Source organism: Eurosta solidaginis, chromosome 1 (genome assembly GCF_040869045.1).
Source record: "Eurosta solidaginis isolate ZX-2024a chromosome 1, ASM4086904v1, whole genome shotgun sequence".
NCBI classification, from domain to species: domain Eukaryota; kingdom Metazoa; phylum Arthropoda; class Insecta; order Diptera; family Tephritidae; genus Eurosta; species Eurosta solidaginis.
The window spans coordinates 289,006,828-289,078,916 of record NC_090319.1 but is presented as its reverse complement, the minus strand read 5'-3'; the positions used below and the strand labels follow the sequence as shown (position 1 = coordinate 289,078,916).

At 37.2% G+C, this 72,089-nt stretch overlaps 1 protein-coding gene across 3 annotated transcripts; it reads left to right on the top strand.

Annotated features, from left to right (window-relative positions):
• The first annotated feature begins 27,213 nt into the window (after nucleotides 1-27,213).
• LOC137243473 (sericin-2-like) lies at nucleotides 27,214-57,615 on the top strand. 3 transcript variants are annotated; one of them, XM_067771263.1, is made up of 9 exons: nucleotides 27,214-27,358; nucleotides 27,472-27,519; nucleotides 38,991-39,044; nucleotides 39,973-40,014; nucleotides 45,966-46,019; nucleotides 50,326-50,517; nucleotides 53,302-53,349; nucleotides 57,120-57,158; nucleotides 57,222-57,615. In XM_067771263.1, exons 1-9 carry the CDS (start codon nucleotides 27,292-27,294, stop codon nucleotides 57,494-57,496), a joined length of 819 nt encoding a protein of 272 aa, XP_067627364.1. In that variant the 5' UTR covers nucleotides 27,214-27,291; the 3' UTR covers nucleotides 57,497-57,615. The 3 variants fall into 3 exon arrangements, with proteins under 3 accessions (XP_067627364.1, XP_067627371.1, XP_067627377.1); XM_067771270.1 differs by lacking the exon at nucleotides 39,973-40,014; XM_067771276.1 differs by lacking the exons at nucleotides 38,991-39,044; nucleotides 39,973-40,014.
• The last annotated feature ends 14,474 nt before the right edge of the window (nucleotides 57,616-72,089 follow it).

Here is a 72,089-nt window from a genome sequence, read left to right as displayed (position 1 = left end):
AGCAACAGTAGAGGCACGACAATCAGTTTTATCTAAGACGCTATCTGGCGAGCAATTGAAATGTTATTTTTAAAGTAGTCTAATAAAGGCAATTTTGCATTATTGAATAGTAGAGTTGTTTATTCAACAGTTTAGCGATTCGAATGTTAGCAGAAGGTTGCAAATAAGAGGAATTGCAGTAAATTCGTTACAATTGTACAATTGGTCAGAAGAGGAATTGTTGAACAAATTCCGAAGATTTCGAGTACAACAAGGACATGGCAAAGTGGAGTGAATTGAAGATCCAATACAACCGGCAATAAACTCGAACTTCAGGCAAGACTACGAGATGCAACGGAAGCAGAAGGAATTAATGTGGAAGAGCATGTCTTTCATCTTGATGGCTACGAGACAACAACAAAAATTGAAGAGAAAAACGAAACATCGCAGAAAGTTACGAGCACAGACTTGAACATGATATTGACTGCAATATCTGCACAAACATCGACAGTAACATCAATGTCGTCGCAAATGGCATCTCAACTAAAATCCCAGGAGAACCGTATAACATCCAAGATGGAAGAACAGAAGACACGTATTGCAGATATGTCGTCAAAAATAACATCGAAGATTGAAGCACAAGAAACGCGTATTTCAGAAATGTCGACACAGATTACATCTAAGATGGAAACACAGTTAGAAGAACAGAAGACATATTTGGATGAGCAGTTGAAAGCACAAGAAACTCGCATATCCTCGCAACTATCAGAACAGGAAGCAAGGGTATCATCAAAACTGGAAGCGCAGGATGCAAATATTGCTCAATTTCAGGCAGCAGTCGATGATTTGAATGGTTGTATGGAGCAGGTACAACTAAATCGCCCAGCTGTTTCAGCGAGTAATCCAAAGGTAAAAACACCATCCTTTGACGGTTCTGTTTCTTTCCAGGTCCTTAATCTTCAGTTTGAGAAGACGACAGCAGTGAACAACTGGAACGCGGAAGATAAAGCTGCTGCACTGTTCATGGCATTGAAAGGGCCCGCAGCTGAGATTTTACAAACCATTCCAGAGGGTGAACGGAACTGTTATGAAGCATTGATGGGCGCTCTAAAGAGACGATACGGAACTGAGCATAGGAGACGGATATACCAAATGGAGTTAGTGAACCACTTCCAGAGGCCTGGTGAAACATTGCAAGAGTTTGCGACGGATGTTGAAAGGCTGGCACATTTAGCGAATGTGGATGCACTCGTTGAATACACTGAAAGGGTAAAGATTCAGAGCTTTATTAATGGAATACGGGACATCGAAACGAAGCGAGCAACATACGCAAACCTAAAACCTACATTCACAGAAACGGTACCATATGCTCTGATTCAGGAAACAGCATCGCTTCTGTGTAAGCCAGTGTTCAAAGCACGCCGTGTGGAGGTGGAAAGGCTAGACTGGAGGCGCTGAAAAGATCGCAAAAGCGGAGTGAAAGAGTTATCAAATGCTTCAAATGCGGGAAGCCCGGTCACATTGCACGTCATTGCAGCACCGGTCCTGGTAGTTCCAACTTGGTGGGTCATAAACGTAAAGCTGGAGGAGATAAGCAAGAGCGATTCAGATGTAAAGATCGAAAACTTGTACCAGCTATTGAATTTCCTGTGATATCTGTGTCGCAAATTGGTAGAAAATCGAGCAGTCTTACCGCCAGAGGAAATGTGGATGACAAAGAACGTGTAATGACTGCAGATACGGGCGCATCTCATTCCTGAATCCGATCTGACTTGGTCAACAGGAGAGTAAAACCGTTACCTGGAGCAAGGTTGCGTGCGGTCACTGCCGACTATAACTAAGTCCAGGGAGAAGTGATATGTTAAGTCTTAATTGGAAAGGTCACAGTTCTACACAAATTAGTTGTGGCGGAGATCGTTGATGAAGTCATATTGGGAGTGGATTTCTTGGTTGAGCATGACATCAAGATCGTTATGCAGAGAAGGGTGATGTGTTATAAAAACCAGGATGTGCCTCTTAACTTCAGTTTGGAAAAAGGGTTCAGCAGTAATCGAGTGCTGGTGAAAGAGATTCGACAAAAACCATAGAAGTCAAAGGCAGCAGGTCGGGCAAGGGTTGATGGAATGAATGGGCCAAACAAATCAAAACCGAAGGTACCTGCGAGAAAAACACTGGCATTGACAAACCCTAATGGACACAATAAAATGACTGAAAGAATTTTCCAGAAAGAATGCAAGGGTGGTTTCAAGCCAGCGCGCACTACTCTTGTGAAACGTCAAGACGATACTGATGATGCAAAGCCAATCCGTCAAGCAGAAACTCTACGAAATATTTCATAGGCCAAACAACAGAGTGTGAGGGAACGGCCCAGGGTAATGAGTAGTAAGATGAAACGCAGGTATGATGAGAACAATAGTTCGGAAGGTTTCTTGATGGATGATTTGGTACTGTTATACAACCCTCACCGGCGGAAAGGTGTTCCATCCAAATTTCAGTGCAGTTGGGAAGGCCCGTACAAAGTTGTGAAGAAGATCAGTGATACCATCTACCGCATACAAACCATTGGTAAACCACGAAATAGAAAAGTGGTACATTGGGAGATGCTAGCGGCGTTTAGATCGAGAGATTTGTTCGATCCGGACGATAAGACTTTGGCGGAGGGCAATGGGACGAAAATTAGTGTAGTGTAGCCAAAATAAACACATTCATACATACATGTATAATTACAAAACCCTTAGCACGCGTGGCTTTTGAGTTGCTCATTTTTAGCGTAAACAAAACGCAACCAACTAAAATTATGCTTAGTTTGCGTATTCATGTGCACTAGCAAGTTCTCACGCTTTGCAATTATATGCATGTGTATGTGAATGTTCATGAGTACGTTTGGCTGCATTCTGTTATTAGGCTTAGAATTAGAAGTAAATATGTAACATAGTAAATAAATTATACATAAGAATTTGTTTGTAATATTTTTGTATAAATAGACCGAAAATATTTGAAATAAAGGCAATTCATTTTCTTGACGCTGAATGTCGGCATCGAATAAATACAATACCAGTGCCGATTAATTGGCAGTCACCAAAAAATCAAATCTATTAATTTTCCCATCCTACATTAGTGACACTAAGTGATATACACATCACTAGTCTGATCCTAAGTAAATGAAGTCACAACAACAATAAAGCGGACAGTCACTTGTATCTACATAAACGAATCAATAATTATGTCTACACATATATATGTACACGCAGCGGAGAAGCAACGCACAACCACATGCATATATCTCAGATACTCCCGAAAGTATGCAATGAGAGAAGCTATAAAATCGTGCGTCTGTAGTTACAGCTGAGTAAATTGATAAACTATGATAACTAACTAGTAAGTTCTGGAAACAGGAGCGCCTAGAAATATGCCGGCGATGAAACTGGACAGTATAAAAGGCAGCAACAGTAGAGGCACGACAATCAGTTTAATTTAAGACGCTATCTGGCGAGCAATTGAAGTGTTATTTTGAAAGAAGTCTAATAAAGGCTATATTACATTATTGAATAGTGGAGTTATTTATTCAACAGTTTAGCGATTCGACCGTTAGCAGAAGGTTGCAAATAAGAGGAATTGCAGTAAATTCTTTACAATACGTACAAGAATAGAAAGTGACCTACGAAAAAAAAAAAAATGCTTCTTGGTGGCGCAGGGATCAACATATTCAAAAACATCGTACTTTTGGTCCGATTTGGCTCTTATTTGGAAATATATTACATACAGTCCGGTAGAATTGGCTTCAAAATACTTTGGATTTCGAGGAGGGACAAGCATACGTGGCACAGAGTCGAGTAAAGTCTTTGGAAGGATTATGTATTGAGGAGTTAAATTGTAATAAATTGTCAGGAAAGAGTCCTTGTAATAATGAGTCACTAAATGAACTAAATATAATGAGAAATAATAGGCAATTAAATAAAGACTAAAAACATGAAAATAAAACAATTAAAATTTAGTTAAACGGATTAATTGAAAACAATACGGACATAAAGTAATAATAATTAAAAGCTAGAAAATAATTAGGTAAGTCCTAGGTACTAGTCATCACACTCCTCATCAACCTAGGGCGTTGATCAGGAAATTAAATAAAAGCGTTGAAAGCGTCAAATTTCTATTGATAGTCATATATAAGACCAACTGAACCTTAATAAGGTCATGCCAAGCCTCACATTTTTAGAAATTTCACGCGCCCAACGCTTTTATTTAATTGTCTGATCGACGCCCTAGATTGATAGGGAGTGTGATGACTAGTACCTAGGACCTACCTAATTATTTTCTAGCTTTTAGTATTATTATTACTTCATGTAAGTATAATTTTCAATAAAACCGTTTAACTAAAAAAATTTTTTTTTATCATTTTATTTTACCTTATTTTCCTTTAATTTAATTTATTTTATTTTCTTTTATTTTATTTTATTTTATTTTACTTTATTTTATTTTATTTTATTTTAATTTATTTTATTTTAATTTAATTTGTCCTATTTTTTTATATTTTATTTTATTTTATTTCATTTTTTATTATTTTATTTTATTTTACTTTATTTTATTTTATTTTACTTTATATTATTTTATTTTATTTTATTTTATTTATTTTATATTGGTTTAAATTAATTTATTCTATTTTATTTTATTTTATTTTATTTTATTTTATTTTATTTTATTGTATTTTATTTTATTTTACTTTATTTCATCTTATTTTATTTGATTTTATTTTATTTTATTTTATTTTATTTTACTTTATTTTATTTTATTTTATTTTATTTTAATTTATTTTATTTTAATTTAATTTGTCCTATTTTTTTATATTTTATTTTATTTTATTTTATTTCATTTATTATTATTTTATTTTATTTTACTTTATTTTATTTTATTTTACTTTATATTATTTTATTTTATTTATTTTATATTGGTTTAAATTAATTTATTCTATTTTATTTTATTTTATTTTATTTTATTTTATTGTATTTTATTTTATTTCATTTTGTTGTATTTTATTTTATTTTATTTTATTTTACTTTATTTCATCTTATTTTATTTGATTTTATTTTATTTTATTTTATTTCTTTAATTAATTTTATTTTATATTGTTTTATATTATTGTAATTTAGTTTATTTTGACTCATTTTGTTTTTTTTTTATTTTACGATAAATGATGTATATTTGAACGATTTTCCTTCAAACGATTAGAATTACTGACTTTTACCTCCTTCAGTCAGCGACACAAATCGATCAGTAAAAACCACCTCCAATTTGACATTTCCTGCTCATGTACCTACGAGCTGTAAATACAAGAAAAATGAAAACAAGAGATCAGAACGGAAATCGACACTGATGATGGAACAACGCCGAAACCCGTTTGTTTCAGAACCAAATTTGAAATCGGATGACGGAAAGTCGTTCCAATATACATAGTTTAATTTATTCTAAATTTTAATTTAATATTTTTGTATTTGAGGGACAAATTTTTGTAATTCCCCCCTTGTACAGAAATACATTCATCTAACATACATATATATGTATTAAAATCCTACGATTGTGTCATTATTTTTTGCTTCTTCTCTTGTATTCTTTATTTATTTTGGGGGCTGAAAAAAGAAGATTTTCTCCTCTTTCATTTCTATTTCCCATCTTTAAAAGACACCTCTAATATGCGCACACCACTTGTACCCCAACGTGATGTACATACATAGTTATACATGTTGTTTCTTAACAAAATAATAAAATGAAAGAATAAAAATTATGATGAACTTTTACATATTTATTACAGCCACTCAAAGCCGATATTATTTGAATTTAAATTAAATTCCATCTACCACGCCTCATTGTATTGGATATGCACAAATTTGTCCATACCCGTATACATATGTAGCTCACAAAGATTGTCCTTCCTTTTATGTTTGAATTCTATAGGAAACATATTTAGATGGAATTTGGCAAATTAATGAGTTATTTTTTGTGATAATTTTCCGTCACCTATAATGCAAGCGACTAAACTTTTTTTCTGCTTAACTTTACATTCTTAAAGCTTATGGCTGCCAAAAGAACATTTTCATTTTGAAAAGCGATTTGGGAGAAAGTAAGACCTACCTGGACAAGTCTATGTAATAATTAAGAATAGATGACGTCGACAGAGCAAAGTGATAAATGAGCACAGTATGAGAAATATTCTGAACGTCTAAGGAGAATGGGTACGTTTCCAAGAAAGGCAGTAATGCGTAACCATTCTAGGAAAGAAAACTGGCAATAGGAAACCTCAGAGAATTGAGGATCTAGGCTAGCAGCAAATAAAAATGTCTCAAAACGAAAATTTACTGCATAAGACCAAAGATAGCAAACCTAGTTTTTATACAACTCTAAGTGCTGCATAAAGAAGGATAAATTAGTGAGCCTTCTAAAGCATCGCCTCTCGATAGCGAGAATTGTACCACAAAAAGCATGGTTTCAGGAGAGTGGAGTCCACTTTAAATGCCTTAGCAGAAGGAATAAGCACAATCAAGAAAGCCGAGATAGTCTGCCACGAAGTAAGACCTTACTGACACATTGGAGATCAAAAGTGGGAAGACAATAAAACGCCATAATAACTATGTTGTATAAACTGAAGCACATATCAAGGACCGGTGAATATTATTGACAGGAAGCCATAACATGAACAGTGAATATTACCAATGGAATACAGCCAGCAGATACGTGAAGCACATACATTTCACCAAATTAAGGATTGATCGCTTAACGTGATTTTAGGTGTAGACAATTTTGCGGGATGTGGGAGGTTAGGTTTTAGTGGGTAGTCCTTCAAACAATTGATGAATCCCGAACTAAGACTTAAAAATCTCGGCTGGTATATCAAATATTTCTTCCTTCCAGACCCAACAAAAATTAAAAAAAAAAACGTGATTACCAAGTAGTTGTGAAGTTCGATGTCTAAACATAACTACAAATGAACGTCTAGAAAACAAATGTTTTCAAAGCAAATAGTTTAAGTTAAACAGATCTAACTTACCTTAAGCCAATAATTTCCGGCTTTTCGGGAAGAGCTTCGTCGGTTTCTCATAGGTAGCAACAAGTTACTGTATTATTATCGACTTATTATCCATACAGTTACCAGTAAAAATCTCGTCCGGTCTATCAAACATTTCTTCCTTCCCGATCCAACAAAACGTAAAAAAAAGCATGTGTATCAACCACTCGTAGGCCAGACGTATAAATATAAGGTGTTCATCTAGAAAACTAATGTTTTTAAATAACCAAAACTCGCCCAGTGGCTGTAGTTAAATTAGAGGGAACATTATAAGAAATAAATAATTTCGAACTTTTTGATGAGACGTCGATCGCCTTTTTATCGGTAACAAAATATAGCGAGCGACAGCTGTTCCAGCGAGCAACCCGAAGGTAAAGACGCCACCTTTTGACGGTTCTGTTCCTTTCCAGGTCTTTAAGCTACAGTTTGAAGAGACCGCAGCAGGGAACAACTGGAATGCTGAAGATAAAATTTCTGCACTGTTCGTGGCATTGAAAGGGCCTGCACCTGAAATCTTACAGACAATTCCAGAGTACGAACGGAACAGCCATCAAACATTGATGAGCGCTCAAGAGAGGCTATACGGAAGCGAACGCAGGAAACAGATATATAAAATAGAGTTACAAAACCGCTACCAAAAAGCTAATGAGACATTGCAAAAGTTTGCGTCGGACGTTGAAAAGCTGGCACATTTAGCGAATGCGGACGCACCCGTTGAATACATGAAAAGGTTAAAATTCAGAGCTTTGTTAATGGAAAAAATCGAAACGAAGCGAGCTACATACGCAAACCCAAAGCCTACATTCGCAGAAACGGTATCACATGCTCTGATTCAGAAAATAGCATCGCTTCTGTGTTAAGCCAGCTTTCAAAGCACGTCGTGTGGAAGAAGAAAGGCCAGACTGGGTGAACACAATTTTGGAGGCACTAAAAGGGTTGCAAAAGCGGAGTAAAAGAGTTATCAAATGCTTCAAATGCGGGAAGCCAAGTGGTTCTAACAGCATGGGTGGTCCTAAGTACAAAACTGGAGGAGCTGAGCAAGAGCGAGTCAGATGTAAAGATCAAGAACTTGATCCAGCTATTGAATGTCCTGTGATATCTCTATCACAAATCGGAAGAAAATCGATTAGTCTTATCATCAGAGGAAATGTGGATAGCAAGGAGCGTGTACTGACTGTAGATAAGGGCGCAACTCATTCCTTGATCCGATTTGATTTGGTAAACAGGAGAGTAAAGCCATTACCTGGAGCAATATTGCATACGCTCACTGGCGAGTATAACCAAGTCCAGGGAAAAGTGGCATGCGAAGTCTTAATTGGAAAGGTCGCGGTTTTGCACAAATTCGTTGTGGCAGAGATTGTTGATGAATTCATATTGGGAGTGGACTTCTTAGTTGACCATGGCATCAGGATCGATGTGCAGAGAAAGATTATACAGTATGAGAACAAGGATGTACCACTTAACTTCAGTTTGGAGAAAGGGTTTAGCAGTAAGTGAGTGCTGGTGGAGGAGATTCGACAAACACCACAAAAGTCAAAGACAGTAGATCGGGCAAAGGTTGATGGAATTAATGGGCCAACCAAATCAAAACCGAAGGTACCTGCGAGAAAAACACTGCCATTGACAAACTCAAATGGATGCGCTAAAACGAAGGAAAGAATTTGCAACAAAGAATGCAAGGGTGGTTTGAAGCCAGGGCGCACTACTGTTGTGAAACGTCAAAACGATGCTGATTATGCAAAGCCTATCGGTCTAGCTCAACCTCGTCAAAGTAGTCCAGTGACCAAGCAACAGAGTGGGAGGAACGAACCCGGTTAATGAGTAGTAAGATGAAACACAGGTACGACGAGAACAAAAACTCGGAAGGTTTCTTGGAGGTAGGTTTGGTACTGTTATACAACCCTCACCGCGGCAGAAAGGTGTTCCATCCAAAATTTGGTGCAGTTGGGAAGGCCCGTACAAAGTTGTGAAGAGGATCAGTGATGCCACCTATCGCATACAAACAATTGGGAAACCACGAATTAGAGGCGTGGTTTATTTGGAGAGGCTAGCAGCCATTGGATCCAGAGATTTATCTGATCGGGACGATCAGACTTATGTGGAGGGCAGTGTGACGAATATTAGCATCACTAAGCTGCTACTAAATAATCACGCAACAACAAAAACATGAAGCAGCCACTCTGGTGTACATGTACACTTTAAAGCTAGCAACACGTATGTAGAAGGCGTTGAAGAGATCTCTCACACACACAGATGTAGTCACCAGTCGAAATAGTTACTCACACATGCACACGCATATGGCTATAAACTACAAATATACATGTACTTATATTGCTGGTAGCTAACCAAGCATGAGCTGCAACTGTTCGCGGAATTACTAAACTTTAGGATAAATAGTAATCTAAATAAAGACCAGTTTTCAATACTGAATATTGCAGTGACTTATTAAACAGTTTAACGATTCGGACATTAGCAGAAGGTGCATAAAAATCGGAATTCCCTAAATTCGTTACAATATCAACTTTACAACGCATGTATATTTTTATCACATTACGGTGTGGTGTAGCGACTACGTTATATTCTGAATTTACACTGAGCAAAATTATTTACACATCAAAAAAAAACATTAAATCGCAATGGGTGGAAAAAATACTTGAATACCAAGTACTCGTGAAGTTCGATGTTTAAACATACAGAGGTAAGTCTAGAAAACGAATACAAAACAAATCTTGCCCAGTGCTTTAAGTTAAACCATATTATAGTTAACTTCACGAGAAGAAACCAATAATTTCTGCCTTTTTAGAAGAGCTGCGTAGGCTTCTTATTCTAAACACTAAACACAGAGAAGGTATTGTTCGCTATCGGCATACTGTCAACAGTGAGTGATGAGCTTCGAGAAATCAACCCCCCAGCGGATTTGGAGGCTTAGAATATACCCGCGGCAGGTATGCCTGTCGTAAGAGGCGACTAAAATACCCAAATGGTTGAAGGGGTTATGTAGAGCAACCCTTGCAAGGGGTTTCCAGTGCAATTTATAGATTAACCAACCCAATTGTCAACCTCATCTACCTGTGGCGAATCATGTTTCTTGAGCAGATGAGGCTCTGCTGGCAACCATATTCTATGGAACTAGGGGGTTGGGTCGGTATGGCCTAGAAGTTTAAATGTGGTCATACTAAATCGTTCCTGAAGTTGTCGGGCTTGTTACCTGAACGTATCGGATCTATATCCGGCAGAAAATCGTCAACATCGGTAACACTCTCAAAAACCTTCTTGGGGCGTCTTTATCAAAAACTTCGTATCGCTGAGTCATCGGCTTACTATTGGTTTGTTATCGACGGGTATCAGATGTGTCATCGATTTTGTATATATATTTTTCCGGCAAACCGATCACCTTTCGACAACAATTCGATAACAAATAGATGGCCTGTCACTCACTATCCCTGAATATGGCATATCACTTACAAAGACTGCTTACATTTTCCACCTTGCGCTTATATCGATGATTCCCCTAAACTATGAAAACTAAGACACAGGAAACTATTTAAAACTACACTTTTCCAAACTAAAATTTAATGCGCTTTAAAACTGCATTATCAGATTTTTCATTTGAAAGTTTTGAATAAGTGCTTTTGGAACTCGCTTCAAACCATGTCATATTTAAATTTTTATTTAACAACTTACACCAGACATGTGACTAAACATATCGCCAAACGGTACTACATAAAATTATCTAACATTTCCCGAACTGTTACACCAACCATATTCACTGTTATGTAGTTATGAAATTTGTATAAGAGTCGAAGAGGTATGTTCAGTGTGCCAACGCAATGCGCAGGCTTATCATTCGCCAAAAGAGCACGAGAAAGTAGAACAAATTCTTAAAAAAATAAAAATAACTCTCATTATCCACTCTTTATTACTTTTTACATTCAGCGCATGCTTTTCTCATATTACTATCTACAGCACGAGCATGCATTTCATATGAAAGTATGACGGTTAAACATAAAATAAGTATTCGCAAAATTACTCGCTTTTGAGTAACAATGAGTTAGACGAGTTGTCATCATGCATGAATTGCTGAAATGTGCAATTTCCTTAAGTACCTAAGCTCATAAATTATAAACTAGGTATTTGAAATAATTACAAATAAATAAATAAAAATTTCTTTTTGTAGAAACATCATAAGTGCTTATGAACATGTTTTGAAGTATGTAAATCATTTTTGAGGTTTTTTTTTTCAATGGCAATCTTATAAGAAAACTCAATTCGTGTTAGGATAAAAATTATGATTTGGCTTATTCACAGAAATCCGTCAAAGGTCCTTCAATAGTATTTCTCGCACATAAGATTTCTCTAAGCGATATAGGGCTGCCGCATAACAAAGAAAGTCACAATTATGAGATGCTGATAGCTTTTTTTAGTTAATGGTCAATTAATCACCAATAGCTTAACTCCTCTTAAGTTGTTTTGACAAAAGTCTTCAAAAGTTATATTAGGGTAGGTTGGCTGGCCGTTCCATGAGGACCTCACATAGACTGATTGGGTCCGTAGTGTTTCCAGAAGTTTGTTTTAACGACCAAAACCCTATCAAAAACCAGGACCTATGTTATAAAATAATTCCGTCCTCTTGGCAAATACTAGAAGCTTCCTAGGACTTAAGCCACATGCTGTTTCTAGATCTGACAGCTATATCACTCCTAATAGCTGGAGTCTTAGCCTGGCAAGTGCAGGGCACGAGCACAGAACGTGCTCGATCTTTTCCTCCTCCATCCCGCACTTCCTACATCTGCTATCACTGACCAGGCCTAATTTAAAGGCGTGTGACGCCAGAAGGCAGTGTCCAGTCAGAATACCCTCCCTTACCTACAGTTCCCTCTTTTTAAGAAAGATAGAAGCAACTTTGTTAGTCCAAGGTTGTAAGAATTATACATAATCTTCCACACTTTACAGCCCCGCGCTTGACCCCACGCCTTTCCCGCTTGGTCGATCATGTGCACCCCTCGCCTTCGCTTAATCTCGCACAGTCTAATTGGGACATTTGCGGAGCAATCTTAAAGGGATGCGCCCTTTTTAGCTAGTCCATCCTCTTTTTCATTGCCATCTATTTCCATATGCCCTGGGACGCAATACAGATGCATGTTTATCCCTGTCCCGATTCTCTCCAGGGACTGCTTACACTCTAATACGCATTTAGATGCTGCCGTATGCGATATTATTGCCTTAATTGCTGCTTGACTGTCAATATAAAAGTCAACACGGTTCCAGCTTAAGCTATTCTCTTCCAGGGTCTCTACTGCTTTGGTTACGGCTAATATTTCCGCTTGGAAAACGCTACAATAATCCGGCAGCCTGTAGCATCTGCTTATTTCTGGATCAGCACAGTATACTGCAGACCCTACTCCTTCCACTACTTTGGAACCATGTGTGTACACATGTATCGCCTCGTCCGCTATTTGCGCACCCTTGCGCCAACCGTCCACCTCTATTATGGTCTTAAGATCTCCTTCGAATTGCAGATAGGGAATCAGGTATTATGTTCATCTTGTGATTGGTGACGCTATACTACTATGGCCATATGGTCGGCGCTCAAGCTGCCCCGAGGCACCGAGCCTGGTTGCGGTTGTTAATGCTATGTTCTCTGCTACAAGGTTTACAAGTGGAATGGGCATAATGGCAAACAGTGCAGCCGTCGGGGTTGTTTTCAGGGCTCCCGTAATGCTAAGCATCGATAGTCTGCATGCCCTCTCTAATTTTTTGAGGTATGTTGTTTTTTTGTATGGCTTTCCACCAAACAATAACTCCATATTATAGAATAGGACTTACAATCGCTGTAAAAACCCAATGAGAAAGAGAGGGCGATAGGCGCCACGTACACTCTAGCATTCTTTTACATGCATAGAGCGCCGTTGAGGCCTTCTTGACCTTCTCCTCCACGTTGAGCTTCCATGACAGCTTACTGTCTAGGATGATTCCTAGATATTTTGTGCAAGGTTTCTCCTGTAAGGTCACCCCTCCTAACTTAGGCCTGGTCCAATTTGGGACCATGTACCTCTTTGTAAACAAGACCATATCCATCTTTGACTTTCACCCCGACATTAGCTGCCCAGGTATGAATATCCCGAAGCGCCCGATCCTTTAAAGAACTAATCGTTGAAAGGCACTTTCCACTTATGACAATTGCAACGTCATCTGCGTAAGCCGTAAATTTTACGGGTCCCTCATCGAATCGCCTGAGCAGTTGGTTGATGACCAGCGTCCACAACAGAGGTGATAGCACCCCTCCCTACGGCGTGCCCCTGCACACTGATTTCGTGGCCTCGTACAATCCCCATTGTGATGCAATCTTCCTGAAATTTAACATGCAGCCGATCCATCTGATTAAGGCGGGATGTACTTTAATGTAATTAAGACCAAAAAAAGTTATATTAAAAGTAGTAATTTTCAAAAGCCCCCGTTAGAACCCCTTCTCAATAAATCTATACAGTGAAGTTTATATAATTGAGAAGCTCTCCGGGCTTAACATCTTTGAATTCTAGGATAGTCCTGAATAGGAACTTCAGTTCTGCTTCTACAGTGCAAAAGTGTTATATCATTTCATACATTTCCTAAATTACATCTGGTAAATTAAAACAGGTTGAAATCAAGTGGCCTTAGAACTCCGCTATTCACGCACGGAGCTAAAGAATTGAATATGTGCATGCATATATTTTTTTGAAAAATATGGTCGGACGTACTCGGTCGGATGTACTCTGCCTGACGATTGGAATCTAAGTGCTCTTTGCCCAAGAAGAGGGATCCTGCAAAATGCGCGAACCATCGCGGAATCAGCATTTTTGGTACGGCATATAGGGTCCTGTCTTGTGGTAGTGACTGAAGCCCACAATGAATCGGCTGATTCGACCATGTAAGTTCGGCTTCAAACCCGATAAATCTACCATCAGCCCAATTTTGACTAACCAAATCTTGGAAAAAACTCGTGAAAAACGAAATGCGAGAATAATAAAGTCATATCCAAGCCGCTCTAAACTAGACGAGGTTTCAGAGAGGGTGACCCCTATCGTACAATTTTTTCCCTTGTATGCTGAAGAAAATAAGACTAGCTACAGAGCTGTACCGAGCTTCTCTTCCAATTTGCGTAGTGCTCCTCTTGATTTTCCCTACAAATTGGCCGGATGGGACCTACATGTTTTATTACGACCCCGAACGGCATCTGCAAGGCAGATGAGTTTTCACTGAAAGCTTTTCATGGCAAAAATATGCTCGGAGCGCTTGTCAAACACGGCCGAGGGGCGATCCCGCTTATAAAAATTTTCTTCTAATTGGAAAACCTTATTTCTAAAATTTTGATGTTGCTTTGCTCGGGGTGTGAGCCCAGGGCATATGGTGTGGTAGGCGGAGCACGCTACCATCAGACCACGGTGGCCATTGCCGTGCGTCTCTAAGGTTGAAAAGTCATCACACTGGCAGCTTCTTTCCAAAGTCCTTGCTGTTTTTAAAATCCAAACCAAGTTTATTTATTGTTTTAAAACTTAATAATTGATACTTTAACTGCGTAAGTAAGGGTGTTATGATCTTAGTGGTATTCGTTTAACCGTTGATCAACGAGCAACATAGCAAGATGAAAGCACGTATAATTTTCTTAAAATACTTCGTAAGCATCCTAAAAAATATATTTCTATAACAATATGGTAGTACCAAAAGATTTAAACAAAATAAAATGTGAACATTTGAAAGATTAGAGCTTTGCGCTTGAGCTATTTTTATACTCCGCTGTACTTGTACACAGGGTATTATAACTTTAATTGGATAACGGTTTATTTTATTAGTTTAAAGTTATCAGTATGGGAAAACAAATGATTAAGCTATGTCCGTCCATTCGTCTGTCTATTTGTTCGTCCGTTATACGATAACTTGAGAAAGTACTGAGATATCTTCACCAAATACGGTAAACGAGCTAATCTAAACCCATAATAGACTGGCATGAGCAAAATCAGACAATAGCCATGCCCACTTTCTCAATAACGAAAATTAAAAGGAATGGAAAAAATTTATTTAAAAAAGTTTAATTAATGAAATTTGGAATATGAGCGTGGCAACACCCACATTTAGAAGAAGAACATTTGGAAATATAACCTGCCGTAATTCAAAAGTCGTTAAAGATTTTACATTGAAATTTGGCAGAAACACTATCCTTGCCAAATTTTATAGATTGTGTGAAGATAATCAAGATCGGTTAATGGCAATGCCCTTTTTTACTAAAGGTCTAACCTTAACAAAGTTTGCAATAACTTTATGGTGTATTTAACTACACAAGTTTGGTATTCTACCTCAGTAGTAGTATGGTTGAGCTAAGAACAAAACTTAGACAAATTTTGAAAATTCCCGTGTACAATTACAGCTGGGTATAAAAAAGCTAGAAGCAATATCGCAATTTTTTTAAGTAGACAGTAGAAAAATCTTAATCTATACGGCTTAAATGGCAACACTTTTACTGAAACCTAAATTTTAGCTATTTATAACGTAGACATCTCAAATAAGTTTCAGTCAAATTCACATAGTCCGTTTTTTATTTATATATACATACATACTTATAAGTTTTTGTCCAATACATAATTTGTAGTGCTTAGTGAAAATATTGTTAAACATGGTGAAAAATCTTGTTTCGTTCCTTGGTGTAACACTTGTTGTTGTTTTCTGTTGTGCTGCCAAACAAATGGTAAAGATACGTATTGCAAACCTAGATCTAAGAGGAGCTAAATCAAAAATCTAAAATTTTAAAATATATTTTATTACCAAGCTTCGTAAGTCAATCAATATCTTGACTGTTAGTTTTAGGAGTTTCTTAAAAATTGAGATTTTTGAGTTGTTCGCCTTTTAGATAAAAGTGTGCAAACGGTTCACATAGATAAAGTTTCACAAGTTTCATTTAAAAAAGTTATTATGTAAGCTTATATTAAAATTACACAAATATATTTGTATATATTTTTTTTTTTGTAGATTGCGCACACAGAATCAAAACTATTTTAGGTGCATTAGAAGGTTTTGAAGGCTATCAGGCAGCAATCACGGATGTTGTTAAAAAGCAGAGTTCAACTTTTTCTAAGGATCGCACAAAAACTAATGTAATTGAAAAATTGAAAAAAATTGCTGCAATAAATTTGAAAGATATACAAAACTATAATGCAATGTTCACAAATTTAATGTACAATATCAATTTAATACTAAGTAACAAACGATTGTTTTCCAAAGAATTGAATATCCTTCAAAATACCATAGTAGCAATTCAAGATGCAAGACGAATCAGTAATGGTCTCCACGCTTTTCTTGATGCTCACAAATCCTTGAAATGAATATAATTTATGAATAATAAACAATAAAATAGTAAATATTTTTAATAAGGTACATTACTAATTTTTTTTATTGAGATCGTCGTCTAATTTATATTATTAAGTTACATCCACATCTTGTTTATACTAGGTATGAACATACCAGAGAGGCGGCCACGCTTAGACAAATTTTATTCTTATTGAGATATAGCCCAAAACGTGGAAAAGGGTACCCCTAGAATGTGTTTATACAATATGGATATCAAATTAAAGCTGTTGATGAATGCTATAGTACAGGATAATTTTCATACAACTGGGTGGCTAGGGTCTCGAGATATTGCCAAAAACGTGGACCCGGGTAACCCTAGAATGTGTTTATACAATATGGATATCAAACGAAAGCTGTTGATGAGTGCTATAGTACAGGGTAATTTTCATACAACTGGGAGCCTAGGGTCTCGAGATATAGCCCAAAACGTGGACCCGGATACACCTAGCATGTGTTTTTACATTATGGGTATCAAATTGAAGCTCTTGATGAGTGCTATATTAAGGGAAAATTTTCATACAACTGGGAGGCTAGGGTCTCGAGATATAGCCCAAAACGTGGAACCGCATACACCCAGAATGTGTTTTTACATTATGGGTATCAAATTGAAGCTGTTGATGTGTGCTATAATACAGAGTAAGTTTTACACCGCCGAGTGACTAGGGTCTCGAAATATAGGCCAAAACATGGACCCGGATTATGGATATCAAATGAAAGCTGTTGCTGAGAGCTCTGAAGTTCATTGTGATATTCGATTTAGTCGCATTAACCTGGCAAAACTGATAAATATGCATGCGAAGCCGAAAAAGACATGAATTAATAATACCCACATACTTATTTGCATACTTCCTATTCGATTTTCCTGAAATTTCGTATATAAATTTGCCTATATTAGTATTTACGATGCTTTTTGTCGGGAAGTATAATAGGGACGGACTGGGACTGGGATTAGGACTAGGACTGGGACTGAGAATCGGAGTAGGCCTGGGGCTGAGACTCGGAGTGGGACTGGAACAAAATACATACCACCCTCTGGGACTGGCAATAAGAGATGAAGAAGAAAGAGAAAAACTTGAGAGAAAGGAGAGAAGGAGACTGAGAAAGAGGTAGAATGAGGCGAAGATAGAGATGAAGCGAAAAAGACGGAGGGAGAAGTGAATAAAGAGATTAGGAAAAAGTGTAGAGGGGTAGAGCAGAGTTAGACGGAAAAAGCTTATTAAAATGTATGCAGATAGGCCGAATTTAGGGCAGAACAACGTCTGCCGGGTCTGCTAGTAATAAATAAAAGAATACTAAAACACGTTTTCAATGCACGTATAATTTCGACTGTAAAAAATTATTACAATATTTTAATTCATTGACAGAAATTCCAAAGCCAAACAAATTAGCAATTTGGAAACAGGTAAAACTAATTAGTGTACCTTTTGTACTTTAATGTGTTTATTCGTTAAAAATAAAAACATCATATCACCTTTCTCAATTCAATAGCACAATTAAACTGTACAAACATATAAACAAATCCCATGGAAATTTCCGTTTGAAAATAGCCAAATATTTGATCTGTGCCCATTTCTTGAAACCTAGAAGTTTCTACTTATTTTTTATTCACACAATCCACTAATGTATAAATAGCGCCCCCAAAACATATCTCGATTTACTTAATATTTAGCAGTCATCTGAAAGGGTCATAATTTAAAATGAATTTAAGAAATTATTCCGTGCTCTTGTTGGTCGCGCTTAGCTTCCCCTTTACCTACACGAATGCGGATTTTCGCGCTGGAGGTAGCAGTTCTGTGTATACAGAGCATAAACCATATGTGGTGGGAGTATATCATGACGAAAAATATGCTTGCGTTGGATCATTGGTCACTACGGAATACGTGGTTACAGCTTTCAAATGCCTGAGCATAAATGAACGGAAAAAGATCACAATTAAAGCTGGTGCAACGAAGAAACGGCAAGTTCGCGATGCGAGTTATCATGTTTATTATAAAAAATCAGACACGGGAAGCTACGAAATGGATTTAGGTATAATTAAAGTGAAACCCCACTTTAACCTAGATTCAGTAGGAATATTAAAACTATGCAGAACTGAATTAAGACCGGGCATGCAAATTCTAGTTAGTGGATGGTATTCACGAAGTGGACTTAGTTATAAAATGTGTTCTAGTCACGAAACTATAGCAGAATTGAGCTCTTGTGATCATAATTTCTACGGAGTAATTGAAAATTTGAGAAGAACAATGATTTGTGCGGGTCCAACACATGAAGTCGATTCTGGAGCACCGGGCGTTATGGAAGGAGCTCTTTGTGCTGTGGCAGGATCTTATATGGGTACTTCGTCAAGATTATATACACATGTACATGTTCACAGTTATGCTCTATTATATATAAAAGAAGTTACAGGTTGTTCATAAGTGTTTTTTAAATCAAATGCTGTCATAAAATTATATAATACTTCTAAATAAATAGTACAGAGAGGGCACACTCGCAAACATCAGAGTGCTGATATATTTCTGTTAAATGCTTTCGTTTTTCTTTTCCATGAGGAGATGTACCTAAATTATATTTTTTTATTGTAAAACTTACACTGCTACAATCAAAATACTTCGTGAATTTAAATCTCATTGCGCACATATATGACTGCTGAGTGGAATATCGCCCTAACTCGGCTGAAAGCCCCATTACAGATTTTTTTGTATAAATGCTCCAGATCACGTCAAAACATTTTAAATTTATGCAGAGGTAGCGCGTTTTCGAAATGGTGGCTGAAATAGCGTGAAATTCCACACAGCAGTCGAAATGGCGATATTTTTATGGGATTATCTACAAAGATATGTTGATGATTGCGATTTAACAAAAATATTTGATTATATTCATTGAAAGTGAGAAATTAAGTTGTTACTTTCTTTACTGACTTCAACCAAACTCATAAATTTATTTCTATTTCCACAATTATGAGTTGACAAAAAATGAATACTCTTCTCTTAAACAAGGTGAAAATTGACATCTCTCCAACTTCCTAATCAAGGGTGCTAGGCACGGTCCCTATTGCATGAATTGCAGCCAGGGGTATTTTCGGAACGGAGGCTAATAATGGCCTTACCACAGCAAGGGGCGCTGATGTAGCGGACGGTTTTTATCCCCACTTTTAACATAAGACCGCTGAGCCCGCCTTGTTGGGCAGGTGGTCGTACGACTAAGATGAACTAAAAAACTTCTAAAGTAAGCAAGGATGAGAAGTAAATAAAATAATTTAAAAAAAAAATGTTTAGTTAAACGGTTTTATTGAAAACAATACTTACATGAAGTAATAAAAATACTAAAAGCTAGAAAATAATTAGGTAGGTCCTAAGTACTAGTCATCACACTCCTCATTAATTTAGGGCATTGATCAAACAACATAATAAATAGCGTTGGACGCGTAAAATTTCTAAAAATGCGAGGTGTAGTATAACCTGATTAAGGTTAAGTTGGTCTTATATATAACTAAATAAATAAAAAAAAATAGAAATTTGACGCGTCCAACGCTTTTATTTAATTGTCTGATCAACGCCCTAGATTGATGAGGATTGTGATGACTAGTACCTAGGACCTAACTAATTATTTTCTAGCTTTTAGTATTTTTATTACTTCATGTAAATATTGTTTTCAATAAAACCGTTTAACATACAAAATTTTTTTTTAATTATTTTATTTGTTATATACTGCAGAGTAGTGTACAGGTTGCTAGCAGGCGTAGCGTTCCTACATATGTTGGGCATTATATATCGGGGCATGAACAGAGAGTCCTTGACAGGACATCCTTCTCAGGCCATCCACTATCAGCTTCAGCATAGAGAAGAGGAAACCCTTTAGAAACCCTAAGGCAACGGACTGTAAAGGTAAAGTAAAGCCACCATGGCAGAGTAAGGAGTTGATTATTCTTAGAGGGTAGGTAAAAGAAATTCTTAAGTTGGCAGAAGTTGCGGAAAACGAGGATTGCTGGGATGAATATAGAGATCTGTTGTGGATCTTTAAACGTAAATAAAATAAAATAAGATAATATAAAATAAAATAAAACAAAGAGAAAGAAAATAAAATAAAAGAAAAGAAAATAAAATAAAGTAGGTTAGGTTAGGTTGAACTGGCCGGTCCATGAGGACCTCACATAGACTGATTGAGTCCGTAGTGTTACCAGAAATTTGTTTTAACGACCAAATATAAATTACTCCGTCTTCTTGGCAAATACTAACCACTTGCTGCTTCTAGATCTGACAGCTGTATCACTTCTAATAGCTGGAGTCTTAGCCTGGCAAGTTCACGGCATCAGCACAGAACGTGCTCGATCGTTTCCTCCTCCAACCCGCACTTCCTACATCTGCTATTACTGACCAAGCCTAACTTAAAGGCATGTGACGCCAGAAAGTGTCCAGTCAGAATACCCGTCATGAGTCTACAGTCCTCTCTTTTTAATGATAGAAGGAACTTTGTTAGTCTAAGGCTGTAAGACCTACACATAATCTTCGACACTTTACAGCCCGCGCTTGAACCCACGCCTTTCCCGCTTGGTCGATCATGTGCACCTCTCGCCTTCGCTTAATTTCGCCCAGTCTAATTGGGACGTCTAATGAGCAAGCTTCAAGGGATGTGCCCCTTTTAGCTATTTCATTCGCTTTTTCATTCCCATCTATTCCCATATGCGCTGGCACCCAATATAGATGTATGCTTCTCCCTGTCCCGATTCTCTCCAGAGACTGCTTACACTGTAACACGCATTTAGATGCTGTGCTATGCGAGATTATTGCCTTGATTGCTGCTTGACTGTCAATACAAAAGTTAACACGGTTGCAGCTTAAGCTATTCTCTTCCAGGGTTTCTACTACTTTGGTTACGGCTAATTTTTCCGCTTGGAAAACGCTACAGTAATCCGGTAGCCTGTAGGATCTGCTTATTTCCGGATTAGCACAGTATACCGCAGAACCCACTCCCTCCACAACTTTGGAACCATCTGTGTACACATGTATCGCCTCGTCCGCCATTTGAACACCCTTGAGCCAACCCTCCAACTCTATTGTGGCCTTAAGATCGCCCTCGAAGCGCAGATAGGGAATAAGGTAGGCTGTTCGTCTTGTGATTGACGACGCTATACTACTATGGCGGTATGGTCGGCGCTCAAGCTGCCCCGAGGCACCAAGCCTGGTTGCAGTTGTTATCGCTATGTTCTTTGCTACCAGGTCTATAGGTGGAATGTGCAGAATGGCATACAGTGCAGCCGTCGGGGTTGTTTTCAGGGCTCCCGTAATGCTAGGTATTGACAGCACGCATACCCCCTTTAATTTTTTGAGGTAGGTGGTTTTTTGTGTGGCTTTCCACCAAACAAGAACCCCATAGTATAGAATAGGGCTTACAATCTCTGTAAAAACCCATTGAGAAAGAGAGGGCGATAAGCCCCACGTACACCCCAGCATTCTTTTACATGCATAAAGTGTTGTTGAGGCCTTTTTCACCCCCTGCTCCACGTTGAGCTTCCATGACAGCTTCCTAGATATTTTGTGCAAGGTTTCTTCTTTAGGATCACCCCTCCTAACTTAGGCCTGGTCCAATTTGCGACCATGTAGCCCTTTTTGTAATCAATACCATATCTGTCTTCCCCGCGTTGACTTTCAGGCCGACATTAGATGCCCAGGTATGAATATCCCGAAGCGCCCGATCCATCAAAGAACTAAACGTTGGAAGGCACTTTCCACTTATGACAATTGCAACGTCATCTGCGTAAGCCGTAAGTTTTACGGGTCCCCCATCGAATTGCCTGAGTTGTTGGTTGATGACCAGGATCCACCGTAGAGATGATAGCACCCCTCCCTTCGGCGTGCCCCTGTCCATTGATTTCGTGGCCTCGTATAATCCCCATTGTGATGTAATCTTCCTGCGATTTAACATGCAGCCGATCCATCTGGTTAAGGTACTTTAATATAATTAAGACCTTCCACAGTCGCCCATTTAAAAACATTATTGAAACCCCCGGAAATGTCTAAGAAGACGCCTAGAGCATATTCCTTATATGCAATGCGCTGTCTACCGACATGCATTTGGTGTACGCATGTTGTATTGTGGAGAGCAGCTTTTCATCCACATTAGACTTTATGTACACATCTATCAGCCTCTCAAAGGTTTTTAGCGGAATTGACCTAATGGGTCTATAGTCTTTGGGACCGATCTTCCCCGCCTTTGGTAGGAGCTACACGAGCAGTTCTCCAAGAGTGCGGTACATGATTCAGCTTTATGCACACATCGAATATTATTTTCTTTATTAGTCCCTGGATTATGTTTCCCCTTGCTAGGACTTTTTTCAAACCGGGAGCACTCTATGTCCGTACAGAAACTTTTCCATGAGATTCTCTTCGCCCTGGAAATTTCACGCTTGTAGATCCTCAGTATATCCCTGTACTCGTCCCGACACGCTTCGCTCTCTGCGGCCTTTGCGAGCTTAAACATTTCTTTTACCTGTCATCTTAGAAGGCTCAGCTCATTGCTTTTCCTCTTAATTTTCTTATAGGGCAAGCTTTGTTATACGCAGTCATAAGCGCCCTTGTTTGGAATTCATTAGACTTCTACAGTTCCTCTACATTGGCAACCCTTTGGGTTTTGTTTCTACCTGTTTCTGGAATTTGTCCAGTTCGTTGACCTAGGGTTTCTAAAGGTTCCTCCCTTCTCTACCCTCTTTAGCGGGATGCTGAAGCTGATATACGCATGGTCGGAGAAGGATAGTCTATCAAGAACCATCCAACCATACCTTGATATATCACGAAAAAAACCTAATATTTTGCCGTTGCTTTGCCTGGGGCGTGAATTCAGGATCTTCGGTGCGTTAGGCTTAAGCAATTTTTTTAACATTTTGGTACGAGACTGAAAATATTTGAGTTTGCTTCTACGTCTTCGGAATTTATTCGGTCTAAATTCTAAAGTAACTGAAAAATAAGCTTGGAATTTTAAAATGTTTCAAATAAAACCAAAAAGTTTGATAAATCTAAAAATAATTAGTTGTAGACAAGTTGCAGCGATTATGGATGCGGTGGATGAAATATCCAGTGCTACTACGGTTATGGAATTTAACAGCTATCAAGCAGCTATCAAGGCCTTGAGTTCAACTAAAGTGTGATCGAGGGTAGTATGGAAGTGTCTGACCTCGCTTGCGATTGCAGCGAACTATTTTACAATTAAGATTATCTGGTTTAGGGCCATAGTGATATCCCGGGCATTTGTTACGCGGATCTCTTAGCACGCATCGTTACAACTGGACCGGATGAAGACGGCTATAGGAATTTCGGAATTCCGCTGGCCACTTGTGGTATTGCTCCTCCATAGTTGGGCCTCGAGTCAGCTCAGCAAACGTTGGGCAGACACCACCGCTTGCAGGGTATCAAGATCTTTCTGGCCGGAAGTGAATGGCAGGAGGTCTGCCGAAATAACTGGGTTTACTAAGGCTCACCTATCAATTGTCTTTGGGTTTTTGGCAGGGAACTGCCCAATGGGAATCCATGCGGTATGTATCAATATAGTGAAAACCCCATCCTTCTGGGGCTGTATGGAGGATGATGAGGTAGAATCATGAAATCACTTTATGCTTGATTGTCCAGCTTTCGCAAGAACTAGGCGAAAGTACTTCGTCGCGACTCACTTGGACCTCCCGATGATTTATATAAGGTTGAGATCGGTATCATCCGGAACTTCATCGCTGCTACGCAACGATTCTCTAAATAGCTATAGCTACGTCACCGTTATTTTATTGTATGTGGTATCACAACGGACCTTCATGTTGCCCAAGTGAGCTTTCCCTATCAAGACAGCTACAACCTAACCTAACCTAACGTACTTATAAACACGTCTTCCTCTTGAAATAAAACCCAAAAGTATAAACCTACTGCAAATAAAAAACTTATTTTATTAAAAGGATCATAATTATTTTTTTTATATAAATACAAGTGTAGAATTTTACGGATTCGAAAGAATGGAACCCATTATCACGTAAACTTTCTTTATCTAAATTTCAAACCAGTATGGTTTTAAGAGTATAAAAGGGTATCTGATTTAGAATCAGTCTTTGAGCCGTTCAGGAGAAATTTGTATAAAAAAAATTTAAAAATCTATGGTGTAACCCTTGCTGCCATGGATTTCTAGTCGAGGTCACTACTTTCGAGTACCCTTATTCAGCGAGGTAACCCATAGATTTGCCAGTGTAGTATATTTCAGCTTTCATATCATTTCAGTTTAAAAGTATCTTTAATGGATGTGAAAGAGCACACATTTGGAATATAATGTTCGGTCTCGCCTGAACTAAGACTTCTTTACTTGTCTTACGTTCTTTCTCTTGTGTGTAAACGAGGCACTGTTTATAAGTGGGGCTGTTGACAGTTTTCGAATAATTCTATTAATCGATTATTCGATTACACATTTTTTATAAATCGAATTGCACTATTCAAATAGTTGAATTATTTAGATTATTCGAATAATCGCAGCCCAACGATTATGCGTTCACTAGATTTTCAAAATCAAATTCGATTTTGTATGAAGTGTTCAAATAAAAAAGTGCGTATACGCCATGCATGTATCAAATATTTCTTCGATGTTGAATCTTTGTTAATTCGATCGGTTAGCTGATTTTGAAACATTTGAAATGTGTGTCTTTAAAATGATGTCGTAAAATAAAGTTTTCCTAACTTTCCGATTCCGGGGGGATAAATTAGTAAGCATACAAAACTTTCAGGAAAAATTAATACTTTGGTACTAGTGTCAAAAAATTGAAATTTTTTAGAATTTTTGGGAACCCATTTGTTTTCATCGCAAATATCTTTAGTTTTAAAAATAAAGAATACGTTCGCACTTGTCCAAATTGTTATACCTGATCTTTTTGAATTGATAAGTGATAATCAACTCGCATGAGAGCTTTGAACACCGATTCCTCGGAAAGTTCTTCGCAACTAAACAAAATGTATCTCATGTTTTTGTCCAGGGATACGAGATATAATATTGCAGGGCACATTTGATTAAATTTATTCTCACCAAATTAAAAGCAAAAAAAGAGACGGTTTATATGAATACATACTTGAATGACAAAAAACGTGCCGGGAAGTGGCAGCTTTAATAGCCAATAACATATTACGAATGCATTTTCTTTCAGAGTTCTTTGACATATTGTTTCTTGATTACTATCAGATTACTATCAGAGTATTTCTCGATAATTTAAGGGGTATTACAGATTTTTCCCTTTTTCTCTGAAATAACCGCAGATTGATCCCAAAACGATAGCGGAAAACCCACAAAAGAGTCCTCAAATATTTCCGACAGCCCCTACAACCATTCCGATATAACCCCGAATGGCTCCTAAACCCATCCCGAAATTACAACGAAATTGGCGCTTAAAACCTTTTGGGAGGTGACTGGAATGAACGCGGAATTACTATAAAAGGCAATGCCAAACCTTTCCTACCGCTCTGCTACAAAGAGAATATCGTTCGTAGTTATTGCTTTGCAATTGCTGCGCTCTAAGATACGACGTAGATTACAGCACTGCCAGAGCATTACTCTCACTATTTATGCAATTGCTCTACTCTATAATCTATTCACCTTACATTTGTATATTTCGTTCACCAACGATTATTCAAATAATGGACAACGGGCAGTTATTGGAATAATCGACGATATACATTTATTTACTAATCAAATTCTTAAAATCGAATACTCAACAATTTAGAATATTCGATTAATCGAATATTACGAACTCTATATATAAGAACGAATTTTTCAGTATTTTTACTTATCTTAACACACCTTAACCATTTCCACGCCGAACCAAATTTTATAAGTGGTAGCGTCTACTTAAGTATTGAGTTTGATTTTGGATAAAAAATAGTTTTAAATTTTCAGGTCTACATAGTAAAAACTTAATTTTATCCCTTAACATTACGACACCCCTGAACAACTTACTTATTCACTAAAACTGCGCTTAACCGTTCAAACGGTTGTGGCCGTCCACAACAATGCGCGCCAATGGCTATGTCAGTCTGCTACATAAATGGCGCCAATTGGTAACATCAAGTGAATTTAAAACGTCTTACACTTGGTCCTTACAGCCGAGTGTGAGTCGCCCTCTTTCTCTGCTTATATAGGCGGATCCCCATAAATACACTTTCTTAGCCTGAGGGTCATCTTTCATTCGCATGACATGACATAGCCAGCGTAGCCGCTCAATTTTAATTCGCTGGACTATGTTGATATCTCCGTAAAGCTTGTACAGTTTATCATTAAATCTTCTTCGGTACTCGTTGTCTCCAACGCATAGACGTTCGTAAATCTATCGAGCGCTCCCAGAGCAGCTTCATCTGATGCTCTCATGGTCCATGCTTCTGCACCATAGATCATGATTTTCGCTCGCAAAGAGAGGAAGCTTTAACTAGTTAGAATGGTGATACATAAGGATCACCCGAATGTGCATATATGGGATATATGTATAATGGTCGGCATTATTTTGCGAACACACTACAGCTTAAGGTCACGTAAAAATATACATCATACATATATAAACACATATGTAAATGCAAGTTGAAGCACATTAGATTAAGCTAAAAGGCACAATTCTACATATTTTTTGTTTTAAAAGGTTTGCGATAAAAATAAATTAATTCTTTCGCCGTTCATAAATCACAATAGTCCATTTTTTTTTTATAAATAAATACAATTTTTAATTACTTTAGCATACCAAAGCAGCAATATTTAAAGCTTAGACATATGAAATTATTTTCATTCAACTGCAACAACTATTGCACTTAAAACTTTTTACTTACCTTGCGTGGTTGGAATTTATTAAAAACAAATAATTTGTCAAAAACAATTAAATAATGAAAAGGGAATTAATTATTGCATTTTTAGTAGCACTGTGTGCTATATCCTGTTTATCACAAGCAAGTGAGTAAAAATTCTTAGAGGATCATATAATATATATTTATGTATGCGTTCCAACATATAGAATATTGTTTGATTAAAATCAACTCTTAACTCTTACTTTTTATTCATACCAGCTATAAGCCCAGTGACGGAAGCAAGTTCTGCCGGCACAGAATCAGCAAGTAAGTCATTTAATTGAATATTTCAATTGAAAAACTTCGCAATGTCGTCTTTTTATTTGACTTGCTTATTGATCATATCGATGATTCATGGAAAAATCCTCACCTCAAGCAAGAGAAATGTTTCTCGAAATTTTTTCCTAAACAGGCCGATCGTTTGCAATGAGTTTACTAATCTATACGAGGGTATTTTAGTAAATTTGTGGTCATTATCACGTCGCTAAGTGTATGCTATATCCGGAAATATTTATGAAAACTTTTTGATAGTGCTTATTAAGCTGGGTCGATTTATTAGCCTATATCGCGCCATCGATTTTTCGATAGGTTTTGGGCTCAGGAAAAAAAGTTCCCCTAAGCATACCCAAAAAAATAATTTTCCAGCTTGCAAAATTTGAGTTTTTTGACTTTTTTTCTTTGACTTTTCGGTTTTATTCATGACCTACTTACAAAATTTTCATTTGATTTTAAAACTTTCATGTATACCCTGTCCGACTCAAAATTATCCGCTTAAAACTTTGACGATAAGAGTTTTTTTGGAAAAGAAAAAAGAAATTTTTTCAATTAAGAAAAAATATATTATAACAATAATAATGATAAAATAATTATTGTTAGGCCTTGAGCTCGATTCAAACTCGCGATCTTACAAATCAGTAGGCCGATATAACAACAAAAATTGGAAAGAAAAATATTTTTTGGGTTTTGAGGAGTGTTTTGGTGAAAAAATTTATTTTTTCGCCATTTTTGTTTTTAAGCGTTTATTCAGAAACGTATTATAAATATGTCCGATCTTGACGACCATTTATGCCCAATACGTAAGCTTGTGGTAAAATTGATGTTGCTAGCTGTTAAAATGAGGCAGAAATGGCGAAAATCCTCTTATTGAACAATCATTGACAAAGACAGATAAGGCGATGAAACGTGGTAGGTGGGTTGACCTTATGACGTAGAATAGAAAACTAGTAAACTTTTGGACAATGGGCGTGGCACCGCCCACTTTTAAAAGAAGGTAATTTAAAAATTTTGCAAGCTGTAATTTGGTAGTCTATGTATGCTTTATAAAAATTAGCAAAATCGGAGAACGACCACGCCCACTTTAAAAAAAAAATTTTTTTTTAAGTCAAATTTTAACAAAAATTTCAATATATTTACAGTATATAAGTAAATTATGTCAACATTCGACACCAGTAATGATATTGTGCAATAAAATACAAAACTAAAGAAAATTTCAAAATGGGCGTGGCTCCGCCCTTTTTCATTTAATATGTCTAGAATACTTTTAATGCCATAAGTCGAACAAAAATTTACCAATCCTTGTGAAATGTGGTAGGGGCTTAGATTCTAGGACGATAACTGTTTTATGTGAAAAAGGGCGAAATCGGTTGAAGCCACGCCCAGTTAATAACGATAGCTTGAGCAAAAATCGATATATCTTTACTAAACTCAGTTCACGTACTTATCTGAACTCACTTTGTATTGGTGTAAAAAATGACCGATATCCTACTATGACCACAGCTACTTTTTCGATATCGAAAGTTACGAAAAATGAAAAAAATGCCATAATTCTATACCAAATACGAAAAAAGGGATCAAACATGGTAATTGGATTGGTTTATTGACGCAAAATATAACTTTAGAAAAAAACTTTGCAAAATGGGAAAAGAAAATGAAAAAGTTCTGCAGGGCGAAATCAAAAGCCCTTGGAATCTTGACAGGAATACTGTTCGCGGTATTACATATATAAATAAATTAGCAGTATCCGACAAATGACGTTCTGGGTCACCCTGGTCCACATTTTGGTCGATATCTCGAAAACGCCTTCACATATACAACTGAGGGCCACTCCCTTTTGAAACCCTCATTAATACCTTTCATTTGATACCCATATCGTACAAACAAATTCTAGAGTCACCCCTTGTCCACCTTTATGGCGATATCTCGACAAGGCGTCCACCTATAGAACTAAGGCCCACGCACTTTTAAAACACTCACTAACACATTTCATTTGATACCCATATCGTACAACAAATTCTAGAGTTGCCCCTCGTCCACCTTTATGGTGATATCTCGACAAAGCGTCCACCTATAGAACTAAGGCCCACACCCTTTTAAAATACTCATTAATACCTTTCATTTGATACCCATATCGTACAAACAAATTCTAGAGTCGCCCCTGGGCCACCTTTATGGCGATATCTCGAAAAGGCGCCCACCTATAGAACTAAGGCCCACTCCCTTTTAAAGTACTCATTAACACCTTTCATTTGATACCCATATCGTACAAACAAATTCTAAAGTCGCCCCTGGTCCACCTTTGTGGCGATATCTCGACAAGGCGTCTACCTATAGAACTAAGGCCTACGCCCTTTTAAAATACTCACTAACACCTTTTATTTGATACCCATATCGTACAAACAAATTCTAAAGTCGCCCCTGGTACACCTTTGTGGCGATATCTCGACAAGGCGTCCACCTATAGAAATAAGGCCTACGCCCTTTTTTTTTAAATACTCACTAACACCTTTTATTTGATACCCATATCGTACAAACGAATTCGAGAGTCGCCCCTTGGCCACCTTTATGGCGATATCTCGAAAAGGGGTCCACCTATAGAACTGAGGGCCACTCCCTTTTGAAACCCTCATTAATACCTTTCATTTGATACCCATATCGTACAAACAAATTCTAGAGTCACCCCTTGTCCACCTTTATGGCGATATCTCGACAAGGCGTCCACCTATAGAACTAAGGCCCACGCCCTTTTAAAATACTCACTAACACATTTCATTTGATACCCATATCGTACAACAAATTCTAGAGTTGCCCTTCGTCCACCTTTATAGCGATATCTCGTCAAAGCGTCCACCTATAGAACTAAGGCCCACGCCCTTTTAAAATACTCATTAGCACCTTTCATTTGATACCCATATCGTACAAACAAATTCTAGAGTCGCCCCTGGGCCACCTTTATGGCGATATCTCGAAAAGGCGCCCACCTATAGAACTAAGGCCCACTCCCTTTTAAAGTACTCATTAGCACCTTTCATTTGATACCCATATCGTACAAACAAATTCTAAAGTCGCCTCTGGTCCACCTTTGTGGCGATATCTCGACAAAGCGTCCACCTATAGAACTAAGGCCCACGCCCTTTTAAAATACTCATTAACACCTTTCATCTGATACCCATATCGTACAAACGAATTCGAGAGTCGCCCCTTGGCCACCTTTATGGCGATATCTCGAAAAGGCGTCCACCAATAGAAATAAGGACCACGCCCTTTTAAAGTACTCATTAGCACCTTTCATTTGATACCCATATCGTACAAACAAATTCTAAAGTCGCCTCTGGTCCACCTTTGTGGCGATATCTCGACAAAGCGTCCACCTATAGAACTAAGGCCCACGCCCTTTTAAAATACTCATTAACATCTTTCATTTGATACCCGTATCGTACAAACAAATTCTAGAGTCGCCCTGGTCCACCTTTATGTCGTTATCTCGAAAAGGCGTCCACCTATAGAAATAAGGCCCACTCCCTTTTAAATTACTCATTAACACCTTTCATTTGATACCCATATCGTACAAACAATTCTAAAGTCGCCCCTGGTCCACCTTTGTGGCGATATCTCGAAAAGGCGTCCACTTATTGAACTAAGTCCACGCTCTTTTAAATACTCATTAAATCCCTTCATTTGATACCCATATCGAACAAACAAATTCTAGTTTAAACACTGGTCCACCTTTATGGCGATATCCCTAAATGGCGTCCACCCATAGATTTGTGGCCTACTCCCTCTTAAAATACTCTTTGATACCTTCCATTTGATACACATGTCATACAAGCACATTCCAGGGTTACACTAGGTTCATTTTCCTACATGGTGATTTTCCCTTATTTTATCTCAATAGCTCTCAGCTGAGTATGTAATGTTCGGTTACACCCGAACTTAGCCTTCCTTACTTGTTATTACTTGCTTTTGATGATTTCGGTGGTTCCAGGTTAAAGCCTCAGTTCATGTAGCAGAAATGTCTCTCGAAATTTTTTTCTAAACAAGTTGATCCTTGACAGTGATTTTACTATATTTTCCGACTGTATGTTAACAAATTTGTGGTCACTACCACGTCGGCAATCTTTCTTAAAAGTGTGACATCTCCGTAGCATATTACAAAATAAATTTTGATTTAACAGGGCAACAAGTTTTCCCTTTCAAAATAGGATAGAAAAAAATAGAATGGACAGGACCATATCATCCAAATTTAGATAGGTGTTTCAATTCCAAATGTGTAAGCAAATACCAGGCTATTGTAAGATTGGTAATTTCTGTATCTGAATTCACATTTCATAGTTTGGCACGGTGGGTCTTTGATATTAAACCATAGAATTGCAAAAACAAAATACATGTAGTGTGTGTGTTTGTTTGTATGTATGTCTCACTGCCGCCACCTTTCACAATTCCGCCATGGTTTGACGATTATGTTTTGGGATCTGAGTTCACGTTAAAATAAAGACAAAACGAATTTTTGGCTACTTTGAAATTTCAGATTTTATATATTAACATTTTTCACAGAACGGTCCAGTTATTTCAGTATTCAAGTTGCGGTCGTATTTTCTAGTTAACTTCTCTTTATATGACATAACTAAAGACCGTTTTCTCAAGTGAATGTTAAGGCTTATCTGTGCGATAAAAACATTTTTTGTGAACAAAATAAAACATTTTATGTGAACGAAATTTTAACATAAAATTTAACGTTCAGCTGAGAAAAATGTCATAAAAGTTTTAGATATTCAAATTGCATATTGCACATATATATGCAAATATAAGGAATAACTATTAGTAAAATTTTTTGAACCCTTCGAACTTTTTACTGTTCATTTAGCCTCCCTTTGGATCTTTTGATTTGTTTAGGGAACAGATATCAAAGGCGCAAATGTTTTTAAGGACTATTCCAAAAAGAAAGTGCACAACTTAAATTAATTTTTTCCAAAAATTTATGTGTGGGATTATTGCGGCTAAAGCACTGTTAGAGAAAGGGATCTATTCTGTTTTTTTTTTTTGTCACAAGGTTCTTCACCCGTAGGGTTTACGCTGTACCGCGAATTGAAGAAGAAGAACATGAATTAAAAGTGAACAGTGACCTCAATAAAAATAATCATTCCGATTTAAAAGTCACTAAACTTGCATAAGCCGATTAAAGAACTGCTCAATAATGATGTTTTATTATATGCTGGAAGAAATGAAAAAATATGTGTCGAGGATAAAAAAACACGAAGAAATATAGGGGCCTAAAGGCATAGAAATGAATCAGTGTCACAACTAAATTTCGGTAAAGGGTTGAGAACCACTAGCTAGCGCAATTAATCACTTATCAATAACATCATTTGAAATCCCTATAAGAGAGAAGTGTCAAAACATTGGGAAAAAACCGCTAATATTGGGAAGGGAGCACTGAAGATCCACGAACGTTTGATAGTAAAAAATATTAAGTGAATAAGGATGGTGGTAGCATGCTCCGCCTACCACACCGAAAAATCTGGGTTCTATCCTCGGGCAAAGCAACATCGAACATTTAGAAAAACATTATTTTTGTTTAACATAACATAACATTTAACATAACATAAGATTTATTTAATTAATTTCATTGTACAACTAAGACTATTCAGTCTTTTATATGTACATCAGCAATGGGACACATTCTCTTATTTAGTATTTATATTTAAAAAACATTACTTAAAAGATAAAATAAAATATATGATTCAAGCTTAATACTAATGTAATGGCACTTAACAATTTAAGGCAGTAAGTGATATAGATAGTAAGTGAAATTTAGAAAATAGAGAAAGACAGAAAGTAGAGATTAAGATATTAGCAGCTTATTTGTAGTTAAGAGGCCAGCGTCATATCGAGGTCACTAAAATATTTGTATATTCGCTTTCTGAAGTTGCATATATTTAGTTGTGATTTTAAATTTTCAGGAATCCTGTTCCACATTTTAATTGCACCAATGAAAAACAGCGGGCTAGATGTTAGTGTACTATATTTCGGGATTATTTAACTGTTTAGTCTCTGAGATCTGGTTAATTGAATCTTGTCATACAGATATTTAGGGGCTTTCCATTCCAGCAACTTAAACATGAAAATACAGTTCCTAGCAGCCAAATATTGCATAATACTACAACCCAACATTTTTTCGTACCATGGTGATATATGAGCATAACGACTTATGCCATAAACATACCGTGTAACATTGTTGAAGGCTACAATTACCTTATTTGCTGATAGCGAGTCAAGTTTACTATATACTAATTCCGCGTACGTAAAATGGGCCACAATCAATTGTATCACGAGTTTTTTACGTATCTCTAGTGGCGTAAACGCTGCAGACATTCTCAACCTGCGCAGAATAAAGTAAACATTGCTTACCAATTTGTTAACATGATCACCACAGATAAGTTTATTATTTATTATAAACCCAAGGTTCTTTATTTTGTGAGTGATCTCAAGAGCGGATGTGCCAATTACTAAAGGCGGTATATCACCAGGGTCTATTTCGGTTCTACATATGGGTACAACATATGATTTACTTGCATTTAAACACAAAACATTTTTTTGCGCCCAGCACAATATAGCAGACAGATCGTTATTTACTTTATAACATAAATCTTCTACAAGACCGGTACGATTTGAAAGATATAACTTAATGTCATCAGCATATGCGTGCGTACTAACATATGTACACACCGAAAATACGTCGTTAATAAACATACTAAACAAGAGCGGGCCAACGATTGAGCCTTGCGGGACACCTGCTTTGATAGCTCTGAACTGAGATGAGGCATTATCACATATAACACGTTGAACTCTTCCCGTTAGATAACTTAACAACAGTTTCGAGGAGCTATCAGAGAACCCGAAAAAATGCCTTAGCTTCCAGCATACAGAGAATGGTGACTGAGTCAAATGCCTTAGAGAAATCTAAGAGGCAAAGTATAGTTATATCTCCTTTATCAAAAGGCGTTCTTATGTCATCTACAATTTTAAGCATAGTAGTAGCACAAATGTGCCCAGGCCTAAACCCAGACTGCAATGGAGAAAGCAAATTATTCCTTTGAATATGCACCGCAATTTGGTCAGCCATCAAATTTTCACACACTTTTGAAAATGATGGTAGGATACTAATTGGTCTATAGTCACTCGTGTTGGACGCAAGAGGTTTTTTTGGAGTCGGAAGAATAATTGCCTTTTTCCAAGCATTCGGAAAACAGCCACTTGTGAAGATATGGTTAATAATGTGAGTGAGAGCACCTACTATATACGGAAGTAAAATTTTAACAAATTTCAGGTATATACAATCATTTCCAACTGCGTAAGACTTGTTTGCCATAACAGCTTTGTACACCTCATTTTCGCTAACGCAGATGAACTCAAAGGGGTTTTGGATTAAAAGTTGTGAGGGCGACTCTGTGTCAACACTAATACTGACGGGGCTTACATTATCAGTGAAATAATCGTTTCTAACATCAGGGTCAATTTCACATTGCATGCTATTCTATCCATGGATGTGCAGACTTTAGATGGGAGAGACGGATTCAATTTTAGTCGACGTACCGTCTTTTTGCTTGCCTAGTAACAACTGTCGCCGTGTTGCGGGCAACTTTATACTCACACCATGATGCATTCGTCTTTAGCCTTCCCACTTTGCATGCACCTTATTTCATTTTTGGATTGCAGCACTAACTCTCTTGGTAAACCAAGGGCAAGATTTATTTATAACTTTAGCATTACGTAGGGGCACGTGCCGATCAAAAACGGAAGTCAATTGATTATTAAGAAACTCGAGCTTTGAGTATACCGACTCGTAATTCCAACATTGATTCCAACAAATGGCGTTACAATCAGAGAAAAAAGCACTGGTATCTACAGAGCGGAAATCACGGTACGAGAAAGTAACACCAGCAGCAGGACGTTCTAACACTACATCAACAGTACAGAAGAGCAAAACATGGTCGGATATGAAAAATAGTTGGTCAAATTTAAGAATTAAGGCCAGATCAGTGGTAATAAAAAAATCTAGAATGCTTGGCCTAGCGTTATTAGCGTTTCTTGTGGGTATTTTCTCATTAACAATAGTTAGTCCAGCTGCTGATATTTGATCACGCAGTTTGATACTAATCGAATCTTTCACAAGTAAGTTTACATTAAAGTCGCCACATATAACATAACACTCATACTCAATAACATGAACAGACAAATCAGAAAAGAAGCCATCTAGCAATAAACATTTATTCGGGTTATATACGCATGAAACAAGTATTTTGGTGATACCATCTGTAACCTCTGAAATAATATATTCAGTACCACAACCTTCAGATTTAGCAAGAGTTTTGATTTTGAGCGATTTTCTGCAATATATAGCTACCCCACCCCCTTTTTTGTGCTTTCGATCATTTCGCACAACATTATAGTTGCTAATGCAGCAATGTAGGTCAGCGACATGTTCACCGAACCAGGTCTCAGATATACAAATGATATCTACCAACGAATTATTAAAAATATATCTAACATAGTCCATCTTATCAGAGCACAGGCTCCGTGCATTAAAGTGAACTACGTTAAGATCATTCGCTTGTTTACACAGTATATCCAACATCACCTTGTGTTTATCATTAGTGCCGAATATTTGTTGAACAGTCACGTTAAATGATACACAACTTCAATGAAAACATCAATGCAAACATTTCTAATCAGCAGTAAAACAAATATGCAAATTTGCCTAGTGATACAAGTAAAGTAAATATAAGCCAACAGAGGGCAAGTAGATAGTACAGGAAAAACAAGTGTAAGAGGAATTGAAGAAGTAAACAGGAAAAAGAAGAAGTGTAAGCAAAAATTAGAGCAAATAAGAATATAGAAAAAAGCAACACCAAACAATGAAAAAGAAATAAGAGATGTGAGAGAAAAATGCTTAGTGAAACTTATATTAAACAAAACAAATAAATCACCGCATGAGAAAATCATTCTTCCTATTCTATGATGTGGCGACAATTTCATCAATTTCTTGTTTACCATTTAAACGAGTCGCCTTCTCCCCGTCTCTTTTACGTACAAACACTTGCCCGCGTATCGAGAAAGCAGCTGCCAAATGTTTTTGGCGTTTGAGCTGGGCTGTATAATGCATAAGCTCACGTTTTGCTCTCGACAAACTTTCGTGCAGGTGAATGTTCGCTGCACCTTCAACAGCAATATCATGTAAAGTAAGAGCTCTCTTATTAGCTTTGCAGTAGCCAGCTACCGACATGAAGAGTATACTGCGGGCCTATGACGATTGAAGTTTCACGATGATTGGGAGGAAGTCGACGTCGAAGTGTGTGGGGGGCTGCTGCCACGGTTTGGTTTCGTATCAGGTACTCGGAAAATGTCTCTTACCGCTGGCATCTCATGTTTCACTGCTTTGCAAATATCGGAGAAGATCTCCAAGCAACTCTTATTTGCACAATTGGGTACGCCGTTAATTATAAGGTAAGTAGCAGCAGCTGCGTTCTCTTGCTTTTCCGACTCATTTTTCAGCAAAACCACTTTTGCCTTAAGCCCGGCAATTTCTTCACACGCTGATTCTACAGCAGTCAACCTCACATCAAAGAGTTTGACAGTGGTCTTAATACTTCGCAACTCTACTTCAATGTCATTGAATCGCTGCATAAGTCGCTCTTCACTACTCTTTATGTTCCCACTCAAATTCGCCACCATGCTCTCCAGTTTACTCTCCATATGTTTCATTTGTTTCAGCCATTGCGCCGCTTGTGGGCTCTCACCATCTCTAACTTTGCCATAAAGCGGGGCATTGCCCTTCGGCGGGGACAACTTTGTGCTTCTTGTCACTTTTTTATCAACCGTAGACATTAGAAAAATTTATGGAAATCAATATTTACGCGGAAAAAGTTAACTATAATATACTATTTCAATGCACGGGAGACAAGCAACAGATTAGCACTCAGTTTTTGGCTACTTTACGTGCATGTACAAATTATTATTACAGGAAAAAGTGACAAAACCAGCAGCACGACACAAACACGTCTACAATTGCATATTATACACTCAAAGAAAAAAACTCATTAAAAAAAAAAAAACAAAATTTTTTAAGCCTTGCTTATACCGTTCGGGGTCGGTAAAAAAAAATACGGGACACGACCCGCCAATTTGTAGAAAAATTAAAAGGAGTACGATGCATATTGGAAGTGGACCTCGGCCTAAACTATCTTCGGAGGTTATCGCGTCTTGAATTTAATTACTTTATTTAATTAAGTGAAGCTATATAAAAGTGAATGAAAAAAGTTAGATATTGCCAATTTTGTATTAAATCGAAGAACGTTACTATTTACTTTCCAGTGTCTCCTATTTCAATAGCAAAGTTGGGTGCAAAACTACTTTTTTGGAAAATATATTTATGGGAGTCTTATAGATGAAAAAACGTCTCAAATCTTTCTATTGCAGTTCATTGTGTTAGTTTCTGACCAAATTCGATTTCTGGACATTTCATCAGATCCAAAGCAGGATTGTAAAACAAAAGCGGTTCAATAGTTTATTAAAGAGAGGAGAGTCTACTAAACTTTTCAGAATTGTACCCAATCAAACGGTAATGGGTTAGGACATTCAAAAGTAAATCAGAGCTGACAAAAACAAAACACCATCAAAACAAAGAGATTAATTTATTTATTTTCTTCCTTTCGAAAGATGAAATAGCTATAAATTTTTATAATTCGCTACACTCGTAAGTTTTTTTATTGGAGAAATAAAAAAATTCCCCATCGGTTTGTAAAATTGTAAGGTTTAGGCTATTTCTATTGTTAACAATATAAAAATGATTCAAACATAGCACATAAATCGAATAGGACACCTTGTGAACTGCTTAGTAATCTACATATTTTTAAGGTAACATTTCATATAATGATTCAAATTTTAACTGATCAATATTTCAATAATTCTAGGTCTTCGTCATAGAGTGCAAACCTGACAAAACGCATTATAAATTGTTTAGACGGCAGCCAAAAAAAATAGATTACTTTCATTGAAACGGTCCGCTTTTTTGCTTATAGCCACTACATGATACTATTATTTTGATGGGTTGATGTAGCAGAGCAGAGACTTCCAAGCTGCAAAAAATCTCATTCTTGACAGAAATGTTACTTAGCGGGCTTAAACTCTCAGCTGATAACATATAATTGTTAGTATTAGGGAAGAATTTTGAATGTGACCAGGTGCGTTTTATGAGTAAACCTGATACTCCTCCCATAAATAAAAATAAATTTTAATAGGTGAACAATATTTTTATTTTTCATCATCTTATACAATTACTTACTTTAAAATATGAAAAACAAAGCTATTGCCATTAAATAATAGGTTCTTAACACTATTTTCGTGGAAAATATATAAGTTTAGCCACTTTGTACATTTTAGAACATATCTTTTTTTATGAATAGGTACAGCTAGCCCAAAAAGCTCAACTCAAAGCAGCACTGAAAGCAGCACTTCAGGTAATTTTATTATTATTATTACTTTTATTATTATATTTATAACTATATATTTATTATTATTATAACTATATATAACTGCTTAGATCCGATCTCACAGCTCACTGTTATTTTTAGTAATTGAATAATTTTGTAAAATAATCTTTAGATTACCAAGCAGATCTCCCATGGTATAACAGAATCATGTAACGCGTTATTACGTGCTTTTAACTTGCTATAGATTTTTGAAATCCCGAGGAAAAATCTCAATTCTAGGTATCTTAAAATTAAAACCAAAATAAAAGAACGTAACTTGAAATATATGAAACCCTTAAAATGAGTGCACGACAAAAGCAAGCAACTTTTAAAGAGACCCAATTATGGCTCCATATATTGCACCTTTGGGCAAAAAATTTAAACAGGCAAATTCTATAATATTCTACGAAGCTCCTCGAAAAGTTTCGTTGCCCAATCAGCGATACATTCTGAAATTTCGTCATTGTAAAAATGTCTGAAGTTACATGATTTTTTTAAAGCACCAAGATTAATGTCTGAAAAAAAATTTTTTTTTTTGGTACGTGCTTTTGTTATGACACAAAAAGGATTTTATATGAAATGCTAACATAATGTCATTTAAAAGGCGTGGACTTTACGTTTAACACTGCCAGCCCCACATGTATAAAAAACTATAGAGCTTAGGTTATCCCAAATTATAAATGTATTTTGAATAACTTGAAGTTTAAGGGAGATATGGACTTCGTTACGCTCTTTTTTTTTTGTTTTATCACGGACTAGTTAATAACTATATAATCTCTAAATTACAACGCAAAACTAATTTTTGCCGACTCTTTTTAAAAACGATTTTGTATTGGGAACAGCAGCTTTGACCTCACTTATTTTTATTTATTTTTTCTTATAATTGTATTAATGACATATTTTTCTATATAAATAGGTTCTGCTGAAACAACTCCCACAACTTCAAAAGTCACTACAGGTAATTTTATAAATCTTACCCAAAATATTTCTGAAAAATGCTTGAAATAGTTTTTAATAACAAAGCTATTTGAAATGGATAATTTTCCATTTTTCTTAAAAACCAATGAATATTACTTATACAGTAAACTGGATATATTTTGGGATGGTGGGTGGAGCGCGCACGACTCTGATACATGGCACCACCACCCGAAGCTTGCTGACGGAACTCACAATTTTTATACACAGCTGAACAGAGCTCACAGAGTATATTAACTTTGTTCGCATAACCGTAATCCGTAACGGCATAAACTAATCGAGTTAGATATACACACTTCTATATATCAAAATGATCTGGGTGAAAAAACAAATTCATTTAGGCATGTCCGTCCGTCTGTAAACACGAAAACTTGAGTGTATTTTGAGGTATCTTGATTAAATTTGGTATGCAGGTTCCTGTGCGCTCATCTCAGATCGCTATTTAATATTAACGAAATCGGACTACTACCACAGCGTGGCATCGCCCACTTTTAAAAGAAGGTAGTTTAAAATTTTGCAAGCTGTAATTTGGCAGTCATTGAAGATATCATAATGAGCATGACATTTAATATCTTTACAAACAAAAAACCTAATATCTTTACAGTATAAAAGTAAATTACGTCAACATTCGACTCCAGTAATGATATTGTGCAACAAAATACAAATATAAAAGAAATTTTCAAAACGGGAGTAACTCCGCCCTTTTCATTTAATTCGTCTAGAATACTTTTAATGCCATAAGTTGAACAAAAATTTACCAATCCTTGTGAAATTTGATAGGGAAATAGATTCTACGACGATAACTATTTTCTGTGAAAATGGGCTAAATCGGTTGAAGCCACGCCCAGTTTTTATACACATTCGACCGTCTATCCTTCCGCTCGGCCGTTAACACGATAACTTGAGCAAAATCGATATATCTTTACTAAACTCAGTTCTCGTAATTACCTGAACTCACTTTGTATTGGTATAAAAAATGGACGAAATCCGACTATGACCACGCGCACTTTTTCGATATCGAAAATTACGAAAAATGAAAAAAATGCAATAATTCTATACCAAATACGAAAAAAGGGATGAAACATGGTAACTGGATTAGTTTATTGACGCAAAATATAACTTTGGAAAAAACTTTGTAAAGTGGGTGTGACACCTACCATATTAAAAAATAAAATAAATGTAAGGCGCGATAACCCCCGAAGAGATCTAAGGCCAAGCTTCTCTTCCAATTTGCGTCGTGCTCCTATTGATTTCCCTACAAATCGGCCAGACAGGACCTACATGTTTTATGCCGACTCCGAACGGCATGATGGCATGACGGCAGATAAGTTTTCACAGAGAGCTTTTCATGGCAGAAAGACACCCGGAGCGCTTGCCAAACACTGCCGAGGGACGACCCCGCTTAGAAAAATTTTCTTCTAATTGAAAAACCTTATTTCTAAAATTTTGATGTTTCTTTGCCCGGGGTTTGAACCTAGGGCATACTGTGTGGTAGGCGGAGCACGCTACCATCACACCACGGTAGCCGCCAACCATATTAAGTAGAAGAATATGAAAAGGTTCTGCAGGACGAATTAAAAAACCCTTATATATATAAATAAATTAACGGTATCCAACAGATGATGTTCTGGGTCACCCTGGTCCACATTTTGTTCGATATCTGGAAAACGCCTTCACATATACAACTACCACCCACTCCCTTTTAAAATCCTCATATCCATATCGTACAAGCACATTACAGAGTCTCCCCTGGTCCACCTTTATGGTGATATATCGAAAAGGAGCCCACCTATAGAACTAGGGCCCACTCCCTTTTATAATACACATTAACACATTTCATTTGTTACCCATATCGTACAAACAAATTCTAGAGTCACCCCTGGTCCAACTATATGGCGATATATCGAAAAGGCGTCCATCCAATGAACTAAGGCCCACTCCCTTTTAAAATACCCATTAACACCTTTCCTTTGATACCCATATCGTACAAATAATTTCTAGAGTCACTCCTGGTCCACCTTTATGGCGATATCTCGAAAAGGTGTCCACCTATAGAATCAAGGCCCACTCCCTTTTAAAATACAAATTAGCACATTTCATTTGATACCCATATCGTACAAACAAATTCTAGAGTCACCCCTGGCCCAACTTTATGGCGATATCTCGAAAAGGCGTACACCTATAGAACCAAAGCCCACGCCCTTTTAAAATACCCATTAACACCTTTCGTTTGATACCCATATTGTACAAACGCATTCTAGAGTCACCCTGGTCCACCTTTATGGCGATATCTCGAAAAGGCGTACACCTATAGAACTAAAGCCCACGCCCTTTTAAAATACTCATTATCACCTTTCATTTGATATCCATATCGTACAAACAAATTCTAGAGTCACCCCTGGTCCACCTTTATGGCGATATCTCGAAAAGGCGTCCACCTATAGAACTAAGGCCCACGCCCTTTTAAAAATCTCATTAACACCTTTCATTTGATACACATGTCATACAAACACATTCCAGGGTTACCCTAGGTTCATTTTCCTACATGGTGATTTATATATATGGTGAGTACGTAATGTTCGGTTACACCCGAACTTAGCCTTCCTTACTTGTTCTTTATATTCGAAGTACAAGTTTGTAGCACAAAATCATCGAGGTGGCAAATTTTGTTGAAGTATAAATGTAAAAATGTAATAATTATTCGCTTCCATTAGTTAGATTATAATGTATAAATTACCATTTCATTCGATTTATAGCGAGAAGTAATACAAACAAGTAAGAAAGTCCAAGTTCTTGTGAAACCAAATAACAGACCCAGCTGTGCATTTGAAACATTGTTTGTTGTTTGCTTTGTGTGGCTAGTAGTGTTATAAGACTGCGCAGTAATACATATATGGTTATATTCTGAACTCATTTTCGTTCAAAAAAGTAAAAAGGATACAGAGGCTTCCACTAATCAACTTGAGAGCATGCAGTTCAACAGTTTTAGCTTTGAAAAAAAATTTTGGAAAGAGTAACGAAAAAGGTGCGGGTTACGCCCATTTTCAAAATTTGTTGAAGTTTTATTCTTAGCTCCACCATACCTCTACTGAGGTAGAATATCAATCAAATGTAGTTAAATACCATAGAGTTATTGCAACTTTGTTAAGGTTAGACTTATAGGAAAAGTGGATGTGGTCCTTAACCGATCCTGATTATCTTAACTCAGTCTATATAATTTGGCAAGGATAGTATCTCTGACAAATTTCAATTGAAAATAAATTTAACGGATTTTGATTTACGATGTTAAACTTGTTAAATTTCCAAATTTTTTTCTTCTAAATGTGGGTGGCGCCACGACCATATTCCAAATTTTTTTCGAATTTAAATTTTGCGTCACAAAACCTATCCACCTATCGAATTTCATAGTCTTAGCGGTATTCGTTTTTGAGTTATCTCATTTTATCCATATATTTTAGTTATCGTCCGATTTCTTTCATTTTCAATACCCGTCTATTCTGAGTCCAGATAATCCCGTATATTGAATTTGGTTAAGATATCTCAATATTTCTTCAAGTTATCGTCTTAACGGACAGACGGACATGGCTTTAGCAAATTTTTTTTTTTTTTTATGCTGATGATTTTGATACATGGAAGTGCATTTAGAAAATTAATTGCATTATTTTCGCAAGTTTTCCAAAATAATTTTTATACCCAATTCACATTCCACAAAAGCCTTCAACTTTGGGATACTACAACTACCACCACTCAATTTTAAAACCCTCATTAATACCTTTAATTTGATACCCATATCGTACAATCACATTACAGAGTCACCCCTGGTCCACCTTTATGGCGATATCTCGAAAAGGAGCCCACCTGTAGAACTAAGGCCCACTCCCTTTTAAAATACTCATTAACACCTTTCATTTGATACCCATATCGTACAAACAAATTCTAGAGTCAGCCCTGGTCCACCTTTAGAGCGATATCCCTAAATGGCGTCCACCTGTAGAACTATGGCCCACTCCCTCTTAAAATACTCTTTAGTACCTTCCATTTGTTACACATGTCATACAAACACATTCCAGGGTTACCCTAGTTTCATTTTCCTACATGGTGAGTTTCCCTCATTTTGTCTCCATAGCTCTCAACTGAGTATGTAATGTTCGGATACACCCGAACTTAGCCTTCCTTACTTGTTTTATATTCAGCTGAGCAGAGCTCACAGAGTATATTAATTTTGTTCGCATAATGGTATCCCGTAACGGTATAAACTAATCGAGATAGATATAGACTTCTATATCTCAAAATAATCTGGGCGAGAAAAGAAATTCATTTACCCATGTCCGTCCGTCTGTCCGTAAACACGATAACTTGAGTAAATTTTGAGGTATCTTAATGAAATTGGGTATATATTTTCCTGGTCATTCATCTCAGAGCGCTGTAATACCTTTCATTTGATACACATGCCATACAAACACATTCCAGGGTTATCCTAGGTTCATTTTCATACATGGTGATTTTCCCTTATTTGGATGAAGGATGAAGGAAAATCATTCCAAAAACGTCACCCTTGGTCCTCAATTTGGTCAATATTTCCCAAATATATGTGATATGGAATAAAAACCACTTATAAACCATTGACGAAACCAACGCAACTAAGCTCTCAGCTGAGTATGTCATGTTCGGTTACACCCAAACTTAGCCTTCTTACTTTTTTTTTTTTTTTGTTTTTTTTTTTTTGTGGAGGAGTCGATGATGGGGAACGGGTCGTCAAGCGTCGAAATCAGGTACAAAAAAGATATCCTCAGCTGAGTGTAATACTTTAATAAATAGAAAACAAATATTAGAAACATACAAACACAGTCTTTTTTATAGAAAGAAGGGAGGCCGAACTATGAAATGTGTTTGAGTGAGAGTTATAATCCTGGCATAAACACCGAAAAAGTTCATTCCTACTAGCGCGAGTTGAAAGATAAATGAGCTTTAACCGGTTAGTATAAGGTGGAAGATTAAATAAAGAGTCCGAATGAAAATATTTTAAGGAAAAAAATAAAAATTGTTTTTGTATGATTCTAGCATGGACTTGATAGCGAGAGTTCAAGATAAACGAGCCGTATTCTATTATTGGCCTAACTAATGTTGTAAAAAGAGCTTTAGTCTAGAAAAACACATAGTTTTATATTTACATTCCAACAAGTTACTAAATAACGATCCTGAATGGACGAGTAGAACCTAAAAAGTTATATACCGTCAGCACATACTAAAATTGCTTACAACTTTACTGAAGTAGCAATATTGTTTATGAAGAGCAAGAAGAGAAGTGGACCAAATTGGCTGCCTCGCGGAACACCAGAAGAAACGTCTATGGAGACGAAATATGAGTTTTAAATACGATCACTAAGATAGGAAGATATCCAATGGGTAAAAGCGGATTGAAATCCAAGCTGACCAAGCTTGTAAACAAGAAGAGAATGTCACGTTTTGTCGAGAGCTTTACAGAAATACGTGTAAATTACTTCAGTGTGAAGATTTTGTCTAAAACGGGAGTTTTGAACTCCACGGAATTGGTAATGATAGAGATATCCTTACAGAATTGTTGAAATATAGAAGATATATTTATTTATTTATTTATAATAAGATATGAAAATTTAAGCTGATGGGTAATGAAAGCTGCAAATAACTTTGAGATGGCAGACAGGTTAGCTATATACCTTTAGTTTTCTACAGAAGATCTACTCAAGTTTAAGAGACTAAACATTAAATCAGATTGCTTCGTATCATGTACCAAACCGAAGGGGAAAAAAAAATATTATAGATGAAGTAAATTAAAAAAATTTTTTTTTTTTTAATTATTTTGATGTATTATTTTCATGAGAAGTTTGTGACACACATTTAATTGTAAGGTTTTTACATGAAATTTACTTATAACATAACTTTCTCAATGAATAGGGGCTGCTGGAGGAAATGATGCAACTTCAGGAAATAATCAAAACGCTGATTCAGGTAATATAATTAATTCTTACCAATTCCTTTAGAAGTTGATGATTTTAATTATTATAATACTAACAATGTTAAAACATTTAATATTGTAACGAATTTACTGCAATTCCCCTTATTTGCCACCTTCTCCTAACGTTCGAATCACTAAACTGTTAATAAATAACTCCACTATTCAATAATGCAAAATGGTCATTATTAAAGTACTTCAGAATAACACTACTATTGCTCGCCAGATAGCGTCTTAAATCAAACTGATTGTCGTGCCTCTACTGTTGCTGCCTTTTATACTGTCTGGTTTCCTCGTTGCATACTTCTAGGTTTTCTACTTCCAGAACTTACTAATTAGTTATCAGCTATAAAATTACTCAGCTGTAACTACAGATGCATGATTTTATAGCTTCTCTCATACCCCATGCGCGTGTATATGTGAGCAACATTTGCACAACCATTGCATACTTTCGGGAGTATCTGAGATATATGCTTGTGGTTGTGCGTTGCTATTCCGCTGCGTGCACGTACATATGTGTAGACATAATGATTGAATTAGTGATGTGCATACAAGTCACTGCTTAGCATCGGCTTAGAGATGAAAGTATCCCTTAGTGCTGCTAATATTCGTCCTCCACGTAAGTCCGATCGTCCCGATCAGAAAAATCTCTCGATCTAAACCCTGCTAGCATCTCCAAATGAACCACCCCTCTATTTCGTGGTTTCCCAATGGTTTGTATGCGGTAGCTGGTATCACTGATCTTTTTCACAACTTTGTACGGGGCCTTCCCAACTGCACCGAAATGGATGGAACACCTTTCGGGTTATATAACAGTACCAAATCTCCTGCCAAGAAACCTTCCGAATTATTGTACTCATCGTATCTGCGTTTCATCTTACTACTCATTATCCTGTATCGTTCCCTCGCACTCTGTTGTTTGGCCAATGAACTACTTCGCAGAGCTTGCGCTTGACGGATTGGCTTCGCATAATAAGTAACGTTCCCACGTTTCACAAAAATGGTGCGCCCTGGCTTGAAACTATCCTCACATTCCTTCTGGGAAATTCTTTCCTTCGTTTTCGTACGTCCCTTTGGTTTTGTCAATGCCAGTATTTCTCTCGCAGGTACTTTTGATTTCGCTTTATTTGACCCATTGGATCCATCAACCTTTACCTTTGAATTTCGTGGTCTTTGTCGAGTCTTCCCCACCAGTACTCGATTACTGCTGAACCCTTTTTCCAAACTAAAGTTAAGTGGTATATCCTGGTTCTTATAACGCATACTCCTTCTCAGCATGTCGATCCTGATGTCATGGTCAACTAAGAAGTCCACTCCCAATATGACTTCATCAATAATATCCGCTACAAAGAATTTGTTTAGAACCATGACCTACCAAATTAAGACTTCACAGATCACTTCTCCCTGGACTTGGTTATACTCGCCAGTGACCGTACGCAACCTTGCCCCAGGTAATGCTTTACTCTCCTGTAGACCAAATCAGATCGAATCAAGGAATGACATGCGCCCCTATTTACAGTCAATACACGTTCTTTTCCATCGATATTCCCTCTGACGGTACGACTGCTTGATTTCTTTCCAATTTGCGACACAGATATCACAGGACATTCAATAGCTGGGGCAAGTTTCCGATCTTTACATCTGACTCGCTCTTGCTTATCTCCTCCAGCTTTGCGTTTTCGGTCACCCAAGTTGGAACTACTAGGACCGGTGCTGCAATGAGGAGCAATGTGGCCGATTTCACCATTATTCTTCTGTTGCTTCTAAAATATCGTCTACCCACTCTGGCCTTTCTACTTCCACACGTTGAGCTTTGTACGCTGACTTACTCAAAAGTGAGGCTGTTTCCTGAGTCAGTGCATGCGATACTGTTTCAGCAAATGTTAGTTTTGGATTCGCATATGTAGCTCGTTTCGTTTCCACATCTCGTATGCCATATATGAAGCTCTTGATTTTTACCCTCACGGCGTATTCCACGGGTGCGTCCGCATTTGCTAGGTGGGCCAGTCTTTCGATATCCGACGCAAACTCCTGCAAAGTTTCATTCGCTTTTTGGTAGTGGTTTTTCAACTAAATTCGGTATATCTGTTTCCTGTGTTCGCTTCCGTATCGCCTCTCTAGAGCGCTCATCAATGTTTCATAGTTGTTCCGTTCGTTGTTGTTGTTGTTGTTGTAGCAATGCTCGCCCCACTTAATAGCCGCGACCGATCACTAATTGTCATAAATATCCTCTAACGGGAGTCCAAGGAAACTTGCCGTTTCAACAGGGGTAGACGATAAGGAAAGGGGTGTTAGAGACGTTGGTTCCACATTACAATTGAAGAGATGGGTGGTGTCATGTGGGAACACATTGCAAGCGGGGCATACATTTTGTATGTCGGGGTTGATTCTGGATAGGTAAGAGTTTAACCTGTTACAGTATCCAGAACGAAGTTGAGCAAGAGTGACACGCGTTTCCCTGGGGAGTATGCGTTCCTCTTCCGCAAGTTTTGGATAATTTTCGTTAAGTACCGGATTCACCGGGCAATTCCCGGCATAAAGGTCCAACGCCTGTTTATGGATTTCACCAAGGACCTGCTTGTGTTTTTTCACTTCATACGGCTGGGTTCTCAGGTGCCGTATTTCCTCAAAATGCTTACGGAGATGACTCCTTAAGCCCCTAGGCGGTGCTGGTTCATCAATCAGATGTCTGTTGGGATGACCAGGTTTCTGGGTATTCAACAGGAACTATTTGGTCAGCATCTCATTTCTCTCCCTGATGGGGAGTATTCTCGCCTCATTATGCAGATGGTGTTCTGGGGACACAAGAAGACAGCCCGTGGCGATTCTGAGAGCAGTATTTTGGTATTGTTCCGTTCGTACTCTGGAATAGTCTGTAAGATTTCCGCTGCAGGCCTTTTCAATGCCACGAACAGTGCAGCAACTTTATCTTCCTCATTCCAATTGTTCACTGCTGCAGTCTTCTCAAAATGTAGCTTAAAGACCTGGAAAGGAACAGAGCCGTCAAGAGAAGGTGCTTTTACCTTTGGATTACCCGCTGAAGCAGCTGGGTGATTTATTTGCAACTCCTGTATATGACCTCTCAAAGCTTCTATGTCGGCATCAATTTTATCTTCGAGCTGTACAATTTTTGTATCCTGTGCTTCCAGCTTTGTTGTTACCCTTGCTTCATGTGCTTCTAACTGCGAAGACATTTGTGCCACCTGCAATGATAAGCGCTCCTCTTGTGTTTTCAACTGCTATGCCATATACGTATCCTCTTCTTCTAGTTGAGATGACATACCCGTTGAAATTTGTGATGATATTTCTGAAATGCGTGTCATTTGTTCTTCCAGTTGAGATGTTATTCGTTCTGTTATACGTATTTCCTGGGTTTCCATTTTTGTCGATATCTGTGATAACAAAGCCAATATCGCATTATTCTCGCCGCTTGCTACTGGACTCGGACTTCCGTTCTTCTATTCCATTTTTGTTGTTGCCTCTACCCCATCAGGATGAAAGACATCATCGTCCACATTAATTCCTTCCGACTCCATAACTTATCATAGCCGTGCTTGAGGTTCGATCTTATTGCCGTTTGTATTCAATCCGCGGCTCTCCAGCTCTTTCTTCAGTTGCTGGATCCCCAATTCACTCAACTTTGCCATGTCCGGGTTGTACTCGCAATATTCGGAGTTTATTCAACAATTCTTCTTCTGACACCAATTGTTACGAATTTACTGCATTTCCCCTTATTTGCAACCTGCGTTCGAATCACTAAACTGTTGAATAAATAACTCCACTATTCAATAATGCAAAATGGTCTTTATTAAAGTACTTCAGAATAACACTACTATTGCTCGCCAGATAGCGTCTTAAATCAAACTGATTGTCGTGCCTCTCCTGTTGCTGCCTTTTATACTGTCTGGTTTCCTCGTGGCATATTTATAGGTTTTCTATTTCCAGAACTTACTAATTATCAGCTATAAAATTACTCAGCTGTAACTACAGATGCATAATTTTATAGATTCTCTCATGCCCCATGCGCGGGTATATGTGAGCAACACTTGCACAATCATTGCATCGGGAGAATCTCAGATATATGCATGTGGTTGTGCATTGCTTTCCCGCTGCGTGTACCTACATATGTGTAGAGATAATGATTGAATTATTGATGTGCATACAAGTCACTGCTTAGCATCGGCTTAGAAATGATAGTATCCCTTAGTGCTACAAATATTCGTTACAATATTATGAATTATTTTTTTCAATTTCTTTTTTTTCTATATATATATGCTGTTTGTGACTGTGATGGGCTTTCAGGCAACACTGCAGGCAACAATCCAGGTAACACTTCAGGCAATACTCCAAGCAACACTCCAGGCAATACTTCAGGCAACACTCTAGGCAACACTCCAGGCAACACTTCAGGCAACACTCCAGGCAACACTTCAGGCAACACTTCAAGCAACACACCAGGCAACTCTCAGACCGGCAATGGAAACAGTAATACAGGTAGGCATAGGTACATGCGAGTGCACGAATTTTTCTTGTAAGTTTCAAAATTTTCTACCACGATAACAAGCCACTCAATAATTGACTTCAAATAAATCATCATCATTAATTGGCGCTTAACCTTACTATTTCGGTCACACAAAAAAGAGGTATCTCCCTCCTTAATTCTTTACTTTGAATTAAACTTGGTCTAAGGGGTCGTGAGTTGGAACTAACCAGCATTTAAATCCAATCGCGGGCTTATTTATTTATTATACTCAGCGTGCTTTGCACACAGATTATATAAACTTTGATTGGGTAACAGTTGATTGTACAGGCATAAAGGAATCGAGATAGATATAGACTTCCATATATCAAAAGCATAACTATCGAAAAAAATTTCGTTAACACGATAACTAGAGTAAATATTGAGATATATTCACCAAATTTGATACACCAGCTTACCTGGGCCCAAAATAGATTGGTATTGAAAATGAGCGAATTCGGATGATAACCACGTCCACTTTTTATATATATAACATTTTGGAAAACACAAAAAACCTGATTATTTAGTAAATAATACACCTAGAATTTTTAAACTTGACGTGTGGACTGATATTGAGACTCTTGATAAAAATTTGGAAACACTTTTTAAAATGGGCGTGGTACGCCCACTTGTGATAAAATCAATTTTACAAATATTATTAATCATAAACCAAAAATCGTTAAACCTATCGTAACAAAATTCGGCAGAGAGTTGCCTTTACTATAACGAATGCTTTGGAGACAAATTAACGAAATCGGTTAAGGATCACGCCCACTTTTATATACAAGATTTTTAAAAGGGTCGTGGACGAATAAAATGAAATATATCTTTGCAAAAAAGAGCTTTATATCAATGGTGTTTCACTTCCCAAGTGGATTTATAACAGTAAATAGGAAAAACTTCAAATTTTAAAAAATGGGCGTGGCACCACCCCTTTTATGACTAAGCAATTTTCTTTGTTTCGGGAGCCAAAACTCGAAGAAAAATTAACGGATCTTAACAAAATTTGGTACACAAATTTACTCTATAGCAGGAAATATTTTTAGAAAAAACGGACGAGATCGGTTAAAGACCACGCCCATTTTTATATAAAAGATTTTTAAAAAGGTCATGGACTAATAAAATACGCTATATCTTTGCAAAAAACAGATGTATAAGAATAGGATTTTACTTTCTAAATTGAATTATAACATTAAATTGGAAAACACTAAAATTTTTGAAAATGGGGGTGGCACCGCCCCTTTTATGGCTAAGCAAATTTCTATGTTTCGGGAGCCATAACTCGAAGAAAAATTTATACATCGTAACAAAATTGGGTACACATATTTTCCTTATAGCAGAAAATATTTCTAGTAAAAATGGGCGGGATCGGTTAGAGACCACGTCAACTTAGATATAAAATATGTTTAAAAGGGTCGTAGACTAGAATAATAAGCTATAAATTAGCAAAAACTAGTTTTGAATCAATTATATTTAACTTATCAAGTTTTACTGTAAGAGGAAATGGGGAGACATTTTTCCTTTAAAACGGGCGGTGTCACGTGTTATGTATAAAAGTAATATATCTGAAAGGAAATGTACAATTGAAGTTCACGCTAAGTATATAATGTTCGGTTACGCCCGAACTTAGACACCTTTACTTGTTTTTTTGTTTTTGCGGTGTAGTCGTTAATGGCAGCGGTTTGTCAAGAGTCAAAATTTAAAAGTAATCAGGTACAGAATAGGTATCATCAGCTGAGTGTAACACTTTAATATATAGAAAAAAAGATTAGAAACATACAAAGAACAGTCTATTTTATAGAAAAAAGGGAGTCCCAACTATCAAATGCGTTTGAGTGAGAGTTATAGTCCTGGCATAAACACCGAAAAAGTTCATTCCTACTAGCAAGAGTTGAAAGATTAATGAGCTTTAACCGGTTAGTTTAAGGTGGAAGATTAAATAAAGATTCCGAATGAAAATATTTTGTGGCAAAGAATAAAAATAGTTTTTGTATTGATTCTATCATGGACTTGATAGCGATAGTTCAAGATAATCGAGCCGTATTCTATTACTGACCTAACTAATATTGAAAAAAGAGCTTTAGTCGAGAAAAACACATAGGAGAGGCATATAATTTACATTCTTCCAAGTTACTAAATAACGGTCCTCAATCGACGAGTAGGGCTTAAATAGTTATATACCGTAAGCGCAAGCTACATTTTTTAAAATTTTACTGTAGTAGCAATATTGTTTATAAAGAGCAAGAAGAGAATTGGACCAACTTGGCTGCCCTGCGGAACAGCAGACAAAATGTCTATGGTGACGAAATGTTAGTTTTTAGTACGATCATCAGGATAGGAAGATATCCAACGGGTTAAACCGGGTTGAATTCCAAGCTGAGCAATCTTGTAGACAAGAAGAGAATGTCATGTTTTGTCGAGAGCTTTACAGAAATCCGTGTAAATTACATCAGTGTGAAGATTTTGTCTGAAACGTGAGTTGTGAACTCCAAGAATTTGGTAATGGTAGATTACAGAACCCATGTTGACAGCTTGAATTAGAGAAGATGTAGAAAATTGAAGCTGATGGGTTAGAAAAGCTTCAAATAACTTTGAGTTGGCGGACAGATTAGCTATACCCCTTTAGTTTTCTAAATTCCTTTAGAAGTTGATAATTTTAATAACTACAACACTAACAAAGTTAAGACATTTAATATTATGTATTCAATTTCTTTTTTTTCCATATATGGATACTGTTTGTGATTGTGATGGGCTTTCAGGCAACACTCCAGGCGACTCCCAGACCGGCAGTGAAAACAGTAATAAAGGTAAGTTTAAAATTTTTTTTACCACGATAACATGTCACTCCATAATTCATGTAAATCATCATCATTAATTGGCGCTTAACCAACTAAGTGGTTTTGAACGTTTCGTAACAAGTCACGCCAACTATATTTGTTTCACTATAATTGACGACAATTGGGAGCACCAAGAGCGGAGATCAAGTCTTCCTCCACTTGTCTCTCCCAATCGGTGGAAGTTTTCCATTCTCTGCTTCCAGACTGCGATGTAGACTGAAGTACTTTCTTGGCCGGAGCGTCTTCGTCCATTGGCATAGCGTTACCTAGATAGCGAGTCCTTTCCTTTTTATTCGCTGCACCAACGACCTGTCTGCGTAAAGCTCATAGACCGCATCAATATATCACGTAAATACATTGCAGTAAATTGAGTGATCCACAAAAAACTATGTACATTACCATTAAGCCGCACCGTCTCAAAGTTATCGAACTGTAGCCCAACTACTAACAACTTAAGAGGCGCAGACAGCCCTGTATTTTACTATTTTTAAACGGGTTTATTTAGATTGACTTGACAGGCTGGTTGGTTGGCTGGCTGGTTGCCACGAATTTTGTAATTGAAATTTAAGTAACTTCCCGATAAGCTACAAGCTTGAATATTGGAATATAGTTCATACCCCGATGACAATGCAATAATAAGAAAAAAATCGCCGCTAGGTGACGCAAGGATCGAGATATTCAAAAAAATCGTATTTGTGGTCCGATTTGGCTCATATTTGGAACACATAATACATAGAAGAATAGAAAGCGACCTATAAAAAAAAACATCGCTAGGTGGCGCAAGGAAGGATTCAAAAAACATGCGCCCAACGCTTTTACTTAATTGTCTGATTAACGCCCTAGATTGATGAGGAGTGTCATTACTAGTACCTAGGACCTACCTAATTACTTTCTAGCTTTAAATATTATTATTACTTCATGTAAGAATTGTTTTCAATAAATTCGTTTAACTTAAAAATTTTTTTTATTATTTTATTATTTACAATTTTTGTGTTGAAAATTCACACCTGTTTAAAGGGTTTTCGAAGCAACACAGCCAACAATGAATTTTGCATCACTAGTTTCCTTAGATATTTTTACAGTTTTTACATTTCTCGATCTATGTTGGCTTCATATTATTTGATACTCACACGCATTCACCCCTTACTTAATGTCACGATGTATTCATCTTTATTTGAAAAAAAAAAACGAACAGTCCCTATTTTATTGTATGAATCGACTAGTTTGAATTGACAAAAACGATTAGTATCGTTTTTACTTCGCTTTCAAGAATATGTTTGTGGGTTTCGCTTTTGTTCAGATTTAACATAAAACCAATTTTTAATGCAAATTTTGTATAGCGAAATGGATAATTTACGGATATTATTGTTTTTTCTTAGTCCTGCGCTTTAAGCAATAAAACCAGACCGGTGAAGTCAGTAGTACAACAACACAAATTTTACGGCCCACATAATCCGGTCATGGATTTCCGAGTAGTATAGAGGAGGAGGAGAAATTGTTGGTGCTATTTTGCTACTTTTTTACTACTTTTTTCATGCAATATTCAAAAAAAGTCAGGCTTTGGAAAAGAGGAATCGGAAGGAAAGAGATAAGAAAAAGGATGGGTGAGAAATCAAAAGAAAAAGAAAATAGGGAGGCAGAAGGGAGATAGAGATGGTCGGGACAACGTCTGTCGGACTTGATCATAAGACTGAAAGTACTCCATGTCGTTTCGAGCAATTCTAAGGTCAGCCGAAACTACTTAAAACAAGTAAAGGTGTCTATGTTCGGGTGTAGCCGAACATTATATACTCAGCGAGAGCTTCAATTTCACATTTCATTTCAGATAAATTACTTTTCTACATAACACGTTGCACCGCCCGTTTAAAAAAAATATCTCCCGATTTCCTCTTACAATAAAACTTGATAAGTGAAATATCATTGATTCAAAACTATTTTTTGCTAAGTTATAGGTTATTATTCTAGTCTACGACCCTTTTAGACCTTTTAAACTTGTTTTATATCTAAATTGCCGTGGTCTTTAACCGATCCCGTCCATTTTTACTAGAAATATTTTCTGCTATAAGGAAAATATGTGAACCCAATCTTGTTACGATATGTAATTTTTTCTTCGAGTTATGGCTCCCGAATCATTGAGAATTGCTTAGACAAAAAAGGGGCGGTGCCACACTCATTTCTTCAAATTTAAGTGTTTTCCAATTTAATGTTATAATTCAATTTAGAAAGTGAAATTCTATTGATACAAAGCTCTTTTCCGCTAAGATATAGCTTATTATTTTCGTCTACGACCCTTTCAAAAATCTTTTGTATAAAAGTGGGCGTGATCTTTAACCGATCTCGTCCATTTTTTCTAGAAATATTTCTTGCTGTAGGGAAAACTTGTGTACCCAATTTTGTTAAGATAAAAGGGGTGGTGCCACGCCCATTTTTTTTAATTTGAAGTTTTTCCTGTTTATTGTTATAAATCCACTTGGGAAGTGAAACACCATTGATATAAAGCTCTTTTTTGCAAGGATATAGCTTATTTTATTCGTCCACGACCCTTTTAGAAATCTTTTATATAAAAGAGGAAATGGTCCTTAACCGACTTCGCTAAATTTCGTCAAAGCATTCCTTATAGTAAAAGCAACCTCAGCCGGAGTTCATTACGATAGGTTTAACGATTTTTGATTTATGATTAATAATATTTGTAAAATTGATTTCATCACAAGTGGGCGGTACCACGCCCATTTTAAAATTGTTTTCAAATTTTTATCAAGAGTCTCAATATCAGTCCACATGTGAACTTTTAGCATTCTAGGTGTATTATTTACTAAATAATCAGGTTTTTTGTGTTTTCCAAAATGTTATATATATAAAAAGTGGGTGTGGTTATCATCCGATTTCGCTCATTTTCAATAACAATATATTCTGGGTCCAGATAAGCTCGTGTAACAAATTTGGTGAGTATACCTCAATATTTACTCAAGTTATCGTGTTAACGGGCATACGTATGGACGGACGGACGGACGGATAATGGCTCAATCAAATTTTTTTTCGATACTGATGACTTTGATATATGGAAGTCTATATCTATCTCGATTCCTTTACACCTGTACAACCAACCGTTATCCAATCAAAGTTAATATACTCTGTGTGCAAAGCACGCTGAGTATAATAAAGATGTTATAAGCCAAGTACTTCTTTTTTGCCATCAGCTAAATCTACAAGCTCTGATTTTTTGAAGCATCGCTGCTTTAAAACCTCTTTCTTACTTACTTACTTAATTGGCGCTTAACCGTCTAAACGGTTATGGCCGTCCAACAAGGCGCGCCAGTCGCTCCTTCGCTCCGCCAACCGGCGCCAATTGGTCACACCGAGGGGGTTTAAATCGTTTTCCACCTGGTCCTTCCAACGGAGTGGGGGCCGCCCTCTACCTCTGCTTCCATAGGCGGGTTCCGATAGAAACACTTTCTTGGCCGTAGCATCATCTTTCATTCGCATAACATGGCCTATCCTCTACCTCTATAAATCTTAAGACCTGATGACGCTGTTTCTTTTCAATGAGCCCAACTCTTAACGTTTGTTTTACATGGGCAATAGTTAGTTCTTCGGGCCTTTTAGCGTCAATGCCGAGTTTGCACATTACAAGCCCCGCAATTACCCATCTGCAACTTTATGAATCATCACATCAATCAATCAATTATTTAAACATTTCTGATCTTATAATGCAGTTTCTTGATAATTCATTCTTTACATAGGTGGTTCGGGAAAAATCACTGATTGTTGTGGCGGTTCAGGTAATTATTATTTCGCTCAGTAAAAAATATTAATTCTACTGCTCTACTTCAATACTTCATTAGGTTCCCCAAACACAAAGGAAAAGCTTGAAGAGATTAACAGGAATGAAAAGCAATTTTATGATGACTTTGCTGAAACTAATTTGATAGGAAATATGGATAGATTATTAAGAAATCCAAGGTTGCCATACCATTCCAGGATAGCTCTCCAAAATGCTAAAGATCTTCTCCGTCGTGCTCGTTACTCTGACAGTGTAGCTTTCAAAACAACCGCTCTTGAGTCTGGAACAAATTCATATCTTTCAGCAGTTCAGTCTTTATTCAGTTCAGTCTTTTAAAATCAAACACAGATTATCAGAAAATGTGATACATTCATTAATAAAACTTTTTATATTATTATATAAGCATGCGTATACATATACACACATAATTATAAGTTTTGGTTCCAAATAATGTATTGTCTTTAAAATAAATGAATATGGTAGTGCACGAATATTACAAAAAATTTTAACAAAATTTTTATAGGGCTTTTTCCAAAAGTTGGTCGCAAAAGGATGAGCCCAACACCTGTCCAAGAACATACCAGAAATGCATCAGTGAGTAAATATGCATCTCGAGCATTTCTATTCTGTTCAAAATAATGTTTGTTACGAGCTCGACCCCTACGAAAACATACATCCTAGTTTTTTTTTCCACTAGTGGACCTGGAGATATAGGTAGATATCTATCTATCTAACTTAGAGATTGAAGTAAGGTCATGTAGCTGGACGAACAAAATATAGCACGACCACCCTAAATTCAGCAGGTACAATGAATTCAAGTCGATAAGCCCGTGCAAAATAAGTACCCTGGAATAGTTAAGTTTCTCCAATTGAAAACCATGTGTGGTGAAGTCGAAGGACACATCAAACCGGTTGCAGCATCCGAACAAAAGCATACTGACAGGGGATTAAAATTGCTTCGCATTCACCCATTCTCTAAACAAACAAGAATGTATACTCCATACTCCATATGGCAACCACGCTACTGTTGGCAGCCATAATTTCGAAATAGTAAAAGACTTCGTTTATTTGGGAACCAGCATCAACACTAGCAACAACATCATCACTGAAATCCAGCGAAGAATCAATCTTTCCAATAAATGCTACTTTGGACTAGGTAGGCAATTTAAAAGTAAAGTCCTCTCTCGGCGAATGAAAATCATACTCTACAAGTCACTTATCGTACCCGTCCTGCTTTATGGGGCAGAAGCATGGACCCTGACAACAGCAGATGAAGCGGCTTTGGGAGTGTTCGAAAGAAAAGTTCTTCGAAAGATTTATGGACCTCTACGGGTTGGCGATGGCGAGTACCGAAGAAGATTTAATGATGAGCTCTACGAGCTATAAGCAGACATAGACATAGTCCAGCGAATTAAAACGCAGAAGCTGCGCTGACTAGGCCATGTTATGCGAATGAAAGATGATGCTCCGGCCAAGAAAGTGTTTCTATCGGAACCCGCCTATGGAAGCAGAGGTAGAGGGCGGCCCCCACTTCGTTTAAAGACCAGGTGGAAAACGATTTAAACTCTCTTGGTGTGACCAATTGGCGCCGGTTATCGGAGCGAAGGAGCGACTGGCGCGCCTTGTTGGACGGCCATAACCGTTTGGACAGTTAAACGCCAATTAAGTAAGTATACTCCATACATTTGTTATATCCAGAGCAAGTAATTACGTAGTCTTAATGCCTGAAATATTTGATGAGGACTAACAGGCCAATTTCGCGATTCTTAAAGATCAACCTCAAACACAGTAAAGTGGCATGGAGCGAACTCATTTTCATACCCTTCTGTTCTTATACACAGGGTATTGTTACATTGATTGGAAAACGGTTGATTGTACAGGTATAAAGGAATCTAGATGGATATAGACTTCCAAATATCAAAATCATCAGTTACGAAAAAATATTTGATTAAGCCATGTCCGCCCGTCCGTCGCTCTGTGCGTCCGTTAACATAATAGCTTCAGCAAATATTGAGATATCTTCACTAAATTCGGTATACGTGCTTATCTGGACCCAGAATAGATTGGTATTGAAAATTTGCGAAATCGCACGATAACCACGCCCACTTTTTCGATATCGAAAATTTAGAAAAATTTAAAAAATTAGATAATTCAAAAACGAATACCTTTAAGCTAATGAAATTTGGTAAGTGGATTGGTTTTATAATGCTAAACATAAATCCAAAAATGCTTTGCAATATGGGTGTGACACCACCCACATTTAGAAGAAGAAAATTTGGAAGTTTAACAAGCCGCACACCAAAAGCCTTTACAGATATTAATAATAATAATAATAAACCCAACGGATTAATACCCTCCAAAGCCTGCGCGATCGGTGCGAGGAGCCCATCCGCATGACGCACGCATTTGTTATTGCCGAGTTGTTAATAGGCGGGGGTTTGTTAAGCGTGGAGATCTAAAACTGCTCAACTACAAAATAAATATCATCAGCTGAGTACTATACATAACAGTTAGAAATTATATATATACTACATTGTTAAATAAGTGAACATTTTTAATTTATTTGATTTTTTTTTTTTTTGTGTTAAGAGTTAAGAGAGGATAAGACAATTTTCTTTATAGTAAAAAGTGAATCCATTATATCATATGAATTAGAATGAGTGTTAAAATCATGACACGAACACCGAAAAGGTTCATTTAATTCTAAAATGGTTCTACACTGCCTCAAAAGAAGAGGTTTGTAATGTCTTGACAACCGTGATAGGACCTTAAAGTTTACTTCGTTCAAAGGAATTGGACTAGAAATCAGTCAACAGACTAATATAAGTTGGAAGATGATACGCAGAGTCCCACTGAAAATTCCTTAAAGAGAATAGTAGAAATTGCTTTTGTATTCATTCGAGTCTATCTGCATGAACTCGATATTGTGGATTCCAGACTATTGATCCGTATTCTAGTATCGGTCAAACTAAAGTGATCAAAAGAGCTTTAGTTACATAAGGGTCACTAAATTCTTTGTACCACCGTTTCACGAATGAAAGAAACCCTCTAGCCTTATTGACAGTATCATTAATATGAAGGTTGAAACTAAGTTTAGCATCTATCGTGACTCCCAAGTCCACAAAATAGTTTACTGATAGAAGAGAAAAATTATAATTACGTAAGAGGCTGCTGGCAAAGATCTTCGAGATAGTCAAATGAATTTGCATTTATTGAAGTTCAGCGGCATTGAATTTACGTTGCACCAAGTAACCAGGCAGTTTAAATCCGCTTGAAGCAAGGGACGTTCTTCGATAGTCGCATAAGACCTAAAAAGTTTTACATCATCAGCATACATTAAGATTTTGGAATATTTTATAGTGGTACAGACATCATTAATATCATTACATCAATTATATTTAAATTTTGCAGAGACACCATTATTGTCAAATTATAAAGACTGAGTGAAGATAATCAAATTCGGTGAAAGACTACGCCCATTTTTCTTAAGGGTCTAGCCTAAACAAAGTTTGCAATAACTCAAAGGCATTTGACTGCTATTCTACACCAGTATTGGTATGGTTGAGCTAAGAACAAAACTTAAACAAATCTTGAAAATGGGAGAGATCCGCCCCTTTTTTTTTTTGTTGCTCTTTCCAAAATACTTTTAATGCCATAAGTCGAACGAATTTTGGCATAAGTATTTTTTTAACTGCATTTTGACCTGCTCAAGTTCATTAGTGGCAGCCTTTTGTTGTTGTTGCTGTAGCGATAAGGACACTCCCCAAGGCCTTGGGGAGTGTTATCGATGTTGATGGTCCTTTGCTGGATGCTGATCCGGTGCGCTGCGGTAACAAGCACCATTAAGGCTCCAGCCCGATCATCTCGGGAACGATTTTGTATGACCACATGAAACCTTCAAAGCCATAACGTTCTCCCACCCCCTAAATCCGCGAAAATGTTGGGGTCGCCAGAGACTCGGCTGTTAAAGTTACAGGATTCACCACGGGTAGGTGAGGTTGACAATTGAGTTGGAGAAGCTATTTTTTGAACTGGCAGCACCTTGAAAAGGTTGCGCTACACAACCCCTTCAATCAATTTGGTATTTTAGTCACCTCTTACGACAGGCATACCTGCCGCGGGTATATTTTAAGCCCCCTACACCGTTGGGGAGACTAGTGGTAGCCTCTGTATCCCTTTTGTTTCTTTTGAACGAAAATGAGTTCAGAGTAGCACCACATATGTATTATTGCGCAGCCTTATAATACTTTAAACCACACAAAAGCAAACAACAAGAGCGTTTCTACTTCACCCGAACTTAGACTTTCTTACTTGTTACTATTCAGCAGATTTCGATGTGGTTGCATTTTATCAGTTCACACCTTTTAACAGCTCTGTAAATAGTTATCCTTATAATGCTGAAAGATGAAAAAATACACCATAAAAAATAAAAAATTTTCAAAACATTTTGTTGATGCTTTTCCAGCATTTGACAAATTGTATATCTGACAACTTACAGAGTTTACTTCGAATAGGTCCAAGTGGAATTACCTTGTTTTGTGGTATAATTAGTATAAAATTGTAGTGACCATAGAAAATATTTTGCAAAAGTATTTTGTTCCTGTGTGTAGAAAGTGCATCGAAAAATTGTCCAAGTGTTCAATGATTTTAAGACACAGATATTACAAATATTGTATAATGAAAATAAAATTTCTTAAATTTATTTAAAATTTGGTCTTCCCTATAAATACAAATTTTGCTCACCTTAGAAAATGGTCCTAAAAAATACTAAGCAATCCGAGAATCTGTTAACATTAGCCGTACATTTTAATTTTTTCTTATTTTTTTCAGCAATATCTATTACTAATACATGTGGGACATGATATACACGCACCACATAGTTCAGTTAATAATAATGTTTATTGATTAATATTAGAAGTAATAATTACATTGAATTATAATGAATGTTAATTAGTTAAAGTATTAAAATAAGTACATGTATTAATTCATTGATATTTTATACACTTGTTGGCACTAACTAAGTATTTTTGCGCTTAGGCAAGCGCACATGACAACAACCGACCGACAACTCTCTATGATCACGACTAACTCGCTAACATGTTGCTTCTCGTATTCCTTCGCTATCCCTTGCACGGGTTGCCATTCTTGCCGTTCGTGGGTGAATTGGTGGATTTGTTGGTGATGCCACCATTCCATATCCCACAATCGGCTGTCCTGACGTATTATTCGCCCCGAATAATGTGCTCCATGGTTTCATGTTCTCTACTACTGATGTTGTCGCAATAGGGCCTTCTTGCTCCCCTACTTTTTGCACCTTATACCTTCCGTGGTTTAACTTCTCCGTAATTTTATACGGTCCTAGATATTTCGGTCTTAATTTCATACCCGACCCGAACTGGGTTCTTTTTATTGCTACCATATCGTCTATCTTATATTTATACTCTGCTTTGCGGCGTTTATTAAATGATTCTCGATTTTCTTTTTGGATTTTAGCAATATTTTCGCGAGCCTTGTCGCGCACTATTTCTCTTTCCCTATTTAACTCCTCAAGTCCCATGTTAAAAATTTCTCTTAGATCAGGATTTTCCTCTACGCGCATATCTAAACCTGTCAAAATCTTGAAAGGCGTTACTCCCGTACTTCGCGGAGCGGTGTTATTAATTATCTGCTGTACCTTGTCTACATGTGCGTACCAATGGGTGGGGTTTTCGTGACTCATTTTTGCGATCATTGGAATAACTATCTTGTGGATTCTCTCCACCTGCCCGTTCCCTCGTGGTACCCCCGTAGCAATTGTTAAATGTTGAATGTTTTGTTTCTTACAAAACTCCTCAAAAATTCCAGACGTGAAAGCAGATCCCTTATCTGATATTATTCGTCTTGGATTCCCAAATACCGCCGCGAGTTTCTGTAATTTATCGATTACTTCCTCAGTCCCCGTTGACTTGGTCGGATAAAGCCACACGAATTTAGAGAATCCATCCACGACAACTAAAATATGGTTATACTTTTTACGAGTATCGGTTAAAGATCCTACGTGATCTACGTGCAAAGTTCCCAATGGCTCACTGGCTTTGTCAATTGAGGTTAACAAGCCCTCTTTTTTGCCCTGTTTTGCTTCCATGACAATACATTGAACGCAGCTCTTTACTACCTTGTTAACTTTCTCGCTCAAATTCGGTATAAAATATGATTTTTCAACTATCTGTGTAGTTTTTCTTGCAGAAAAGTGACCTTAAACATGCGCTAATCTGATTACTTCTTCTTCTACTGATGATGGTACTACCAACAGTTCCTTGAGGGGATCCTTGAATAATAACTCATTCTTTATATAAAAATCTTCATACTCTTGGCTTTCTACTATTTTCCTTACCGCCCTAATCCAATCGTCTTCCCCCTGTGCTTCTTTAAACCTTACTTTCATCGAATCCGTGGTAACAAGACAATATACCCGACTTAAGGCGTCCACATGTTTCATGCTTGAGCCTTTACGGTGCTCTACTTTAAAATCGTATTCTTGCAGTTGCATGGTCCATCTCACAACCCTATCTGGAATATCCTGCTTGTTTAAAGTTTGCGTAAATGCATTGCAATCCGTAATTATTTTGAAATGCATGTCTTTCAAATAAATGCGCCATTTCTGTAAAGCTTTGATTATTGCTAATACTTCGAGTTCGTATGACGAATATTTTTCTTCTGGGGGCGAAGTTTTTCTGCTCATATATTCCACTGGGTGTAAAAGCTGATCCTCTGAATCTTTCTGCAGTAAAACTGCGCCGTACCCATACTTCGATGCATCTGTGTGCACTTCCGTCTCAGCCCTTGGTCTATATAGTTTTAAAGCTGGAGCGCTCATGAGCGCCTCTTTCAAAGATTGTATCGCGACTAAGTGTTTTTCTTCGATTCGAAACTGTTCGTCATCCCTTAGCAAGACTGTTAGTGGCTTTGCTACTAAAGCATAGTTTTTTAAGAAACGTCTAAAAAATGATGTCAGTCCTACGAAACGCTGCATTTCTTTCTTACTCGTGGGAATAGGAAAGTTTTTGACCGCCATTGTCTTTTCTTCCGAAGGAAGAATTTGCCCTCTCTCTATTTCATATCCTAAAAACGTTATTTTCTTCATCAAGAATTGACACTTTTGCCATTTTATACGTAGTCCATACTCGCTTGCTCTCTCTAACACGATTCTAAGTTTTTTCAGACTCTCCTCATCATCCTTTGCTGGAATAACTATGTCATCCATATATATCAAAACCGTACCATCTCTTAGCAAATCTTGAAAAACTGAATTAATATAGCGACAAAATACTGCCGGTGAATTGGAAATTCCAAATGGCACGAAACGAAACTCATACTGCCCGCTATGTGTCACAAAAGCAGTATATTTTCTAGAATTTTCCTCAATAGGAACATGGTAAAACCCGTTTTCTAGATCTAGTGTGGTGAACACACTCGCTTCACTAAGGCTATCTAGCACCTCATCTATTACGGCCATAGGAAAATTATCCCTAATAGTTTTCGCATTGATCTTTCTATAGTCGCAGCATAACCTTTTACTGCCGTTCTTCTTTTTTGTAAGGACTATCGGCGATGCGAATTCAGACGAACTGTTTTGGATTATCCCCTCACTTAACATTTTAACAATTTGCTCATCCACCCAACATTTGTCTACATATGACATTCGACGCGGTCGTTGATAAATCGGAGTTTCATCATATAATAAAAGCTTCATTTGTACTGGTGCGACTTTTTCTTTCCTCGGCCTATATTCCCTAACTATCTGTTCGACCTTTTCCGCGGTTACCCCTTTCAAGTGTTCCAACTTGACATCCACTTCTTTATCATCAAGTCTCTCCTCGATGTTAATGCACAACGCTCTGAACTCTTTCAAGCACATATTCTCGTCCCTCTTGTTTACTACCTGCACGGACCTTGCCTCTGGCACCAACTTGGACAACGTGTGTCTGTCCCCCTGGCTTGCCACCTGCACTAACCCTGCCTCTGGTGCAACCCTGGACCACATGTCTCCGTCCCTCTTGTTTGATACCTGCACTAATCCTGCATCTGGCACAATCCTCGACCTAGCTTCTTCAGTCTGGGTTCTCTGATTTAAGATCTTCCTATCTTTCAATCTCTCGATGGCTGTCTTCATTGCCGCGTTTGCTTCAGATTCGAAATCTTTCCCTTTTGTAACCGGAAGTTCAACCCCTTAGATATTTTTGCTAGCACCCTGCTCCAAATCTTCCTGTACTACCGCTACCGTTTCACCTTTTACAATTTCCTCTTTCGAAACGTCTACCGTTTTGGCGTCAAACTCCTCCTTTTTCCCCAACTTTTGAAATTCCACAACATCACCTCTTATGATCACCTTTGCTTCCTTCAGTATATCGGATCCTAAAATAGCTGCATAGGGAAAATCTTTTTCCTTTACCACGTAGAAAGTGATGTTAAGAACTACGTCGTCTATCTCTATTTCAGCATCGAAACATCCCATTGTCGTGAGAGTTCCTTTGCCAACGCCCAATAACTCTAGCTTTTCTTTCTTCAGCTCAATGTCACCCAACATCATGAGCGTATCGTATCGTAAAATGCTAACCTGAGACCCCGTGTCTACCAACGCACTAAACGTATGTGAATTCATTGTTACGTCTATAAAAATTAAACCTGTTTTCGGTGCTTTTGTTTTCATTCTCGAAATCATATTTGCATGTTCACTTTTCACTTCTGGTTTCGTAGACTTTTTGTCCTTATTTTTCTCTTTGCACTGAGATGAATAATGACCTTTCCCATTACAACTAAAACACGTTACCTCACTACTCTTCTCACTGCGACAATCTTTGGCCCGATGCCCTTCCTTGCCACATGAGAAACATTTAATTTTTGAATCTTTATTAACTTTCTCTGCAGTATGCGTACTTGGAGAATTTTGAAATGCACTCAACCTATTTTGCGAAAGTTGAGGCCCTTTTACTCTTTCGTACACGCGAATTTGTTCTTTAAGTTCACGTAAAGATTTGGCCTGGTAAAGCATAGTTTTGTTGGCCCTGCTATCGGGTATACCCTCGACAAAATATTCACAAATACTGCGGTCGTCCAATGCTATTGGCTTACTCATCTCGATAAGAACATACAAGTATTCTTGAAAACTTTCTTTTGCTAATTTGCGCCTATTACGAAGCGCACGATGTACTTCTGAAGCACAAAGTTGTATGCCAAATTCTTCTACCAGAGCGGATTTCAATGAATCCCAGTCCCTTACACCCGTTAAACCTCTAGCAAATAACTTAGCTGCACCCTTCAACAATTGCTTAGCGTACACAAATTTTTGCAAGTTATTCCAGTGCACTGTATCCGCAATATCTTCGAACTCCATCACCCACTGGTTCACATCTTGCGAACTACCATAAAATGAACTAACACTGTCTTCAATATCGCGCAACGTAAAAGCAACGCCCCTAAATCTTGGTGCAAGCATTTCATCGGCACTTGCTTCAGCATACACAGAATTTTGAGAATTTCTACGACTTAATTCCCTACCTGAATTTTCTTCACTATTATTCAATCCGAAATGTTGTAAGAGCCTTTCTTGTAACTCTCTTTTCAACCCTACTGCACTCAAATCTAATTCTCTTAGTTTTTCCTTTAACGCTTCCACTGTAAGCGAACGAATCTGATCGGCATCCATTATTATTGTTAGCAAGTGTCGGTTAACAAATCAAATTAAATAAATTGTATAAATCTTTACTTACTCTACTTCACCGCGCATTAGTTGATGCCACTGAATGTAATACTGCTTAGACTACATACACGAATTAAGTGATCAAAACAAACAATACAAAACAAATACAATTCAAAAGAAATTCAATCAATTGTTCTTCTTCGTTGACGTTTGACGACGTTTCGCTTCCATTCGTTTGCTCCCTTCTCGTGCCGATCTCGCTTATCATTTAATTTCAACACTGCCTTGCTCGATATTCAATAATTTCAAACACCATTTCTTCTATACTTGTTGTTGTTGTATGTGGTCACATTCAAATTGTAACATACCTTTGTTATGTTTGCTATTTCGTTGTCTTTGCTGACAGTTCTGCTTGTGTTTATTTTATTAACACATTCTCATTTTGCTGATTGTTCTTTTTGTTTTTTTTTTTCAATTCTGTTCTCTAAGCATTCTCGCTCCACTGTGTCGCTTTCGTTGATTTAAACAGTCTCTCTGCTTTACTGGATTTGTCGCTGAATACTTTGTCGGTTATGTCGCTTGGTTTGAATTGTTTTTGCACGCCACGAACATGTAAAATTGCGTTTTTGTGGCTATCTAACTACAACGGCCAAATTCAAATTTGATGGCGTTTGTTTATATGTATGTACATATAAATGCATCTATACGTATATTTGCTCACTTTTTGCATTGAACTGTTCACACATACAATTATACATTTCATGCGTCTTGTACATGAATTTTCTTGTTGAATAAGATGATTCTTTACAATACTGTACTCGTTTTCTTACGAGGATTTTGTCAAAGCATTATTTTATTTAAATGCGCACTTTCCACAATTGTTACTTCACTTTCCTGAGCCCATTTACTTAAGCTCCTTTGGTTGAGCCCCCAATTTGTGGGACATGATATACACGCACCACATAGTTCAGTTAATAATAATGTTTATTGATTAATATTAGAAGTAATAATTACATTGAATTATAATGAATGTTAATTAGTTAAAGTATTAAAATAAGTACATGTATTAATTCATTGATATTTTATACACTTGTTGGCACTAACTAAGTATTTTTGCGCTTAGGCAAGCGCACATGACAACAACCGACCGACAACTCTCTATGATCACGACTAAAGCCGTGGTTACTCACGAACGTACGTAGAAAAAACGTGTCAGCTGACACGACCTATCTTATGAGTGTGCAATGTAAACGAAAACTCACCGACGTGCAACGCCCGTACGTACGTAGCCCGGAACGTAGAAATCAAAACAATTTTGATTTTTTCCGTAAGAACGTGTCAGCTGATCGCTCTCTCACTAGACAGAGTTGCCTGGTAAACTTTTGTGCGCTAATTTTTGACCGTTTGCAGTCTTATACAAAAACACCTAGTTAAAGTTTGAAAAATTTTGAAAATAATTCGAAATAATTATGTAAAAGTGCAGATTAGAAATATGTAATCTATTTATATTTAATTAATATTAATTCCAGCCTTTTACAACATCAAAAATTAAATTGGAAAAAGTTGATGTTTCCATAAACATGCATGCAAAATGGTCAATGGCAACAGTGCTTATCTGTAAACAATACACACACAAATATGTTATGTACATGTACACAGACGCACACATTGATTCCTACGGGCCTGAGAGTTCGGTCAAACGTGCTTCGTACGACAAACGTCCATACGTACGGCACACGTTCGTGGGTAACTGCCGCATAATGCGGCAGTTACCCACGAACGTACGTAGAAAAAACGTGTCAGCTGACACGACCTATCTTATGAGTGTGCAATGTAAACGAAAACTCACCGACGTGCAACGCCCGTACGTACGTAGCCCGGAACGTAGAAATCAAAACAATTTTGATTTTTTCCGTAAGAACGTGTCAGCTGATCGCTCTCTCACTAGACAGGGTTGCCTAGTAAACTTTTGTGCGCTAATTTTTAACCGTTTGCAATTTTATGCAAAAACGCCTAATTAAAGTTTGAAAAATTGTGAAAATAATTCGAAATAAATATGGAAAAGTGCTGATTATAAATATTTAATCTATTTATACTTATTTAATAGTATTCCGGCCTTTTACAATATCAAAAATTAAATTGGAAAAAGTTGATGTTTCCATAAGCATACATGCAAAATGGTCAATGGCAACAGTGCTTATCTGTAAACAATACACACACAAATATCTTATGTACATGTACACAGACGCACACATTGATTCCTACGGGCTTGAGAGTTCGGTCAAACGTGCTTCGTACGACAAACGTCCTTACGTACGGTACACGTCGGTGGGTAACTACCGCATAACTCGCTAACATGTTGCTTCTCGTATTCCTTCGCTATCCCTTGCACGGGTTGCCATTCTTGCCGTTCGTGGGTGAATTGGTGGATTTGTTGGTGATGCCACCATTCCATATCCCACATACATTATAGGAGTCAATGTAGTAAAATGTATGAATATGAAAAATTTTGCGGTATTAACTTTGCATACCGAAGCCGAGTAGCATGATGATCAAATATTGTTGTTAATTGCACACATACATACATAGAAAAAGCCATGTTATTGGTTACAATATGACTGCCCTACTTTTCGCTAACGCCGCTAACAACAATAGCGTAAATTGTTAGTAATATTTTGCAAATCCCATCTTTTATACGAGCTACAAGAGACACACAGTTTTATGCAATAAAATATCGAGGCAAAATTGTGAAAAACCACGGTTCAACCAGGCATTAACCCCATCTCTCCCTGCCACGAAAAAATGGTGGTACTATCACATTTATATATTAGCGTGGTTCTTGTAAATCAAATCGAATTTTTTTTCCGTATCACCTCTGCAAAGAGTTATGTCAAAGTCAAAAATGTATCATATAAATTTGGTCCTGATTTTAGACAACTAAAGGGTGTCGCAAATGAATCAAAGCAAATATTTCTCTACTAATACCCAAAAATCAGTAAAATTATGCTTGGTGATATTACGTATTATTTTATATATTACTAGCAGGCCCGGCAGACGTTTTTCTGCCCTAAATTTGGTCTACCTGCATACATTTTAATAAGCTTTTTCCGCCTAAGTCTGCCCTACCCCTCTACACTTTTTCTAATCTTTTTATTCTCTCCTCCCTCCGTGTTTTTCGCTTCACCTATCTCCATCTTCGTCTCATTCTATCTCTTTCCCAGTCTACTTCTCTTCCTCGCTTTTCTCTTCTCTCAAGTTTTTCTCATTCTTCTTCATATCTCATTGCCAGTCCCAGAGGGTGGTATGTATTTTGTTCCAGTTCCATTCCGAGACTCAGTCCCAGTCCCACTCCGAGTCTCAGTCTCAGTCCCAGTCTCAGTGCTAGTCGTAATCCCAGTTCCAGTCCGTCTCTGGTATACTTCCCGGAAAAAATCATTGTTAATACTAATATAGGAATATGTATATACGAAATTTCAGGCAAATCGAATAGGACATATGTAAATAGGTATGTGGGTTTATTAATTCTTGTCTTTATTTCTGCTTCGCATGTATATTTATCAGTTTTGCCAGGTTGATGCGACTAAATCGAATATCACAATGAACTTTAGAGCTCTCCGCAACAGCTTTCATTTGATATTCATAATACAAACACATTCTAGGGGTATCCGGGTCCACGTTTTGGCCTATATCTCGAGACCGTAATCACCCAGCGGCGTAAAACTTACTCTGTACTAAAGCATACATCAACAGCTTCAATTTGATGCCCATAATGTAAAAACACATTCTAGGTGTATCCGGGTCCACGTTTTGGCCTACATCTCGAGACCCTAGTCACCCAGCGGCATAAAACTTACTCTGTACTAAAGCACGCATCAACCACTTCAATTTTATACCCATAATGTAAAAAACTATCCTAGTGTTACCCTGATCCACGTTTTGGCCTATATATCGAGACCCTAGTCACCAATAGGTATGAAAACTACCCTGTACTAAAGCACTCATCAACAGCTTTAATTTGATACCCACATTGTTAAAACATTGTCTAGGCGTTCACGGGCCCAAGTTTGTCCTATATCTCCAGACCCTAGTCACCCAGGGGTATGAAAATTATCCTCTAATAAATCACCCATCAACAGCTTTCATTTGTTATCCATATTGTATAAGCACATTCTAGGGGTACCCGGGTCCACGTTTTGGCCAATATCTCGAGACCGTAGTCACCCAAGGGTATGAAAATTATCCTGTACTATAGCACTCATCAACAGTTTCATTTGATATCCATATTGTATAAACACATTCTAGGGGTACCCGGGTCCACTTTTTGGGCAATATCTCAAGACCCTAGTCTCCCAGTTGTATGAAAATTATCCTGTACTATTGCATCATCAACAGCTTTCATTTGATATCCATATTGTATAAACACATTCTAGGGGTACCCGGGTCCACGTTTTGGGCTGTATCTCGAGACCCAAGCCTCCCAGTTGTATGAAAATTATCCTGTACTATAGGACCCATCAACAGCTTTCATTTGATATCTATGTTGTATAAACACATTCTAGGGGTACCCGGGTCCACCTTTTGGGCTATATCTGGAGACCCTAGTCTAACACCGTGACACAAGGATTTTATATATTAGATTTCTATTTGCTGTTTTTATGTGCGACTTGCACCTTTTTCGCTCTTATTTGGAATCAAAATCTATAAATAAAGTTTTGATTGTCAAGATGGAGATTCGTGCTATTAGCGAGCTTAGGTCATTATTGGTCGTAGTGCTTTTGTTTTGCTATATTATATAAAATAACTAGAAGACCCAGCAGATGTTGTCCTGCCATAAATTTGGCCTATCTGCATACATTTTAATAAGCTTTTTCCGTCTGAGTCTGCCCTCCCCCTCTTCACATTTTCCTAATCCTTTTACTCACTCCTCCCTCCGTCTTTTTCGCTTCATCTATCTCCATCTTCGTCTCATTCTATCTCTTTCTCAATCTCCTCCTCTCTTTTCTCTTCTCTCAATTTTTTCTCATTCTTCTGCATCCCTTATTGCCTGTCCCAGAGGGTGGTATGTATTTTATTCCAGTCCCACTCGCACTCCGAGTCTCAGTCCCAGTCCTAGTCCTAATCCCAGTCCCAATCCGTATCTGGATATAGTATTACTCTGTACTAAAGCACTCATCAACAACTTTCATTTGATATCCATATTGTATAAACACTGTCCAGGCATTCACTGGCCCACGTTTTGGCCTATATCTC

What these genes read in the sequence shown, in the direction of transcription:
- LOC137243473 (XM_067771263.1), top strand. Translation starts at nt 27,292, where the DNA reads ATGAAAAGGGAATTAATTATTGCATTTTTAGTAGCACTGTGTGCTATA. An exon ending in AACTTCAAAAGTCACTACAG is followed by an intron (nt 40,015 to 45,965) that starts GTAATTTTATAA and finishes CTCAATGAATAG; the next exon opens with GGGCTGCTGGAGGAAATGAT. An exon ending in CAATGGAAACAGTAATACAG is followed by an intron (nt 50,518 to 53,301) that starts GTAGGCATAGGT and finishes ATGGGCTTTCAG; the next exon opens with GCAACACTCCAGGCGACTCC.